The 72,089-nt window shown below is 39.9% G+C and overlaps 1 protein-coding gene and 2 pseudogenes across 1 annotated transcript in view; all 3 read left to right on the top strand.

Moving 5' to 3' along the window:
* Positions 1 to 8,570, top strand: part of LOC148012415 (LRR receptor-like serine/threonine-protein kinase FEI 1) — a 9,223-nt gene extending 653 nt beyond the window's left edge. Inside the window, exons 1-15 of the mRNA XM_087669730.1 lie at positions 1 to 341; positions 447 to 511; positions 642 to 812; positions 1,034 to 1,166; positions 1,285 to 1,356; positions 1,767 to 1,838; positions 1,930 to 2,001; positions 2,156 to 2,227; positions 2,313 to 2,384; positions 4,442 to 4,557; positions 4,738 to 4,899; positions 4,987 to 5,325; positions 5,724 to 5,978; positions 6,060 to 6,193; positions 7,163 to 8,570. The exon at positions 1 to 341 is cut by the window's left edge and continues 653 nt beyond it. Coding sequence (XP_087525856.1) covers positions 659 to 812; positions 1,034 to 1,166; positions 1,285 to 1,356; positions 1,767 to 1,838; positions 1,930 to 2,001; positions 2,156 to 2,227; positions 2,313 to 2,384; positions 4,442 to 4,557; positions 4,738 to 4,899; positions 4,987 to 5,325; positions 5,724 to 5,978; positions 6,060 to 6,193; positions 7,163 to 7,381 — 1,872 coding nt within the window. The 5' untranslated portion in view covers positions 1 to 341; positions 447 to 511; positions 642 to 658 and the 3' untranslated portion in view covers positions 7,382 to 8,570. The remainder of the gene's footprint in view (positions 342 to 446; positions 512 to 641; positions 813 to 1,033; positions 1,167 to 1,284; positions 1,357 to 1,766; positions 1,839 to 1,929; positions 2,002 to 2,155; positions 2,228 to 2,312; positions 2,385 to 4,441; positions 4,558 to 4,737; positions 4,900 to 4,986; positions 5,326 to 5,723; positions 5,979 to 6,059; positions 6,194 to 7,162) is intronic.
* A 49,436-nt stretch (positions 8,571 to 58,006) lies between these two features.
* LOC148012414 (uncharacterized) lies at positions 58,007 to 58,676 on the top strand (annotated as a pseudogene).
* A 204-nt stretch (positions 58,677 to 58,880) lies between these two features.
* Positions 58,881 to 61,141, top strand: LOC148012413 (uncharacterized; annotated as a pseudogene).
* Positions 61,142 to 72,089: the final 10,948 nt, after the last annotated feature.

Raw genomic sequence — 72,089 nt, 5'->3', positions numbered from 1 at the left:
ATTTAAGAACCAGTTGGACAATTACACTTCAATCAGCAAATGATCACTACTTTTGTTTCATATACCATCCAGATTGTTGAATTGTCTCCCTTCCCCCACTTCTGTTTTCAGTGAATTGGATTTAACACAGCATTCTGTTTTGGTCAATTGGACTCATTATACATCATTCTGTTTTGGAGTTGCTGAGACAAGTTCTTGATTTTTCAGAAGGTCTACTATCTACTATCTAGTCTGGAGACTGGGAAGCTGACAGCAAGGCCCCAACGTAGATTTAGTGAGAGCAACGCCCCAAAGTGGATTTAGTGTGAATTAAAGCCTCCTCAACAACCCAACCATTCACAGTAATTAATCAGGACACCTTTCTCTATCCAATTTCCGCCTTCCATCTCAATTTAGTAAACATTTGGACACGAAGCCGTCTCACCCTGCTCCTTCCCACTCCACAGGGTACAGACAACGAGCTTATTTTCTTCTTCAACAGTGTTGATATGCTCTACAACTTCAGTTACATGTAGGTCCATGGAACTTAATGTGAAAGAATTGGCAGTGCCTTCTACTGTAACTGTGCTATCAGGAGCTTAAACTTAGGCCCCGATTGACCCAGACTAGGTTGAATGACTTTGCTTTCGTGCTACATGCAGTTGAGTTCAAGAATGCGATGCCTTGTATGAAAAGGAAGAGTTTGATCTCTGCCATTCGGGGCAAGGAATGGAAGGGGTCTCCAACTACCCCATGCAGATGCTTGGGGTTGCTCCTTCTTACTCAAATAATACTTACATTTAGTGATGCTTCCCATGCATTAACTTCAGAAGGTACATTGTCCTGAACGTTCATGAGTCTATCCCTCGTGCTGGTGCAAAATCTTGAAACCAAGAGACAGGGCAGGTTAAAAAATGTTAACATCGCTTAGACTAGATAACTTTTGAGGGCATGGTTGGGAACTACAGGTTATGAATACATTGACATGGGCTACTGTGTTGCTGATTATGAGAGCAAGTGCTGATGGGTTCTTGTGTTTGTTGTGAATGGTCAGGTGAAGCCTTGCTTGTCTTCAAAGCTGGCTTGCAAGACCCTCTAGGAGCAATGGATACTTGGAGACACTCAGACCCTGACCCATGCCAGTGGAGGGGTGTCATTTGCAATAGAAGAAAACATGTGGTTGGATTGTGAGCACATGCCACTGGGTTTTTATTATGCTTTGTTTGGCTCCTGTTTTTGTTTTTATTCCATTGTTATCTATAATTTCTTTATGAATGTAGACATATCCCCTGATGCTGTTTGCAGGAACATGCCTTACAGCCGTCTATGGGGGCCAATCTCTCCAGTGGTGGGGAAGCTTCAACAATTGAGAAGACTGTATGTTTGTCTGTCACCTATGTTAAACTTGCTTTTTTCGTGTCTTTTTTCTGAGTCAACTTGGTTTGCAATGCCTCTGCAAGCAAGGTCAGCTAATTTGGTCTTTCCCGGAGTCATGAGTATCTAAGCCTCCACGTGAAGCGTGACTAGCAACATCCATGGGTCATCCTGCCCATTTGAAAATTTAAGCTTGTGAGACAACTCTCGTATCCCACAGTCCAAGTACCACAGGGAGGTCCTTTTTCTGTGGTTCTGAGTTGTGGAATGACCCAAGATTGTCACCTGGTAGATAACCCTTAGGTGTCCTCAATGTAACAATCCTTTCTCAAACTTAATTCACGTGTGATTTCACTCTTTAAGTATACATCTATGAAGACTTACAGACATCTTTGGTTGCATACAACATACAGGAGTTTGCATGACAACAGTCTCTATGGTGACCTTCCTCTAGAATTGGGAAATTGCACTAAGTTGAGAGCTTTGTGAGTACTCTCTCATCTTCGCCTCGTAAGGAGGCCTTCAGTGCCTTATATATAATTCTGAATGTTCTTTCCTTTTGTGATACGCTGGCAGATACTTACAGGAGAACTTTTTGACTGGTCAGATCCCTGTGGAACTTGGTGCCCTCTCGAATCTGGTCCTACTGTAAGCAACAAGTGTTTGTCCAAACGTATCGCTGTGTATCATGCCATTGTAATATTACTGAAAGAAAGAACATACACGCAAAACAATGTCAGACAGTGGTTGTAATCAAGGCGTACACCTAACAGCATCACACTGGCTCTAATTAATGGTGCAGGGATCTCTCTGGAAATGCACTCCGTGGTCAAATTCCACCATCACTCGGCAATTTGAAAAGACTTAAGTACTTGTATGGCACTTCCTCCTACTGGATATGATTCTGCGAAAACCTTTTAACATATTGCTTACATTTACTGATAGTATTCCACATGCAGGAATATCTCCACGAACTTTCTTGTAGGAAGGATACCAGTGACGGGAGTGCTAACCAAGTTTACCAGTGCATCGTAAGTGCTGATATTGTAGATTCTTATAACTCATGAGGAGTACATTAAATCTACTCCAGAGTACAAAATTATTGCAGATTAGTGGACACTTAGTATACATGCTCTGTGGGCTGCCTTTAGAGACATCCTTGCATACAGGCACCCTGACAAGGCACTAACTGCCTTGATGGTTTCTCAACTTCACCCCCTGGTAAACTAGCTTCGCCTCTCTAGAGAAGCAAGGTGAAATTGGAGATCTCAAGGTTCAGAGTGAGGATCTCCTTGCAAACGTGATGGTTACAGTATTCTCTTCGCTCTTTGAAGCTTCCATGCTTTGGGCATGTTCTCTGTGTTTGAAGCTCTTGCTTGTGTGGATTATATGGTCTTCAACTCACTGACCATGAAAAGCAAATTTGCATTGCCATGGACTGATGAGCTTCTGGATCAACTGACGGGTGCTATTGCTGTTACCTTCAGTAAACCTAATCTACACCGCCGTGGATGTATATGCCATGATGGAAGACCTCAGTTGATATTCGAGAATTGGCATAGTCCAGTCAGGGTAGGGAATCCTAGTCTATTGAGTGTACTATACTCTAAAGAGATTTGGATATGATTTTGTGGCACTTGTTAGTCAATGAAACAAACATCAGCATACGATTCTGACGAGAATTCTAGAGAGATTTGGATACGACATTGTGGCACTTGTTACTCAATGAAACCATCATCAGTGTAAGATTCTGAAGAGATAAAAATTAGATTTATGTTTTTTCAGAAAGTGTTCTTCTGGGCTATTAGCTTGACAGTGATTATGAAGCTGGCGTCTTTGAAGATGATGCAAAATTGGATTGACATGGGATTTTTAAAAAGCCCTGTCGAGACATTGCATTACCATCTCTAGGTTATTTACACAGCGCCAACCGGCAGGCATTGGCTGTTACAATGATGACAATGTGAGGGCTGAATTTGTGTGGCTGATGGTATGTGTTTTGGCTGTTCCTATTCTTGTATAGGAGGAAGGAGAGCAGCTAAAAATTCAGGGTAGAGAAAATCTTGACACTGAGACCAGGTCAGGGAAGATACTCCCTGTTGTTCAGACCTTGAGCATGACAAATGGCAGAAATAAAGAAAGCTTCTCCACCTCTTTGGCCTGATACTAGCTGATATGACTGTTCTAAAACATGAGGGGGAGTAACTGTTCTTCTCCTCTCAGCTGCCGCTAATGGCAACAACTGAAGCCCTGTTGTTCAGACCTTGAGCATGACAAATGGCAGAAATAAAGAAAGCTTCTCCACCTCTTTGGCCTGATACTAGCTGATATGACTGTTGCAAAACATGAGGGGGAGTAACTGTTCTTCTCCTCTCAGCTGCCGCTAATGGCAACAACTGAAGCCCTGTCATAATTTGGGCTCTGCCAACTAGAGCCATCTATAATTGCTCACTCTGTGTTATCATCCTCCTGGGTTGTACTCACCTTTTCAACCTTGTTACTTTATGTGCTTAACAAAGCATGGCCTCAATAGCTTGCCTTTCTGAGACCCACGTAGCTCAAACAGGCTGCATCATCCAACCCAGTTTGTTCAAAACTGTGTCAAAAGAGGAAACTAATAAAAGCTTAAATATCCAAGGTTAGATACAGTGGCCCCTAACTAATGTAATGATTTGGATAAAATCATCTAGCAGAAAGAAGATTGACATATTTTATCATGCCAAAATCATATAGGTTAAAGTTTTGGTTCCAAAAGTGTTGCTAAGCATTAACCTTCCAGTCATAACCCTTTGATAATACCTTTCTAGGCCAGGATCCAGGATCTTTCTAGTTTGCAACATGGATTAGTGGATGTAATTGCATGTATTGTGTATTAGATGGGAGAAGTATATCTTCCTTCAATGAACATCGTATCAGACAAACATATGCAGTTCTATGAAGAGATTATGCAGTTTATTTTTCAGATAGATTTCTTCTACTGACATTCACCTCACCTTTCTTCCTGTTTCCTGTTTGTGTGCTTGAAATTTTCCATTGCAATGAAAACAGAATGAAATATTCATCCAGAGTTTCCATGTCATGTTTGCAGCTTTATAGGTAATTTAGACTTATGCGGTGATCAAATCAACACCATCTGTAAGAGTCAGGTGACAGATCCATCTATCATGAAAGATCCGAGTGTTTCAAGTCTAAACGGAAGCAGAGGTACGTAATGTTGAGAGAGAGAGAGAGGATGGGCAAAACAGCTAGGCAGCATTTGTATATCTTCCATATGATTGGAAATTTGAGGATGCTGATTTTTGTTTGAGCTTATGCTTTTGTCATGCCAGTAGCTGTTTTCATGTCACCTGTTAAACGTTTTGAGAGTCTCTCTTAATATTACAGCCTCCCCAAAAGCGCCAGCTGCCTACATCAACAGTCTGCTTATTGGTGCCATGAGTACTCTTGGAGTCTCTTTTGTCTTACTGCTGATTTGCTTTTGGTGCTACCTCTTGTATAATAGAGCTCACAACAAGGAGGAAGTCTCAAAACCAGTTGTTCTAGAAGGTATGCTCTTGTTACCTGTCTCCACATCCAGTCTGTCTGAAACCTTTGTACTCGTTTTGCCAATGTATCTGCCTTTTTGCTTTGCAGAGCCAAATATCAAGATAAATGTCTTCCATGGAGATCTTCCGTACTCATCTGTCCTCATCATGAAGAAGATTCAAATGTTGGAGGACCATGATATTATTGGTTCCGGGGGTTTTGGCACCGTCTACAAGTTGGTTATGGATGACAATACTGTTTTTGCTGTTAAAAAAATAGAGAAAAATGGGAAGTATTGTGAACGCATTTTTGAAAGGGAATTGGAAATTCTAGGAATACTCAGGCATCGAAATCTTGTTAATTTGCGTGGATATTGCAATGCAAATTCTATGAACTTGCTGATTTATGACTATTTGCCCAATGGGAGTTTGGAGAATTTACTTCATGGTAAGTACTCAGAAATTTCAAACTTATTATATATCCTTGCCCGATTTCTACAGCCCACCACCCTTCTTGCCAATCCTGGGATACAAAAGTGTATGATTGAATCGATTCATTTTGTTTTTGAATACCAAATCAGTTTACATTGTCTGCTCAAAATGTTGACTGTAATTTGAAGCTAGAAGGGAATCAGTCTCTGCATGTGGCAAATTACATTGTCTGCTCAAGGTTTTTTCTGTAATTTGAATCTTGAAGAGAATGGTATAATGTCCACATATGCCAAACAAAAGTCTCCATCTTGAAAACTCTCTTTCACTTCAAAAACCTTCAAGAACATTTCAAATTTCAAACAACGTGAATGTTTGTCACTGTAATGACATTGCATCTGGATTCTTGCATCACAGTCCAGAAACATGAATCGGTGTCACTGAGTTGGGTGGATCGAATAAAGATAGCAATTGGAGCAGCCAAAGGTCTGTCATATTTGCACCATGATTGCTGTCCAAGGATAATACACAGAGACATCAAGTCTAGTAACATTCTCCTTGATGGGAACCTTGAACCACATCTTGCCGACTTTGGGCTTGCCAAGCTCTTGGGGGAAACTGACTCTCATGAATCCACAGTCCTTGCTGGCACATTTGGATATCTCGCACCAGGTTCCAGTGCCTACTTTTGATATGTGATTTCCTGGCTCTGCTGTTTTTAACTCAGAATCGCTAAGCCAAGGGGTTTTGCAGAATATATGCAGAGTGGAATAGCAACTGAAAAAACAGATGTATACAGCTTTGGTGTGCTTTTGCTGGAGTTGATTAGTGGGAGGCGGCCAACAGAAATTTCGTTTGTGGAGAAGGGATTAAATATAGTTGGTTGGGTAACATTCTCTCTCTATCCTTGCATCTGTCGAGGCTTGCAACTCCATTATCTCTAGCACACCTAGTTGTTCACATCCACATATAAACTTGCGTAATCTGAAGAGACATTTTGAAATCCTTATTCATTTTTACCCTTGCATGTGCATCTCTAGTGCACCCAGACATTTATAACCCACATAGAGATCTGTGTACTCTAGAGGCGTTTTTGTTTTCCTCATATAATGTCACCATTGAAAGTGCATAAATAGGGCACACATACATCAATCTGTTTTTGAATTCTTTTACTTCTCCAGCCTCCATACATAATGCCAAAGTCACATATTAGGTTGAGATGTCAAATGATATGTTTCTGAGCTTGGAGAACATGATTATTGCATATTCAGAGGAAATCAATTAGAGGCTGTGGGCAAGGTTAGGGCTAGCAACATCCTGTACTGTGAGAATGTGTGCCAACACCCCATATGCACATATATTGGATTGCGTATAACATGGTCAACATATCAGAATGGTCCACTTTTGAACTTCATAGCCTGAAATCATCACTTCAAGCTTTCTATTCTCTAGATATCAACCATCAATGCAATTGGGAGATTATCAGCCACTGAGCTCTGCCTTAAGTAGAGGCCATTACCAGAACAATCAGTATACTGGCTATTTGATTCACAAGCCTGTTCCGAAGACCACAGCTTTATAGGGTTCCTCTCTGGCAGTACTTGGCAGTACATGCTAGTATGTGTCAATCAGCGGTTTTGTATCCTCAAACATCAGCCTCTGGCCTCCGTAGAATGTGTACATCATGATGCCTGACCTTGCAAGCCAGTACTTGGCCTTACTTTACAGGCCTGTACATCATCATTTGTTTACTAGAGCATCTTCATACTTTCTTACTTGACTGAAGAAGGCTGCTTTTGCATCATCATATATTTGAAGCAAATGGTGAGCGAATAACGAAATGCTTTTGCTTACAGGTTGAATCTTTGATGAAGGAAGGAAAACACAGGGAGATTCTTGATGCCAGCTGTGAGGAAGGAACAAATGAAACCTTGGAAGCTATGCTAAGCATCGCAATCTCGTGTGTCACAGCAACTCCTGACAGCAGACCGTCAATGAATAGGGTTGCCAAGATGCTAGAAGTAGAGACTCTATCTCCTTGTCCCAGTGACTTTTATGATTCCTGTTCAGATTGAGTCAAAGTGGTCTGCAATTGTTCTTAACCCTTGATTGAAGCACTTTCACAACCCTGAACATCCAACAAACTTTTTTGGCACAAAGTTCGACTTCGACCATACAAAGAACATGAAACTTGAAGTTATTCCTTGAAGAAGCTGAACTTCTAATCCAGTTTGGGGAACCCATGCATGGGCAAGGTTTAGAAAGCATTGGGATACCATGCATGGGCAATATCCAGAAAGGAACACCCGTGCATTGGCAAGGTCCAGAAAGGTTCGGGGACACCATGAACTCATCTTGCAGCTGTGTGGTGTTATCTGTGCTACTTCATCCAGAGCCTCTTTAAATTGCCCAAGAGTATGAACTGCTCTCCTTCAGAAGCAAAGCTGAGACTTGCTGGATTGTCTAAAGGACTTCACATTCAAGCCAACATTTATTTCATTCATTTGTACATGTGATCCTATTCTTTGGTCCATTCTCAAAGTCTTGCAGAGTGGGCTTCTGGTCAGATAGGCCAACTATCACAAAGCTAGCTCAGTCTTGGCCCATCAGCTGATGCCAGAAATGTACAGTATCCTTGTTACAGTGGTATGTGGAATTAGGTCATGCCTTTCCAATACTTACACATTGTATCTCTTAGGAGTCAATTGTAAGGCATGGCCAGGTCACTGTGCCGTATCCTTGTTACAGTGGTGTGTGGAAGTAAGTCATGCCTTTCCAATACTCACACATTGTACACTGTGTTGTAAACTTTTGAAGAACACTTACAGCTGCAGCTGTCAAATTGTTGAATGTTGAACAAAGAACTGCTGAAAAATAGTAAACGTGCAAGAAAGTGGCACTGGCCACAATGGCCAAGCTACAGAAGCTGTGCCCTTGAAAGTCTTTAGGTGTGCAACTCTGAACTTGTTGAGAAAGACGTAAGCATGCAAGAAAACTGTCCTAGCCAACTTACAGAAGCTGGCATATCTCTGGAGATTAGTATTTGATCATAACTTTGGCTTTCAACAGTGAGAAGCCCTATAAACCAAAGCTGCCAAAGCAACAACTCTAAAGGGCATGATGACTCTGCAGTCTATGTGATTATATATGCCAATAAAGGACACTACAAATCAGACACATGCACCCCATATGTTGGGGTTGTGAGAATTGTGGTTAAGCAAGCTACGTATGTGATTATATATGCCAATAAAGGACACTACAAATCAGACACCTGCACCCCATAGGTGATTTCAGAATCTCACTGTGGGAACAATGTTGACTGATGCAAAACTCCTTTCCAGGTGACCTATATAACAGATATCAGAATGTTTCTAGAGGGAACCTCTTGGTTCTGTTGGAGTTTAATACTTCATCCCTTCTATAACTAACTACACAGGTAATTGTTGATCTATCTGGGTAGTCTCCATTTCAACATTGGATGGTATTTGAGTGTGGCTAGATAGGTAGAGACATGGCTACTTGCATGCATTGATAGAATTATGCAAGAGGAAGAATTATGCAAGAGGAAGAACTTTTGTTCAATCATGCAAGAGGAAGAATTACATTAAGAGGCAAGACAGCAGTTGTTGCAGAGAGGGGGATGTCACTTTCAAATACGAGAAGAGAGAAAGTTAAGAACTTTGGTAATCCCCTCTCATCTTCTCCAAAAGATGATAAGAAGAAGAAATGTTTGAAGTTCCTCTACTGTAAGAAGGTTGGACACATTTGGAATGAGGAAAGAAAGTTGCAGATGAGAAGAATAACACAGCCAAATCCATTGGATCAGCCAAGAAAGAGTGGAATTCCTTGCTATGTTAGAAAGACTAGAATTCCTTGCAAATGCTTAAACACAGATTAAGTAATGGGGTAGCTATTGAGGAAATTTATATAAAAGCGATTCACTCTTTATTACTGGATGATTATTGGATCATTGATAATGATGCCAAATGACACACGGTCAGTCTCAAAGACTAGAATTCCTTGCTATGTTGAGTAGGAGACGACATCGTGGTGGTTATTAGTAATGATGCAAAATGCCCAACACACGGTCAGTCTCAAAGACTAGAATTCCTTGCTATGTTGAGTAGGAGACGACATCGTGGTGGTTATTAGTAATGATGCAAAATGCCCAACACACGGTCAGTCTCAAAGACTAGAATTCCTTGCTATGTTGAGTAGGAGACGACATCGTGGTGGTTATTAGTAATGATGCAAAATGCCCAACAAAAGGACTAGGTACTACCAAATATACTTTGTGCCATATATAAAGAGAGACTTGCTTTTTACTGCAACACCAATTGTTCATGACATTAAGGTTCTCTTTGTTATATGAATGGTGGCATAAATAACAAGTGGTGATAGAATAGCTGTTGGCAATGGAGTCACTAAAAAGTTACCAAATATACTTTATGTGCCATATATAAAGAGAAACTTACTTTTTATTGCAACACCAATTGTTCATGACATCAAGGTTCTCTTTTTTATATGAAAGGTGGCATAAATAACAAGTGGTGATAGTGTAGCTGTTGGCAATGCAACTTAAATAATAACCTGTATTAGTTGTAAGTGCAAAAGATGGAATAAACACGAGCTTCATCATAGGTTTGGCCATATAAGTATTTTTGTTTTGAAAGAAATGTTAAAGCCAGTATTGATTGCGTATTTATCTTCACCAACCACTTTTCTGCAACCCTTTCCAAAAAAAGGAAATAGAGCACAAGCTTCTTTCTCTAGAGGTCATACATATAGAACTTTATGAAAAGATGAACATGACATCTATGGGTGGTTCATCTTACTTAATGATGTTGACCAACCGTACAATTGGAGAACATACATGTATTTTTTGAAGACTAACGACAAAGCCTTTGTAGAATTCAAACAATGGCATGCTTTGATGCAAAAGAACTTTGATAAAAGTTGAAGAAACTTAGATTAGATAGAGGTGGTGAATCTTCTTCAAATATATTCACAAAATATTGCAAGTATCATGGTATTAAGTATCATCTTACTATGGCACATGCACCTCGATGAAATGGTGTACCAAAGCACAATGAATGTGTCACAGTGGAGATAGTAAGGAGCATGCTCAAAGGAAAGAATCTTCTAGATCTGTTTTGGGCTCAAAACACTACTATGTACACCCTAAATCATAGCTATACAAAATTTGATCATTTTGTGAAAGTTTCCGAGTAGTATTGGAAGACAAAATAGTTATTTGTGGAGTTCAAAAGCATTAGCACCAGTCCTAGGCCATCAAAAAACAAGGCACGGAATGAGATGGTGAAGTGTGAGATAGGAATTAGGTTGCCGTTGTAGGTTGAGGATGCTAGGGCACTTCCTAATCATATGGGAGATTCTGCAACAATGTGTAGTGTTGAGTGAAGATCAAGAAAGAAGAAGAGACAACAACCTTTGTGAATGAAGATAAATAAAACTACAACTATTATCAAGTGGAGCAACACACACCTATTATGCAGGAAGACGTATGCTAAATGTGCCTCAAAGCTCCCAATAATTTGTGGAGGAAGAAAAGATGAATGCTAAATATGTCTCAAAGCTCCCAATAATTTGTGGAAGCTTTTTCTTCCTCCACAAACTATTGGGAGCTTTGAGGCACATTTAGCATTCATCTTCTTGCGTAATAGGCATGTGTTGCTCCTCCAAATAATAGTTGCAGTTTTATTTGATCTTCGTTCACAAAGGTGTCCTCCCCTTCTTCTTTCTTGATCTTCACTCAGCATTGTACATTGTTGCAGAATCCCCCATATGATTAGGAACTAGCATCCTTAGTTTGCAATGGCAACTTGATTCCTATCTCACGCTTCACCATCTCAGTTCATGCCTTGTTTTTTGATAGCCTAGGACAGCTGCTAATGCTTTTGCACTCCACAAATAACTCTTTTTTCTTTCTATACTGCTCAAAAACTTTCACAAAAATAGAATATTAGTGCTATATACCCTAAGCACTAATATGCTAGCTTGCTTTGCTTGGGCTCTAGTCATCACATTTAGTGGTGTTGGGGTCACATCATCATGTGGAGTTTCCATGCTGAATAATCGAACTGGCACTCAAGTCACAATTCTTGAATTGGTGGAGGGTTTTCACATTGTTGCAGAATCTCCCATATGATTAGGAAGTGCCCTAGCACCCTCAGCCTGCAACGACAACCTGATTCCTGTCTCACGCTTCACCATCTCAGTCCTTGCCTTGTTTTTTGATAGCCTAGGACAAGTGCTAATGCTTTTGCACTCCACAAATAACTCTTTTTTCTTCCTATACTGCTAAAAAAATTTCATAAAAATAGCATATTAGTGCTATAACCCTAAGCACTAATATGCTAGCTTGTTTTGCTTGGACTCTAGTCATCACATTTAGTGGTGTTGGGGTAACATCATCATGTGGAGTTTCCATGCTGAATAATCGAAGTGGCACTCAAGGCACAATCCTTGAACTGGTGGAGGGTTTTCGTTTAGGGAAACTTACATAGAAATGTGTGATGCCACATTCATGACACCATAAGTCAACCATATTTTCATTAGCTTGTTCTTTCTTTGGATATCTTCATGAAATGTGACATGGGTGGTTGCAATTCCAAGAGGTGAGAAGTTCCTAATATTGAACTCCCATACCTTGATTTCTTCCTCTTCCCAAAGCTATTACTAGAACTACTCTAAATCCATTAGGACTAGGTAGCCTTCCTTATATTGTAGGTGACATAAGGATCCAAGTAAGTGTCCTATGCCCCATGGCTTCTTAAAATTAAGTTAAGAGTCCTTTAAAGCATGTAGCCTTACCCCCTCAAGATGAAAGAAACACTTCAATTAGCCCTTTCCTCACAAATCTCTCATGCACTCTCAAATGCATCTTTGAAATTAGAAATCCCTACTCATAACTATTGGAGAACTTCACAACCCTAAACTCACCTTTTCCCCTTCCTCACTCTATCCAAGGGTCCTAATTTATGATATAATTTACCTAATGTGTCGTGCTAAAAGGTGTGTGCTCAATGAGAGTGCAGTCTCTTATGCACATGCTTCTAGATTTTATTGAGTATAGCCTCATCAGGCCTCATGGCATGCAGTGCATAACAATGGTGCATCGAGTGCTTTACCCCTCTCCACCCCCCACATGGAAGTAGTTTGAGAAGTTTGGGTATAAGAAGACCTAGTGTTGTGATTAAGAACAAGTACAAAGTGAACTTTCCATGATCCCATTTTCCTAGCATGGTGCAAGTATTTGGATTCAAGAAAATTGACTTCAACATCTTGTTGCTTAGCTTTTTGCATCCATCTCCTCTTGGTCAATCTCAATTTGTACAATACATCCAATCTCAACCTATACAACACATCCAATTTTGGCTAGAAAAGCTACATACGTTATGAAAATTATATCCTAAAGAAAGGTTCAAACTCCTAGCCTATCAAAGATCAAGGCTTTATTTGTTTATCAAAACACAAAATCTTCAACTGCACATGGAATTGAGGTTCCAAAACTAGCTACCTAATGCCAACTTAGGGTTTTTTCAACTTTTGTTAAAGCACGTAACATATTTAGCCCACCCTCTAACTCAACATTTATTTGTAGCATTTTTCTTTACACAAAGAAGCCATACCTATCAGCCAATCACTTTTTAGGTCCTTAGGTCTCTTTCTTGATTGTCCAAAAATTTTCAATTTAAAGAAGATCTCAAAATAACGTTGAGATTCTTTGTCCTCCTCTCCTTTTTTTTTTCTTTAACTCCACATCTATCATCACATCTACTATCTACTGTCCTCATACAAGGCTCAAAAGTAAAGATAACATTCCCTTCACTTAGGGTTCTACCAGTGACTCCACTAGCACTTTCTGGGTATGTTGAAAATTGTATTTGGATTGAATATCAAACATACATCCATCCAATACCCAATCTTCCACATGTAGAAGCTCATTGTTTTGTACCATCCAAACCCAAGACTTATGCACACTCTCATCGTAGAGAATACCTTCTTTCATATTCCCCTTGAAAAGACTATAGGCAAATAACACATGTTGTGCTAGAGAATAAAGGCATTCTTGTATGAATGTGAAAAGAGAAGTCACTAGACTCATCCATCTTCCCTTTTCTTTTTCCATGGTTCAATAGCCTTGTTGTCTCAAAATTCCCACATCCTTCTCTACAATACTTTTCTTAATCTCTTGAGTGCCTTCAAACATTGCTAAACCTTGAGAAGTAGATAAATTCTCCTATAAAACCATATTGGGGAATATAGGAATTTCCCATAGTTTGGGACACATAGTCAAATCTTTGGATTTGTCATAACTTGAACACTATAACTCCAAATTGAGCGCTCTATAGCTCAATAGATTCCACTTTTCAAGTGCTTTCCAATGGCAGGTCAGATCATATGTTTTTGAGAAACTTATGGGCATGTTATCTGGGTGCCACCTTTTTAGTATTCAAAAAATGGGAATTGGGAGATTCCCAAACTCACTAATATTGTGTTCTATTCTTGTTTAAGGACATCCAAAGAACTTTTAAAGCCATTAAGAGAGGATTACATTCTTTCATTATGGCTAGATTCATTCTTACAGTCAACTATACATTCATCGAGGTGTGCCAAGCAAGATTCACTCTTTTTAGATTCAACCTCACTTTCACAACATCTAATTCCTTCAACTAGAGTCACTCTTGAACTCTCATCACTATTCAAACCAAATCTCTCATTTTCCTTACTCATAATGCATTCTATTAGATCATGAAAACTCTCAACAACATCAAAAGAGTGGGCACTAATTGCATTAGCACATTCCTCCTATTCCAAGAGATTCTCAAACACATTCTCAACAAAAATCTTATCATCACATGGCCATAATCTTGAGTGGAGCTTTTCTATTCCTAGCTTTTCTAGACCTTGATTCTCCTCATTCTTGTCAATGGCTTGTCTAGGCTTTGTTTCAAGGTTTCTTTGTCATGTCACAACACTTGGCTACTACTGAGGATTCTATCATTGAGGCCACCCTTTTATATGGCTCCTTTATGTGAGAGTGTGCAAAAAAGAGGAAAAACGAACACGAAGAGAGAAAGAATACAAAAAAAAAAGAGAATGGAAGAACAAAAGCTACACTGAACTCCAAAAGAATTCTAAATATAGAGAGGATGAATTTTTCCTTGCACATAGCCCAAGCATCAATGAGGACATTAGATTAATGGGGAAGGTAGCACTAGAAGAGGGATAAAAGTCCCTCTACTCCAGAGTGTGCTAACACCTGCAAAAGGTGAATAATGACAACACAATTGGGCAATGGCTATAAATAGCTAATCAACAAACAAATTGGTTAAACGCTTTGGAGTGTCAAAAATCTAGCTGATTGCATAAAATAATGAAGAAAATATAGTCGCATATAGTATGAGTTGATCACCACCCCAAAAAACATGTGTGTATATGCCTTACATTGAAAAGGAAATGGACGCTCTAAAAAGAGAGTTGCCTCTTCCATTAAGACACAATAGACTGAGTGTCAAAGGTATTAATATCCCCATTGACTCAAATGGAGGCTCATTAGAAAAAGAATATGCCAGACACTCATGACTGCTACCATCCTCTAAGATCTTGGATATGGCTAAAGGAAAAAAATGGAAGGGATCCAAGGGTGGCAAAAGAAGTAGCAATTGGTGTGGTTTGTCAATGAAGGAGCTCCTTACAATCCTAGGAATCCCTTGTAAAACACAATGGGCCAAGGAAATACACAACCACATCATTGATATCATTCTACTTTGAAAGAGATGGGAGGTACAAGGGAACCACCTAAGGAGATGGTGGGGACGGGACGAAACCTAAGGAATATATGGTGTACAAAATCTGAATGGATGGGGCTATGGAAAATTGCCTTGGAGGATCCTATACAATGAAAAGGGAATGGAGCCTTTATAGCCCTTTGCCAACCTATTGCTAAAATGGCATTGAAGAAGAATCCTTAATAAAGATGGCTTGCTCAATGTAGACAACTCAAGTGTATTGAGGCTAGTAAGTCCATGAATAGAGATGAGTAGGAAGACCAATTTTGAACTTCCAAAGTGGTGTTGGGGGTTAAGGCACCTTCGCCTAGCTGCTCGTGTATTACTAAACTGATAGTACCCGTCACTGCACACTACAAGTGGCAGGCACCCATCTCAGTCACTTATTCCTTATTCTTTTAGTGACAGTTTGAATAAAGGAAGGCCTGGCCACACATTGTGGTGGTTGGAGTTTCCACTTTTGAGTCTCTCTCTCTCTTGGCCCTTGCTCTCCATCCGTCATAGCTCTCTTCCTCCTGGCATTGCCCGTTTGATGCCTATTGATGCCCGGTGATGCCTGGATGTTATGGGATGCTATGTCTATGCTTTGGGACTGATTGGGAGTAGATTTGAGCACCGTTTGAGCTTCATATAACAATAAATTGCTTGCTGTAATATAGTGGACTGAAGCTCATTTACTTGGTGTATGCATTGGTTCATGGATACGGAGTGCTCACTAGAGGTTTGAATGATCATACCAATGTATTTGGAGGTTGTCAAAGGCTTCTTCTTGGTTCCGGAATGCTTTTGAGCTTGGATTAGGCTCTGACTTGGTCGTTCTTCACTAGAATTTGGCTTCAGTTGGCATGCTTTGGACCGGTTTATGCCTATTGTCACTGCTTGACATTTAGGTTTCTTGCATTTATGCTTTGGTAAGATATGGATGCCACTTGGTTTGCCCATGCTTGACAGTTACTTGGAGCTTTATCTTTAGATATATTTGAGCATTTTGGATCTACTGGGCATTACATTTGGTTGTCAGTTACATGCTCTTTGAATGGTTTCAGGCTTATGCTTTACGGGTTTGAGATAGCTTGGGATTTATGCTCCAGATGTACCCTACTGGGATTTGGCATGTCTGATGCTCTGTAATCCATGTATTAGAGCGTTGCTTGCTCTATTTGCATTTGAATTTACTTCCAGTGGGAGCCTCTTGGTATATTCGGATGTACACAGAGTCTTACTTACACTTGAGCTTGAGCTTGTGGGACAGTTACATGCATTTGCTCTCTTGAGAGCTTTATGTCTGCAATTTGTTTGTAGTGGGCTGATTTGATATGCCTATTGCGGTAGGCACCTCTCTCTGTCACAGGTTTGTCAGTTTTGTATACATCTTGGATGGTTATGTATTGAGCTACTTGCTCTATCAGTTGTGCTTGTGCTTGGCCTCTTCTCGTCCCCCGAGACTCATTACATGCATGACTTCTGGACCTACGAGATGTCTCATGCCAGACAAGTTATTGGTTTGATAGTTCTTGGTACCTTCTTGTCCCTTGGAAACTCACTGTTGGATATATCTTGCTACCTGGCAGTTGCAGTGACATATGTATCAGTGATTGCTTCATTTTGGGACAGTTTTACATACTGCTGTCATTTATTACAGCAAGTTGAATTCTGCAGATTTTGAGCACTTCTATGAGGGTAATGCTTTCTATTTGATGTTATCTTGGTCATATTTGGTGGATAGGTGCTTCTCTTGGTGAAATCCACTCTTTCAGCCAATTTTAGCAGTTGTTTTAGTGCATTTTCTGCTAATTCCTCAACTTGCAATTTTGCTTTTTTGCATTGATTTGGGATAGTATGGCTGGTCATCTGAAAGACACAACTCTCTTTAACATTGCCAAGTTGGATGGTACCAACTATGGGTATTGGAAGTCCCAAATATGGTAGGTTTTGGTGCAAAAGTTGTAGATTAAACCCTTGCATTTCAAGGGCGTTAAACCTGAGGATATGGATGATGATGTTTGGATGGAAGTTGATGAGCTATGCAAGTCTACCATTATTTTGTCACTCTCGGAAGAGGTCCATCATAATGTTGTTGAATATGAGAATCAGAGTGCATGGCATTTATGGGAAAAGATTCAGGAGCTCTATGCGCAACAAAGTCGTGCGTCATAGATGTATTGGATGAAGCAGTTAATGGACCTTTGCATGAAGGAGGGGACCTCCCTTTCATCTCATTTCAGTCAATTTCATGCTATCATGAAGAATCTGTTGTCATAGGGTATTGAGTTCAAAGACAACTTGCACCTGTTGTTTCTGCTTGGCACCTTGCTTGAATCATGGGATGTATTCCGTACTACCATATGTACGAACAAGCTTGATGGGCTGAAAATCAAAGATGTTGAGAGTGCTTTATTGACTGAGGAAATCAAAAGGAGAAACAATGATGCTTCCCGCTCTTCACATGCATTGACTGTTAGAGCTGGCAGAAATGACAGACATGATAATGATCATAAGGGCAGGGACTCTCAGAAATCTAGGTCCAAGTCACGTGGTCGCAGTAAGTCTCGTGGATGGAAGTCTGATCTTACCTGTCATTATTGTGGGAAAGCAGGACATATTAGGCCATAGTGCCATAAAATGTGTGATGATAAGCGCAAGGAAAAGGAAAAAGAAAAAGTGCAAAAAAAGTCTTCTAAGCGCAGTCTTGTACCTGCAAAGTCCAGTGTGAAGATAGAAGAGGTTAATGTCATGCAGGCCACTGATTCAGATGATGATTACATACTTGCAGCTTCTTCATGCGATGCCTTATAGACTTTTGAGATACATTCTATGTATGCGCAGTGCTGGCTCTTGGATTCGAGTGCATCCTTTCATGTGACACCCTCTAGAGATTGGTTTCATACCTATTGTACCATGTTTGGTTCTGTGTGTCTTGGTGATGACAGGTCTCTTGACATTGTAGGCATTGGAGATGTTAGGTTGCAGTTTCCTTTTGGTAGTTCTTTTGTTTTGCATGATGTACACCATGTACTTGCGTTTACTCGCAGCCATATGTCAGCTGGATAACTTGATGATGCAAGGTATTTTGTGTCTTTTGGAGACTTTGCATGGAAGATTACTCGTGGCAGGCTTGTACTTGCAAGAGGTGCCAAGTCCGGCAGCCTCTATCCCTTACTTGTATCTGGAGCTACATTGGATCATATTTTGTCTGTGGGTTCTATTCACCATGTATCCCTTTGGCATGCTTGTTTGGGCCATATGTCTCTTAAAAGAATGAAAATGCTCCGTGCTTTGCAGTATCTTCCGCCTTTTGAATCTCTGCATTTTGATTCTTGTGATCATTGTCTGTATGGCATGCAGACTAGAAATACGCATAAAAATTCTGGTAAGAAACACATGGGTGAGCCCTTGGCTCTTGTGCACTCAGATGTTTGTGGGCCCATGCTCTGTCAGTCAGTTGGTGGGACCAAGTACTTTGTTACTTTCATAGATGATTACTCACGTAAGGTTTTGGGCTTATCCCATAAAGAGAAAATCCGATGTCTTAGACACATTTTAGCGTTGGCTTGCATTGGCAGAGAACCAGTCTTGGAAAAGGCTCAAATGCCTAAGGTCAGATAATGGGGGTGAGTATGTATCACGTGCTTTTGAGTAGTTTTGTGATGAACGGGGTATTAAGCGTCAGTTGACTGCCCCTTACACTCCTCCCTAGAATGGTATGGCTGAACGTATGAATAGGACCATTCAGGAAAGGGTCCATAGCATGCTTAGCTAGTCTAGCTTACTGCAACACTTTTGGGCTGAGGCAGTTACTACTGCAGTGCATCCCATTAATAGGTCGCCTAGCAGTGGCATTGACTTTCAGGTTACAGAGGAGGTATGGGCAGGCAAGCCCCCCTCTTATGATCATTTGTGTGTCTTTGGATGTGAGGCATTCTGCCATGTGCCCAAGTACAAATGCAATAAGCTGGATCCTAAAAGTGTCAAATGCATTTTCATTAGCTATGGAGGTGCAGGAGAGATGGGTTACCATATATGGGATCCGCAGGCACGAAAAGTGATCCGCCGTCATGATGTCATCTTTCATGAGGACACAAATGCATATGCAGCCTGAGAAAGTGGTTGAGGTACATATAGTTATCTTTCAGGAGGAGCCACCTGCTCCCGTTTAACTCGCTCCATGGCCAACTAGACAGCGTGCAGCATCACCTGATGCTCATGGCCCAGATGCTAGACATGTTGATGTTAGACAGGATGTTGGTCAGGCAACAGAGCCTGGATTGAGGCATTCTACTAGAGATAAACGACCTCATGTTGACCTTTTGCGCCCTCTATGGATTATGTACTGGTTACAGATGCAGGAGAGCCTCTCACTTATGATGAGGCTATGTGCAGGGGTGATTGTCACTCTTGGGAGAGGGCTATGCAGTTTGAGCTTGACTCATCGTATAAGAATCAGACTTGGGATTTGGTTTCCTTGCCTCAAGGTAATAAGGCTTTGCCATGCAAGTGGGTGTACAAGCTGAAAAGTACCCCTGGACACCCCAAGCCAGCATACAAGGCCTAATTGGTTCCTAAGGGTTTTAAGCAAGAGCATGGTGTTGACTTTGATGAAGTCTTTTCTCTTGTGGTCAAGATGACCACCCTACATTTAGTCTTGGCCTTGGTTGCACAACTTGACCTGGAATTGTACCAGATCGATGTCAAGATGGCTTTTTTACATGGGGACTTGCATGATGAGATTTACATGGAGTAGCCTAAGGGATTTGTAGACCCTGGCAGGGAAACCTAGCGTGCAAGCTAAAGAAGAGTCTATATGGCTTGAAGCATGCACCTAGGGACTGGTACCATAAGTTTGATGCATTCATGCAGTGATAGGGCTATAGCCATAGTGCTATGGATCCGTACTTGTACACGAAGAAAGCCCGTGACGGTTCTTTACTGATTTTGGTACTCTATGTGGATGAGATGCTTTTAGCAGGGACAACTTATGAGGAGCTAGATGCTCTTAAGGCTCAGCTCAAGAAGAGCTTTGAGATGAAACATCTGGGACATGACTCTCATATACTTGGTATGCGCATTACGTGCGATAGATCTCATGGACTACTCTATCTGTCATAGAGGGAGTACATTCATAAAGTCCTTGAGCGCTTTTGCATGCAGGATGTTAAGCCTATTGGCTATCCATTACCTTCTCATGTGAAGGTTTCATAGGCCGATTGTCCGCAGATAGATGAGCAAAGGGCTGAGATGGCTAAGATTCTGTATGCATCGGCTGTGGGCAGTCTTATGTATGTCATGATAGCCACCTGTCCAGATATAGCTTTTGCAGTTGGGGTTATTGCAGGTTATATGGCTACACCTGGCAAGAGACATTGGGATGTCGTGAAGGGTATCATGAGGTACCTGAAGGGCACAGTAGATATGTGTCTTTGTTATGGCAGCCAGGTTACATGAGTCGTGGGGTACACTGACTCTGATTATGCAGGACATGCAGATAGTAGGAAGTCCACTTCTGGCTATTTGTTCACATATGCTGAAGGGGCTATCTCTTGGATGTCCAAGGAGCAAAAGTGTACGACCCTATCTACTACAAAGGCTGAGTATATTGCAGCCACAGAGACTTGCAAGGAGGCTATCTGGTTAGGCCATTTGATTGTAGACCTTGGTATGACAAATGCTATGCCTACATTGCATTCAGATTCTATGAGTGCCATTCAGTTGGCCAAGAATCTAGTCTTCCATGTGAAGACGAAACATATTGAGGTGAGGCATCACTTCATTCGCGAGGTCGTTGAGGATAGGTCTGTTGATCTTGTCAAGATTCCGACTGAGCAGAATCCTATAGACTTGCTCACGAAGAGCCTCACTACTGAGCGCTTTGCCTTCCTTAGGAGATTGATGGGCATTGGATGAGATGACATCTTTTTCCTCATCCTATTGTACATGTGTACATGTTGTACTGTCTTTTCTTTTTTCTCTCTCTCACTGGGGCAGATTCGCCTTTAACTGGGAGGTTGTTGGGGGTAAAGATGCCACCACCTAGCCGCCCGTGTATTACTACACTGATAGTACCCGCCACTGCACACTACAGGTAGCGGACGCCCATCACAGTCACTTATTCCTTATTCTTTTAGTGATAGTTTGAATAAAGGAAGGTTTGGCCACACATTGTGGTGGTTGGAGTTTCCACTTTTGAGTCTCTCTCTCTCTTGGCTCTTGCTCTCCATCCACCATAGCTCTCACCGACAAAGCTTCTTCCTCCTGGGTTCCACTTTTGTTTCAAGTGGAGCTCAACGGATAGTTAGGCAATCACAATAAAGTGCTAAGACCACTAATGGACACTAAAGAAATGACATCAGTAGTGACTATACCCTCTCTGATGGTGGATGAAGATCCTCTAGTAAATCTTCTTGAGGATTCATATAACTCAAAGCACCACCATCAATATGCCAAGGCCTCTCTATAGATGAGATTGTTGATAAAGAAGGCTTCTCTATCTCATGGTGGTCAAGAAGAAACATAGATTCATGCATAATAGCTAGGGAGGAAGTAGAGGAGGGCTCAAATGTTTTAGTTTCATCCTTTGCTCCTATACGTTACCTCTCATGCCCACATTGCAGGAAGGCCAAGTGTGAATAAGATTTAGGGGGCCCAAAAGTCGTGACTTTTGGGGGACTCTCTTTGGGGGCCCCAACAGAAAACAAAATGGTGGGGGGGGGGGCGTTTTTTTTGGCCGTGAGACCGAGAAGAAGGCGCCATTAATCATTTTGATGGAGAGGGGGGTTGTAGAGCCTGAAAGCAACCCCCCCAACTGAGTTGATGCCTGATCTAAATCCTATCTTTGCTCCCTATTGCTCTAGATCGTGCGTGGAATGGCTGCCCAGTTGTGGAGATTAAAACCAGTCTTTCTCTCTCCTGCATAGAGGCACTTTATGTGGCAATAATCAAGAAGAGAATCGGGAGATGGATGCTTGTCCGGGGGGCACCGGATTGTTCCAAGAGGCTGAGGAGGCTGAAGATCTATGCTGAAATCCATGGTTGGTTGGTCGATACCCAACCCCAATTAAATATTCAAAAAACCCGAAACACACAAAAAGGCAATATGCTCTATTTTATTAAAGAATTTTGCTTGTTTTTTATTGTTCATGGTCTAAATGGTGTGCAGGTGGGCTGAAGTTTTATTTGAATATTCCTTGCATTATGTTACGTAGAACCCGTATTGATTTTCAATAATTATAAATTTTCAAAGCCCGAAAAAATACTAATTTTGATGGAAATTGATAGTTTCTTTGATTTTGAGTGGGGAAAATGAGTGGACATGGGATAAAACAAGAAAAAATATTGAGTTTCAGTTCAAATGATCAGTCATCGAAAAAAACCAATAAACATCTATTTTTTATTAAAAATAAATAGAAAAAATAGAGAAAAAGTAGGAAAAAATGGATTTCTTGTGTTAAAAAAATACAAAAATAAGATCTATGTATGTGAATGTCTGACAGGACTGAAGCATGAGATTAATCCTTAGTTTGGCCCTTTTCCTTTGTGTTAAAGTGCATATTTATTGCTTTTACATACAAAAAATGACATTAAAAAATGTCTACACCTATGCACCGCAGCAAAATTTAAACGGTGAGGGGGAGGATGATGTTATACAATAGTTTAAATGTTGAAATAATAAAAATTTTGATTGTTCTATTTATGCATAACATTTAGGATGCGGTTTATTTGAAAATAATGGATGTAGCAGCACGAGGTTTGCCTTGGTGCTAGGTTCTTACAACAAAGCATTGCGCATTAGTGGAAATTCATTAAAAGGGCTGTTTTTGTACGACACATAAGCTGATTTTAAACAATAATTGTTTGTGCACAATAAAGTATACACCATTGCATGAATCATATACACATGGTATCTATTCCTGGCATGCATAGCAATTGGTTGTTGTATCAACTCTTTCAACAACTCCTTGCTCTCATTACTAGGCTTGCTTGGTATGTCAGAATGCTCCTTGCCCTTCCCTCGAGGTTTGGTGAGGTCACCCTTGCTAAAAGTCGTGATTATCCTCACATCTGGTAGTGCTAGGTGTATCCTCACACCTGGTAGTGTTAGGTGTATCCTCTGTGCTATATAGTCAGCTTCACACTTCGTTGCCTTTTTGAAGGGCCTTCCTAAGAGGATTTCCTTTCCACAATTCTCACTATTTGGAGGAACATAGAACAGGACTGGCAAGCTTTCTGTTTCAATAGTTAGAAGGATTTTGCACTTCCCTAGAAGTGCTTGTGGGTGCTCCCTATAAGGATTAAGAGTTGCATCAGTCGATTTGAGCTCTGGTTGACCTAGTAGAGTCCATGCTTCGTAAGTCAAGATATTGAAATCTGCTCCTTCATCAATGAGAACATCAATGACCCACACTGGATAGAGTAAGGTACCCAAGCTGTAGGTCTAGATGGTGGGTCCAAGGGGACAAGTAAGTGAGGATTGGTACATTCCTGGAACGATATAATATTGGTACCAAGAGCGGAGTCTGTTTCGTATGTGTTAGCGACGCATCGAGGGGCCAAACCCGAAGATGTAGGAGGGTCGCAGTGGGGTCGCATCAATCAGCCGAGGGGTGCCTCCTATGTTGTTCTACGTGGCGAATTACACCAAAATGTGTAGGGTCTCCCTCTGAGGAGTCTGAGAAGGTTAAGGGTTGGACTACAAAACATGATACAAATGCAAAATGTACGTATGATGGTAGGGCAATGTGTCCTATAGATGCTCCTGACTACGAGGTCGTGGGGTTGTCATGTGTATATCAGAGGTCTAGCTAGTGCTATAGCCAGTGCCAGTCCATTTTAGGTCCCATCAAGAGACTTCTTTGAATCTTTGTGGGAGCCCAATGAAGACTTTGTATGTTTAACCTACTTCTTATTTATGTTATTGGCCTTCTTGTCCTTCTTGTGGCCCCCTCCCAAACCTATAGTAAAGGCCTTAATAAGGATGGATCCACTATCACCAATATCTTTGAGTCAATCTTCGTGCTCCAAAACAAGTACAGCTGGCTCTTCCCATAGAAAAGTCTCTCAAATTGTGAAGATAAGCAAGTTGTGTGTAGAAGACAATAGATTTGGGAGATGGCAACTGACTAATGAGAATAATTGCCATGCCCATTGATGGAATCATCTTGCCAAGGGATTTAAGCTCATCCTCCATCTTATTGATATGATCTCACATGGAACGAAAATCATTACAAAAAATCATCCAAATTTTCTTCTCAAGATGATATGATGGCAAATATAATTGATGGTAGAGAGAAGAGAGCTTAGTCCACACCTCTAGTGTAGTTTGAAAGATGTGCATATAGACAAGAATAAAATAATTTAGACTCATGAGAAGAGAAAAAATTGTGCCTATTGAGTTGATCCCAAAGGGCTACTTGGTCCATCGTAGAACCAATGCAAGGATCCTCCACCAGTGGACAAGGGATAGGGGTAGTAACAAAGTTCCATAAGTCAAAGTTGTCAATGATACACTCCACTTTGCATGACCAAAGGGAGGACTTGGAGAACTTTGTACCATCAAGTCGATCTTCTTTGGAGAGTTAAGAAAGCACATATACTTGAATAGAAGGAGTGAGATACAAGACTTTGAATGTCGATATTTGTGTTGCTCTTCATCATGGTTTGGGACTAATGGGACTATCTATTGAAGGAATACTAAACTATCTCTCATTTAACTCATCAAACCTGTTAAACTGGTATTTCATATATCTTCAAGTAGATCTACAAACACACAAAAAACTCTTGTGTTTTTGGGTTGGACTAATTGAATGGACAAAAAATTAGCTACACCTTGTAAAAATGAGTTGTAGATGCCTCGCACAATTTGTAGAAGGTCCAAACAATGGAGAAAAGTTACATTTTTGTGGTATCTTCTTCAAATAGTAAGTTGAGTGTAGTCTTCTCTTCATAGAATCTCTATGTCCTCACTACCATTAGGAAATAAACATACTCAAAAGTGGGCCCTAAAAAATATTATAGCTTAAGAAGTGGGCTACTTAGATTGTCAAATAGAAAGGTTAGATGTTACCTCCATGGAGGGTAAATCTTCTCTCTGGTTTTTTATTTAAAAAAAGTGTAGTTTGGAATAAAAAGAGAGAATGAATAGTGCATGACTTCTAAGGAAAAGACATAATTATTTTAGCCTCGGGGGTCCACCTATAAGAAATCATCTATATAACGTGCATAATGATATTAAGAAATATAATTTCTTTACATATTATAAGGCCTTAAAATGACCCCTTTTACTTTACTAAAATTAGAATTTGTCTTCAAATTTTTATTAAAAATATTCTTAAATATAATATTGTGTATCATACTAAATATAATACCATTTCTTTTGAACTCGCATGGTATCTTACATGTTCTATATAAGGTGGACCCCTAGGATTTTAACAAGCATATTGAACTCTATTAAGCCAAGCATTATGCCAAAAAATGTACATCTAAGTTGGTTTATACCATTGCATAATATTTACACTTTATTCAAAATGTATTAAACATGTATACTTGCATTCTTTCTTGTTAATATACAATGCATATACCCAAAATACCTACCAATGGGGGTGGGGGAAGGGGAAAGGGGACACTTCCCCTTCTCATGACCCAATATGATGCACATTGCATATATTTTTTGTTAATACAAGACACTTTGGTTCATTTTGATAAATCAAAAAATTTTAAATAAATGTGCAGTATGTATATATGCATAACAGAGTGGTTCATGTACATACACCACAGTATTACATATCCATACAATATGTGATTTATTGACATGTGATAATGTATCATGTATCTACATTCAATAATGTAATTCTAATTGATTACATAAAAGTACTGCTCTTAAAAATCTAATCCAAATCAATTAGATAATTGTATCACACTTTTCTATGCGATAACATATTCCAAATCCATACCTATATGTGGCTACCTATGATCATTTGCAATACATATACATATACATTTGGCAATATTATGTGATGTTGGTTGCTCTACATATATAGCTACTAATTGTGTATCATTAACAAGATTAATTAAGTACCCCTTTGCTACTGTTTGTAGGGTCTCCATACCTCTAATTGTCCATCTCCATGGCATGGGACTATCAAAAACTCTTGACCAAAATCTTTTAAGCCTAGTGAGTGGAAGGATTTGCAAACCTCATAAGAACTACCTTTTGACAAAAATCTCTAGGATGAATAAATCACACCCTTGCAATATGTGCCTTAGCTCACTTAAGGACACAATGTCCAATTGCCATCTCCTCTTCTTTTGTGGTCATCTCTCTTGGCTAAGAGAGGATATTGTAACTTTGAGGAGGCCCCACCTTGTGCTCTAGGTAGCATTAGAGGATCTTTCTTTTGTGGGGAGGCAATTGAGGAGCTTACTTAACACAATGCAACAAGCTTGAGAAGAGTAGGAAAGAGAAAACATGGAAGTTGATGATACTAGAATGAAACTCCATCGGCCCGAACCCTTCTTGGCATGAGAAAAAACATGTGCTATTGGCCACCTCACAGGTGCACATTCAAAGTTTTGATGCATTCCAATAAAAGAAAGTGCAAGTTTGATAGTTAGTAGCTCAACTATTTTGTTTCATGAAAAAATGTCAAGAGGTTTCTATGCCTAAGTTAGCCTAAGTCACGTGTCTAGAGATATTTTCATGTGATTATAAAGCCCTCACTTTTTATCGAAATGCGATGGGAGTTTTCATGTGCACCCATGAGGTGGCCAATAGCTCACATGCTTCTTTTCAAGGAAAATGGTTCTAGATACTAGACAACATGTGGATTCTTGACCACCTCATAGGTGCATGTGCAAAGTCCCATCACACTCTAAGGGTGGAGGCATAAGAAGTAGTGGATTTTTATCGTGTACACTTGGCTTTTGAATGATGTTCATCGTTAAAATGGCTTACCTTTTGTTGATTATTGACAAAACATATTCCTCTTTGGGATATTTTTCCAACTCAACTTAAGTCTTGATTGTGAATTGCTCTAATACTCCAATAGTCCTTTTGGCCTTGTTCTTCTTCTCACCCGATCTTCCCCTTCTAAGAGGTTGATACATGGCCCACTTCAAAGATGGTAGGAACCTTTTAGTAAAGGTAGTCAAATAACCTTGTGAAAAGTAAGATTTCTCACTCAAAATCGTAGGTGAGTAATTATGACAATGAGATAATTTCTTGTGTGAAAGTATTTAAATGTTAGCTTATTTAAGAATTAAGTAAACTTGGTCATCAACTAAATTTGGAGGGTCTATCATGCAACTTCGAGAGGTAGTCATCGGTGCTTAAAAAAATTAGTTTCAAGATTTCCTTCTCAATGATTTTGAACTCTTAGAGATCATGGCCAATCTTGATGTAGCAGGTACAATCATGAGCCACACAAGGATGTCATGTGTGTCCAATACTACTGCAAGATCAAAATATTTTAATTGAGAGTGGAATTCAAGCATGAGACCTTGCATTAACTCAACTATAGCTATGCTATCACACTTCTTTAAGGAACAAACCACCTCATACAAAGACCATTGTGAATCAAGTTGTGGTATTTGTCCCCCAACAAGGTTCCATAGCTCCAAGAACCCCACACACACTTAAATGCTTTAAATCGAGCCTTTTCACTAGATTTGTTATGGGTGCTAGTAGAGTGAGGTGAGCAATATGGGGGTGGAAAAATAGTAGAACATGGTTGAGTGGGAATTACATGCAGCACCAACATGATTGACATGGTGCTCTAGGCTTGTGAACGAGAGTGATTTTCTTAGAAAAGAGTAGGATGGTGTGCTAGGCCGCATTTTCTTTTAAAAGAGCTGGATGGTTTGCTAGGTATTTCCATACATACAAATTGTGTGGTCACCTAAGGGATATTTGGGGCTTGATACACACAATATATATCCTTGTATTTGAACTCCCTAGGATGATTGGTTTGGGAGGGGAACTTGCACCACCATCACACCTCCAACACACACCATTGTTGATAGATATAAGTGTACCCTATGGGATTTTTGCCTCAAAGGCATAGGAACCTTGATTACATAGGTGTCAAATGAGAGTGAATGGATGGGTTTGATAGATGAGATGAAGGAAAGATGGAATGAGAGAAGAAGAGGTTGAGATAGGTCAGTTTTGAACGCTAGAGATAGGTTTATTTTGCATGTAGATGAGATGTCTTACATGTCCTTCCACTTATAGAACCACCTATTCACATACTGCTAGAGATTTTGGTTTTCATGTGCTCGTAGCTTGCACATAATGGAAATAATGAAAAAGGAGCAAAAAATATGAACCATACATCTTGTAGTAACTTTATTGGAAGCAATGGCATTGGATAGCTCCTATGCCCACACGAGTGTATCCTCTTCTAGCTAGGAGCTTCATATACTTGCCAACATTTAGCCTTGGCCATTGTGCTCCTCCCTCAAAATTGTAAATTAGAGCAGTTCTTTAGTATATTGGAGGTAATGCATAATGTATTACAAGGGGAATTTAGTGCAAAAGGATGGTATGGTTTTTGTAATTGTCTCCATTTTCTCTACCTCACATTTTTTAGGTATTCTTCATAGGATGTGGAATAGAAAGCCTATTGTGAGAGAAATTCCCTTATACCCCTTCTTGTATAGTTAGCAAACCACTATGCCCTTAGAGTCTTCGACGTTAATTTCTTGAAGAAGCAACAAAATTTGATAGGGAGTCGATGCCCTGAAGAGGGTGGACCCTCTAGATTCAGTTGTAAGTGGTGTGGTGGATAGCACTTCCCTAGAAACTGTCCAAATGTGAAATGTGACATTTGTGGTAGTCAGGTCATTTAGCCGCTACCTGTTAGAGTAAGATTAGTTCTCTCCAACAAGGGAGTAAACAGCCGAGCCCAGTGAATCATAGAGCGCAAGGAAATAACTTGTAGCAGAATGATGCACTAAGACAAATATTGCAGAGGGGAAAAACAACTATAGAAGAGTTGCCACAAGGCAACGAAGTCAGCCTTATTGAGGCTGTACGAGTCAATGATGGTGAAACCTCTAACTTAAGAGCTATGACAAGAGGCCAAAAGGGTAAAGAGGTTGACAAAGATAATACCAAACTGGTTGAGGCAAACCCTAAACAAGGGAATAAGGGGACGCAAGTCTAGAATCCTAGCATGGAAGGGGGACCGCTAAGGCCGGTTGACAGGAAAGGCGACCCTAAGAAGGATGAAAAAGTGCCAAGAAAGAAGGCAAAAGCTAAGAAAGAAGCACCAAAACCGGTCCAAAGACCAAAAGAGAGGATGGTTTGGCGAGAAAAGAGAGCTTTGGCTACTTATCATGACTTTGATTTAGCGAGTTCTCTTTGTGAAGTCAAACCAGATGTGAACCTCTTGCAATTGATCAAATTATCTCCAAGAGTACGTAAGGAATTTAAGAAGATCATGCATATTGGGTATATTGTAGAACCCTTGGGCATAGCATGAGTAGGGGAAGATTGGTTTGACCATGCTGAAAAGAACTGCCCTAGGGTTCCAGCTTATGTGGATGGGATATTAGTGGAACATGCCATTGTAGACATTGGATCCTCTATCAATATCATGAGTTCAAAGTTGATGGAGAGGTTGGGTCTAGGCATCCAAAAATACAGCTCCACCCTTCTTAGAATGGCTGATGATAGTCTAAGACAACCAGAAGGTTGCGTTACTAAGGTCCATGTTAGAGTTGCGAGTGTAGAATGTTTCTTGGACTTTACGGTGATCAAATTTGCAGGACGTCCTAGCTATCTAGTTTTGCTAGGTAGGCCTTGGATCTTACGAACAGACTGTCAAGTCGATATACCCACCGGTTGAGTAGTGCTAGGTCGAGGTGCTAATCAAGTAATAGTCGATGCTTATCTTGACTCTCCTCAAAGTGAGAGAGCTCCTTTATCTTCTACTGAATTAGAGACAGCAGATGATCCATCTGGTAGTGAGACATCATCCAGTGATGAATCTAAAGAGGGGTCCACTACAGAGGATATCTATCAGATAACTCTAAATGAGCCGATAGAGCCGCAAGATAGGATAAGAGATGTGGATGTGATTGAGTTAGACCTTGGCACGCCGAATGATTGATGGCCAATTAAATTAGGTTCCATGCTCAGTTCAGCAGAAAGGGAGGACTATGTGTCCTTGATTCAAGAATTCCGTGATATCTTTCCTTGGAGTTATGATGAGCTAAGAGGCATTCCTCCTAGCCTAGCTGTTCATACTATTCTTGTAAAAGATGGCAGTCATCTTGTGCGTCAGAAGGTAAGGCATATGCCTTTTGAATTAAGGGACGGGCTGTTTGAGGAGTTACAAAAGCTAAGGAAAGCTGGGTTAATCTTCCCTGTACAACACACAGAATGGTGTTCACCAGTTATTATCAGGAAGAAGAAAAACAACCAGATCCGATTATGTGTGGATTTTAGAGAGCTGAATAAGCAGACGGTTAAAGATTACTGCACATTGCCATTTATTGACCAGATTTTGGATCAATTAGTGGGTAGGGAGATATATTCGTTTATGGATTGCTTTGCAAGATATAACTAGATGGCAATTGCAGAGGAAGACAAGTTGAAAATAACTTTTATTACTGTCTTTGGTACTTTTGCGTACCATGTGATGGCCTTTGGGTTGTGCAATGCACCTGGATCGTGGCAACGAACAGCAAACAAGACCTTTGGTGACATTTCCCCAAATGAGTTGAAAGTATTTATTGATGACCTGGGGGCAGTCCCACTGTAAGGGAAATGATGTTGGTTATCTTAAGAAAATGCTTTGAGTGTTGTAGACAATTTTGTGTCGCTCTTAACCCATGGAAGTGTGTCTTTGGAGTGCCTTATGGGCTATTGCTGGGTCATGTGGTCAGTTCAGTAGGGATAGCAATTGACCCTGAAAAGATCAAGGTCATAATTGTTATGAGTCCACCACGCACTCCAAAAGAGGTTCATAGCTTTCTGTTGTCGTCGATAGGGTACTATCGAAGGTTTATAAATGCCTTGGCAGAAAGAACGTTGCCATTAACGAACTTACTATCCTTTAGCTATTCATTTGAGTGGAGCGACCCTTGTAAGGTAGCTTTCGAGGATGTGAAGCAGGAGCTAGTAAAAGCACCCATTTTGAAAGCACCTAAAAGAGGTGAGGTGTTCTATATATTTTCAGTAGAGCCACCATGCATAGTATTAGCTGCTGTTTAGCCCAAATTTGGGAGGACGAGTGGTATCATCCGATAGCTTTTGCTAGTCGAAAATTGGGCATTTCAGAGATTAACTATACCTACATGGAGAAGTTGTGTCTTGCGATGGTCTTTGGGACTAAGAAATTTAGGCACTACATCCTCTATTAAAAGGTAGTATTCTATACGAAGGCGGAAGGACTTAGATTGCTTATGAACAAGCTACAGCTGCCTGACCATTTGGCAAAGTGGTTAATCACTTTGTAGGAGTTCGATTATGATATTAAGAGTAAGCCACCGAGGTTGCATGGTATTGTGGAATGCCTTGTGGATTTCGGGGAGCCGAAAAAGGTTAGCTGAAGGAAGTGATATTGAGGAAATGTTTAAAATTGATACAGCTTCTATCCCATCTTGGTATGTTGCTATTACGCATTATCTATCAACAGGAGAGACTGGAGCTAGTCTATCAAATTTTAAAAAGAGGAAAATCAAACAACAGGTATTGAAGTTTTTCTTGATCGCAGGGACACTATATCGACAGGGTGTTGATGATATCTATCGCCGATGTGTGATGCCTGACGAGGTTCCTTTTATCTTAGAAGAGTGCCATGACTCTGCATGTGGGGGGCACTTTGCGGAACGGTTGACAGTGGAGAAAGCTTTACGAGCTAGATATTGGTGGCCGTCCATCTTCCAAGATTCTTTTGAGTATGTAAAGAAATGTGACACCTGCCAAAGGCATGACAGTAGAGAGAATAGGAAATGCCCACTTACGCCTATCATGGCCATCCTTTCATTTGAGAAGTGGGGCATTTACTTTGTGGGTCCTATTACCCCGTCGTCTACTACCCAGAAGAGGTATATTATAGTAGCACTGATTATTTTACCAAATAATCAGAAGCGCGGGCAACGAGGCAGGACAATGCAAAAGAGACTGCAAGTTTCCTTTTAGAGCAAATTATCTGTCGCTTTGGTCCCTCGAAAGAATTAGTGTCGGACCGTGGAACCCATTTTTTGAACAAAGTGATCAAAAGCTTGACTGAGGTTGGCAAATCAAGCATAATAAAATGACTCCTTATAATCCGCAAGCAAATGGACAAGTTGAAAGTACTAATAAACAGCTTGTGGGGATCTTGTCTAAGATCGTCTCTAAGAAGAAATGGCACTGGGACAAGAAGTTGTATGTAGCAGTATGGGCATATAATACCACGTTCAAGAGCGCTACCGGCCATACTCCATTTAAATTGGTTTATGGGGAAGAGTGTGTGTTACCCCTTGAAATCGAGTTGCCAACCATACGGTTTGCAATTAACCATTCTTTGGGAGATAAGGATTCCCTTTTTGAACGTTTCACGACCATAGCCCACCTGGACGAGTTGAAGTTGTAGAGCTTATTACACCAGGAGGTAGCTAAACGTCGGATGAAGCATTTGCATGACCTTAAAGCAAAGAAATATACCTTTAAAAAATGGCAATTAGTCATGTATTACGACGTGCATAGGGAGTTGTTTCCAGGGAAGCTGGAACCTAAATGGGATGGCCCCTACAAGATTGTTAGGTTAGGGAAAAATAGGTCTATGGCCCTATTAACTGATCTATAGGGAGTAGAGTAAAATAAGATTAATCTTAATAATATTAAACCTTATTATTTCTAAGTATGCTAATACAAAAGAAATGCATTGCAGGTCCATGCTAGGGATGATTTGAGACCTGCAAAAGAGCTTAAAAGTTGGTTGATGGGGCGGTTAATCCCTTATTTGGAGCACCCATATCTGGAGCAGAGATACCATCAGGGGAAACTCATCTGGTGGAGTAAAGGATACAAAGTGATTGAGCAAGAAGACGGAACCTTTGTGTGGGAGATCAAAGTTTTCTGCTATCACTGCTTATGACTGTTGATAAGTATCCCTATTGAGTTCAATGAAGAAGGTGGAATGGAGTCGTACGTTCATCCTCTTAGCATGCTAAACTTTGATTATCATAATTACGAATAGAGGAGTTTGTGATGCAGACTGTGTAAACCCATTATGGACGTACACATTATATTTTGACGGAGTGTCCAGGGGCCCTAATAAAAAAGGGAGTGTTGGAGTAGTAATCCGAGATCCCCGACGTAGAGTTACGATGAAGCTAGCTGCTTATCTCGGGGTAGGATTCACTAACAATATGGTGGAGTATAAAGCCTTGATTATGGGACTGCATATTGCCAAACAAGGTGGTATTCGTTAGTTGTTAGTAAAAGGGGATTCCCAGTTGATCTTGAATCAGCTAGATGGGACATACACAATGCGGAATCCCATTCTTTGTATGTATCATCGAACTGTGATGACCCTGCTTGAAGAGTTTGAGAGAGTGTCTTTTCAGTTGATTCCACGTTACTGGAATCAGTTTGTGGCTTCATTGGCAAATCTTGCTTATGAGGAAGACCTTTTCTTTAACTGTGGTCCTAGTTTGGATATTGTGATCAATGATGAAACAGGACCCGGTCGCTTGTGGGGAATGTTATCAGAGCATGCAATATATGGCAGGCGATGGTTGATATGGGTGATGCAAAGAGTAGCCAAGACCAATCTACCGTTGTTATCTTGGACCCATAGGTTGATTAGACAACATGTTATGCGTACGCCTCTTGCTATATATATAGGAGGGATGGGTCATAACCTTATGCATTTAGTTTAGGGCTGCAAGCCTATTTTTTCCTCCTTGGAAAGGGGTGTATTATTGTATATTTGTATTATTCCAGGGAAGGATGTGTAGGTGCTATTCTGTTTTATCTCGTTAGGCCAAGAGGGCCAGTGTTGTGAGGTTTTGAATGTTTTATTTCGTTAGGCCAAGAGGGCCGATTAAGTTTGATAGTGAAGTGATGTATTTCATTAGGCCAAGAGGGCTAGTTGTCTGTTTAGTGCAGGTGCGGTTAATGGTTTCTTATTTTAGTTTTATGCTAGACAGGTTCAAAGAAGAGCTTGGAAGGAGCCTTTTGTTGCGCGGAAGCTTCTCGTGGCCCTATCCAGGTGATATCTCTCCTTTATGAGTACTATGGTTTTTATGTTATATGTGTTTGTGTACTTGTTAAGGGATTTTTCATTTCTTGTTGGTGACCGGAGTCCAAGGCATGAAGTCCCAAGTTTAGGTTCAGTATGTCTGAGGGAGGTCTGGGTAGTCGTTGCCTCCTGTAAAGACATTGCCCGACATCAAAAGACCTGGTTTAGAAGGGAGTCCGAGTGACCCTGTTCTACTAGCCTGCTAGGCAACTGTTCTAGGAGTTCTTGTTAGTTGTGAGGCAGTTAGAGAAGCCTACAAAAAATAAAATAAAATAATGATGATAGGGGAAATAAAACCCTGAATATCTGAAAAGACAATAAATAAATACAAAGGTGTGTAAAAAGGGGTTCTAACCCCTATCCAAGAAAAGAAATGAAATGAAAATTTTTGAGCAGTTGATCATCGCCTTGTGAAGGCCTGCTAGGTTCCTAGGGACGAGTCAGACTTGGGGCCGATGCCTTGTCTTCCTAGGGGTGGCTTCTTGCTAGAAAAGAAGAAATTAAGGAAGGTTGGAGCGAAAATAAAAGTGAGCATCAAAAAAGGATTAAGTGTCGCCTTGCGAGGGCTTGGTAGGTTCTTAGGTACTGAGACAAGTCCTGAGGCCGATGCCCTGTTCTCCTTGGGTCACTACGCTCAACTCCCTTCTTTTTACATGCCCGAGTATGTCAATAAAATAAAACCCTAAAAAAAGAAATGTGCTGAAAGAAAATACTTCTTGATCAGGCTATAAGAGTCCTCGCCTAGTAGGAGCTCCTAGTTGTGTTGTACTTAGTTAGGTAGGTAGTTCAGTCCACCACTTAGGGAAACCTCTTTGATAGTTCTTTTTAGTTTGGCCGTATTGGAGCAGTTGGTTAGTGACTAGCTTCAGACCTTTTATCAGATTATGCTAGGCCTACTCCTTGTGGATGTCATGCCTTGGTCTGTCAGGGGGTAGGGTGAGCACTATGCTGTGTTTTTAGTATTTATTTTGTATCAGCTTGATGCTTCCTTTGGTTGTTTTGTGCAGATCTACTGTGGGATTCAATGGGCTGAGTCGCCCTATCCCGTGGTCGCCAATGAGAGCGGAGTTTTGATGCTGAGAAGTGCTTAAAAATAGCTAAAAGTTACGAATATCAAGAGAAAAATATTCAACGTCGAAGGCAGCAGCTCCAGCTAGGATGATTTTAAGCGTCAAAGTGCTTTAAAGGCGCTCGAGCGACACTTGTTGATTTTTGATAATTTTTCAAACTGCCGTGCAAGTTGTCAAGAGTTACCATACGATGGGGGATGTCAAGTCGGACGCGCAAAAATTTACAGCACACTATTTGGACACCGGACGAGGAAATGGCCAACAAATGGGCAAGATTTGAAGGGGACCAAAGTCTAGCCAAGTGGTCATGACCTTTGGGGGGGGCATGTAGCATTTTATGAAACATGCAAATCGTGGGCAACATAAATAAAGAAGAAGTGGAGGAGGGCACCATCAAGATGCGCCGTTTTTTTCGCTCCATCCTTAGAGATGGAGATGCCAGGTTCAATACACCCTACCCAATCGAGCATGGGGCTTGCCTACATTCTCCCTGCTAATCATATCGCCACCTCTCGCTCCTCAAATGGTGGCCTCAATGGAGATCTCTGATTTCAATCTTTCTCTCTCCTCTCTCTCTCTCCCTTAAGGGGCTGTTCTTGTGTGGAAGAAGGCAATGAAGAATGATGGAGGCACCTTGTCCGGATGAGACTGGATTGCTTCCGGATGGATGGAGACATGAAGAGTGATGTTCTTGAAGATGCTGAGCATTAAATGCATGCTGGAAATCAGTCCCGTAATCAAGACCAAGAAACCGAGACCTGAAAATAAGCGGTAATGCTATTTTTATGAAGAAAAATGATCTTTTTATGCTATTTGCTTTATGAAATCTTGTTCATATGGGATGAAAGTTCATTATAATATTGCCATGAGTTTCAACTGTTTGCAATCTGAAAATCAGAAAATATAAGGCTACATGGCTGGAATTAGTGTTAAAATACATGAAAACAAGTGTTTTAAGGGTAAAATTGGGTTTTTGCTATATAAATGGGAAAAATGATATGTCACACCAACTAGATCTGAGCTTTTGACTGTCAATGAACCTAAGGGCCATAGCCCACAATCAACTTTCATTTTCAATAATTATTTATTAAATAAAAATAGAAAAAAATGCATAAAAATGAAAAAAATAGGTTTAAAAATTAGAAAAAAATAAAAAATGGACTGAGAAAAATTAGAAAAAATTATATCTATGTTTGTGCAATGTATAATGATGGCAAAGCACGGGGTTGGCCTCGGTTTGTCCTCGTTTCTATGTTTTGTGCGTATTTATTGTTCTTTTAAAAGAGAAAAATGCATAGAAACCCTATCTAACTAATCAATGATGCAAAATGCTAAGAGTTGGATGAAAAGGGGCTGAAATATTGAAAGATAAAGAAAATATTTGATTTATGCATTACACTTGGAAAATAGGAAACGGTTTAAATAAAGAGGATGGTAGCATGAGCACATGGCTCGGTGCCTCCTTTCAACGCAGCACACATTAGTGAAATTCATGGAAAGAATGCTTTATGCACCATGCACGATGCTGATTTTTCTTTTGTCTGAGCACATAGCCATACACGATTTGCATCAAGCATAATAATTAAAAGGTATCAGAAAAACCTCCTGGATGCATGGCACTTGTCTTCCTTAGGTTGAGACCAACGACGAGTGTGAGAGGATGTCCTAAGCTGTAGGTTAGTCGTTGGGTCCTAAAGGGAAATTGTTGTGAGGAATGGTACATCCTAGAACGTAAAATATTGGTACCTTGAGAGGAGTTGGTGCTCGTTTGTGTTATATGTTAAGCAGTGCATCAAAGGGCCAATCCGTGAGATGTAGGAGAGCTGCAATGGGGCTCCGACTATTAGTCGGTGGAGTGCCTCCTATATGTGTGTGATCGTGGCATTGCCAATGTATAAGGGTTCTCCCTATGAGGAGTTTTAGGGAAACGTTGGACTATGAACTATAAATGCGAGAATTAAGCTTTAGGGTGGTTTGTCCTTTAGCATTAGATTAATGCTCCTGGTCCGTGAGGCCGTGAGGGTGTTTGTGTGTCATGAGCATGAGGTCCGGCTAGTGCTATAGCCAGTGCCATCCCATTTCAGATCCCATCATACTTTATGGCCATAAAGTGCTTCAAATGGCAACATGGCATATTTTAACTTGATTCATATAAACCCCCCTTAGAATAGGCTACACTTTGACCTTTTTTATGAAAGTGAATATACAATGTAGACAATTTTATTTAAACTATATTAAAATGCATCCACAATGAAAACTTGTCAAATACCCTTAGAGTAGGGTACAATATGACATCTTGACTCAAATCCAAGATTGAGACTATGGACAATCAAATCGTATGAATGATTTAAAAGTGATATAATATTTGTTCAATCTAATACATTTAGTAATCATGAGAGCTTTGTAAGAGACCAGATTCTAGACCATAGTCATATATAACGTTAGAGTAGGATTACACATTCTTTTCATGGCATGGGTGAGTATTTAGAGATTGAAGGCTTGTCTTTTGTAAGGCTTCTGCATGTCATGATCTTCTTCATGCCTTGTTAGGGGAATTGTAATTGATGACTTCCTACTTATCACACATCATCTTGTGACCTTATTCTAAAGCACCTTCCAATCGAAGACTCTTTTCCAAGTCTTGTCCAAAAACCAACATCTTGGCAATCATAGTCTTGTGTAGTCCATTAAGAACATGTTTGTATATGATATCTAAATTGCCACAACACCATGCACACCATCTTGTGGCCTTGTTCTTAAGCACTTTCCAAATGAATACTCTTTTCCAAGTCCTGCTCAAACCAACATCTTGGCAATCATGCTCTTCTTACAGTATCTTAAGAACATGTTTGTATATGTTATCTAAATTGCCACAAAATCATATACACCGTTACTATATTTTAAAAAAAGAATAGAATTTCCTTGGTTGTGATTGTAAAATGGCTTAGCATACCATAGGGCTTTGGAGGAATTGTGAAAATCTTGTAAATGCTAAATAGAAGTGACTTAGTGTTAGCATTGCATTGCAAAGTGCTCTCCAACCACATGAGTAACCATCATTTTGTTGAGGAACCTACAATATACCAAGTTGATAGTTTAGAGTTCTAGCACCAAACATTGTTTGCTTTCTAATGTGGATACCTATAAAGGTTTGATATATGTATTTTGATCATTACATACTTTTACATCAAGGTAAAGCACTTCATCATTTATATCCAAGGTAGTTAGCATTCTTCTCACATCTCTACATTGCAAAGTAAGATAATAGTCATGTTTTTTCCATTTGTTTGTTTGGCATTTATATTTGTGAAACAACCAATAATATATACAATAACCTAGAAAAAATGGTATACCTTCTAATTTCAATATGTGTATTTGCTAGTGGGTTGAGCAAGTAAGCTTTCTTGTCATGTAGTGTCAAGATTGTGGGAGAGAAGGAAGGAGTCTCACTTGTAGCTTTCTTGCTTGCACAATGGGGGAATACACACACAGGTGGAGGCTGAAAATAATTTTCCTCTTCTTAGTTGTCTAAGACAAAAAGAACTCTAGTACAGAGAAATAGAAGAACCCTATATATGGGTCAAAACCAGACTCAACTAACTAAGGTGGCATACTAATTGAGCCACGAACTAGAGTAGATAAGGATAGCTGTCATCTAGCTATTATTCATGGGCAGTGTACCAACCGCATCTGTACCTAACAAGTCGGTGACATAAATGCACAACGGTCACCCTAGCATATCACAAGTGGAGCTCGATATCTCAACACTCCCCCTCGAGCTCAATCCACATTCCTGCACACCAAGCAGGTCTCTAAACTTGCGCAGCTTCTCTACGCCCAATGCCTTCGTGAATATGTCAGCTACCTAACCCTCTGTGCTAACATAGACTAGATCAATAAGACCTAGTAAAACCCTCTCCCGCACATAGTGATAATGCACTTCAATGTGCTTTGTTCTAGCATAATAGACTCGGTTATTTGCCAAGTGTATACTACTCATGTTGTCACAATAAATGACAACTGGCCCATCTGTAGGCTGATGCATATCATAAAGTAGCTTATGCAACCAAGCTACCTCACAAGCAGCCATTGTTGCGCCCCTGTACTCAGCCTCTGTGCTCGACAAGGCAACTGTAGGTTGTTTCTTGCTGCTCTAACTGACTGCAACACTCCCAAAAGAGAACACATATCCACTGGTAGATCGTCTATCAGAAATACTACCAGCCCAACCAGCATCAGCGTATCCATGCAACTATATCTGAACCCCAGTCTCATAAAGTAGTCCATACTGCAATGTGGACTTCACATACTTGAGTATGCATCTAGCCGCATCCAAATGCGGTTTCCTTGGAGCCTACATAAACTGACTTACCAATCCAATAGCATAGCTCAAATCTGGCCTGGTAATAGTCATATAAATCAAACTTCCTACTATGCGTCTGTACATAGTAGGGTCTTCTAGAAGCTCACCTGCATTTGCGCTCAGCTTCACATTCTGCTCCAAAGGAATTGAAATAGGCTTACAGCCTGTCATCCCATATTTGGACAGCATGTCCATTCCATACTGCCTCTGCAAGAGCCATATCCCACTTGGTGATCTAATCACCTCAATGCCCAAGAAATAACGCAGCTCTCCCAAATCCTTCATCTCAAACTTCTGCTTCAATAGCATTTTCACATGAAGGATATCTTCATCACTATCACCTGTGATAATCAAATCATCAACATAATTAACAAGTAGCATAATACGTTTCTCACATAAAGTGAGAAATCTACCTTGGAAATCTAAAAGCCAATAGTGATAAGATACTCTTCTATCTTGTCAGACCATGCTCTAGGTGCTTGCTTCAATCCATACAAGGCTTTCTTCAACCTGCAAACAAACTCAGCATGAACAGCATGCACATATCCTGGTGGCTGCTCCATATAGAGCTCTTCTTGCAAATCACCATGCAAGAAGGCATTCTTTACATCCATCTGATGTAAAGACCATCCCTTTGATGCAGCCATAGCAATGACTGCTCTTACGGTTGCCATCCTTGCAACCGGACTGAATGTTTCTTCATAATCAATGCCATATGTTTGTGCATATCCCTTGACTACTAATCTTGCCTTGCATCTATTCACAGAACCATTTGCATTGCGTTTCACCTTATAAACCCACTTACAACCAATTGCATTCTTATCTTTAGGCAAAGGTACCAATTCCCATGTAGCATTTGATTCCAAGGCATCCATTTCTTCATCCATGGCTTTCTCTCATTTTTCTTTTCCCATGGCTTGCTCAAAATAAGTGGGTTCCGGTTCCTGTATCACTTTGACCATATATGCATAGTAAATGGCTGTAAATCCATCATATTTCAGCCTGTCCACAGGATACCTAGCTCTGGTAGACCTGCGCAAAGTAGGTTCACTCCCAAATGCTCTCAAAACATCCCTGGTCTTCCTTACTCCAGGTGTAACAATGGAAGGAATACCCAACTCATCATCAATGCTCTGTTCTGAGCCACTAGATTCACCATCCACATAAGAGTGACCTGCATTCACATCAAACATGGGCTGATCCACCTTCTCTTCTCCTTTTCGTGATACCTGCATACCACTATCTGCATTGCTTTGAGAAGATTCTCCTGATCTCAATCTACCTGCCCATGGCGAAGAATGTCAACCACTGTTAGAGGATGCTCCAGGTCCACTAATATCTTGTGACTGCTGCTGTGAATTCTGTGCAGCATTACCATTTTGTGCATCTACATTATCAATCACATTTACTGGTTTATACCAGCTACTCATCTCATCAAAAATAACATCTCTACTCACTGTAAACTTACGAGTAGAAGGGTTATAGCATCTATACCCTTTTTGCTGCAGAGAATAACCAATAAAGATGCACTTCTCAGCTTTTGGATCCAGCTTGGATCTCAACTCATCTGGCACATGAACATAGGCAATGCAACCAAAAATTTTCAAATGAGAAATATCTCGTTTCCTACCAGTATACCTCTCCTCTGGAGTCATGCCATGTATTGCTGCAGTGGGAGTCCTGTTCATTACGTAGACTGCTATAGCAACTGCCTCAGCCCAGTAAAAATCTGGCAGGTCTTTTTCATTGAGCATGGCATGAGATACCTCTCCAATATGCCTGTTTTTTCTTTCTGCAATTCCATTTTGCTGTGGGGTATGACTACATGAATATTGTTGCTTTATGCCATGCTTCTGCAAGAACCTTGCAAACTCATTTGAGAGGTACTCTCCCCCTCCATCTAACCTTAGGCATTTTATTTGCAGGCCTATTTCTTTTTCAACCATAGCTTTAAGAGTTTTGAAATGCCCAAAAACTTCACTTTTTTTTTCATAAAATACACCCAAACTTTTTTGCTATAGTCATCAATAAAAGTGATAAAATAATGACAGCCTCCAATAGATGCAGCTTTAGTAGTCCACACATTAGAGTGGATTGATTCCAATGGCTTCTTACTCTCTTGAACACGTCTAGGAAATGGTTTCCTTGCTTGTTTTCCAAATTGACACGCTTCACATACCTTATGCATGTTGAGATCTACATGTTGAGATATCGAGCAAATTAATATGCTAGGGTGACCGTTGTAGCAAATTAACATGCAAATTAACATGACCAATGCGTTTATGCCAGATATCAATATCTGCAACTACACCGGTCCCATCTGCAAACATTGCTGCACTCAATTCAGGCATGTCTGCATCCAACGTAAACATTCTGCCCTTCTTATTTCCTTTTCCTATCAAGCGACCTTTATTTTTCATATCCTCAACAAAGCATCCATGAGAATTAAATCTGACCTGCAAGCCCTGCTCAACCATTTGACCAACAGAAACCAGGTTCTTGGTGATATTCGGGACATGAAATACATCCGACAGGTATTTCTTTTTCCCATCCTGCATAAACAAATGAATTTTTCCAATCTGCACAATAGAATGTGCAGTATCATCACCAGTCTCCACAAATCCCGATTTTTTCATTTTCCTTGCATCCTACATCCATTCTGCATGACCTATCATGTGGTTTGATGCACCTAAGTCAACATACCACACATCGTTGCTTTCTTCTGCACTTGTCACAGAATTGGTCATGTGCTGCACCATAAACAAATGCTCATTTCTGTCATCACCCTGTCTACTAGAAGATGCATAATTCCCTTGTTGCAATTTTTCATTCATTATGTCATTCTGCTTTTTATAGCACTCTTTAGCCATATGACCCATTTTACCACAGTAGTAGCATTCAACATTGATGTTTGCATTTTGGCCTCTTTGCCATCCACCATGACCTCTTTGGCTCCCCCTGCCTCTAGAGTTACCACGTCCTCCTCCGTAGGACTGGTTTTCTTGAGTTTGTTGCATATTCTGATTTCTACCACGGCCTCCAGATCAGCCTCCTCTACCTCTGTCTCTACCTCTTCCAGCATTTGAGTAGAAGACAGCTTCTTTTGAAGTTCATCTTGAAGAAGATGCACCACCATTTCTCTGCTCCTCAGAAATTAGAAGAGCAATCAACTCCTCAAAATCAGGAAATCTTTCACGGATGGAAATTGATGTTCGGAACTGTGCATAATCCTTTCTTAGACCATTCAAGGTCACAGAAACTAAATCATCATCTTCCACTGGCGACCCAATGGAAGCAAGTGCATCTGCAATCTTCTTCACCTTCATGTGGTAGTCATTGATGCTCATACTTTCTCTTTGCACATTGTGCAACTCTTGCTTGAGCTGCATTTTCCTAGCTTGTGTATTTGTGCTATACATTTTTGACGAAGTATCCCATGCCTCCTTTGGCATACTTGCATCTTGAATATGCATAATCATAGAGTTTGAAATGCTGATAGACAGCCGGTACATAACTTTCCTGGCTCTCTCATGCCATCCTTTAAATGCCTGCATTTGCTGTTGATTGGGAACATCAGGAAGAACTGGTTCTTCTTCATTTCCTGCAACGAATTCCCAATATCCTTTTCCCATAAGGAAATTCGTCATTCTAAACTTCCATGCTTGGAAGTTATTCTTGTCAAGCTTTTCAATGACAATCTGTGAAAGAGAATCAGACGCCATTACAGAACACTACAAAAAATTCTGTCACTGCAAAAAGCACAGCTTCAGCCTCACAAGGGCAAATCTGCAAAACTAACGAAAGTGGTATTTGACTACACAGTCACTTCCTAGTGACGATTTTGCATCAACACGCAACAAGGATGATTCTGCAACTCCCAATGTCTCTACGCACAGGCATACGATGCAATTTCTATAGTAACTTTTCACCGATCTGTAGAACAGTGGTCGCACAGCAAAAAACGGGGCCTTTTCCTGAGTGCGTGCGAAAAACTTCCGCCTCCAAAACAGGCACCGAAATGGCCTCGAATCAAAAAAACAGGGCAACCAAGGGCTAAAGCCTCATCCCGCAGCATATGCTGCCCTCTTGCTACATCGCGAAGGGCGTCTCAATCTGAGACAATGCACTCTTGTACTTTCCGGCTGTGCTACCTGCAGAGACTTGCTCCCAAAACAGAAAAATGAAAGCAACACTGGTCCTCTTACCAGAACACCGCGAACTTGGTTTGCTTTCTTGAGCTCCTTACCACGAACAAGGCTCTGATACCATGTCAAGATTGTGGGAGAGAAGGAAGGAGTCTCACTTGTAGCTTTCTTGCTTGCACAATGGGGGAATACACACACAGGTGGAGGCTGAAAACAGTTTTCCTCTTCTTAGTTGTGTAAGCCAAAAAGAACTCTAGTACAGAGAAATAGAAGAACCCTATATATGGGTCCCAAAACCAGACTCAACTAACTAAGGTGGCATACTAACTGAGCCACGAACTAGAGTAGATAAGGATAGCTGTCATCTAGCTATTATTCATGGGCAGTATACCAACCGCATCCGCACCTAACAAGTCAGTGACATAAATGCACAACGGTCACCCTGGCATATCACGAGTGGAGCTCGATATCTCAACATGTAGATCTATTAAAACAAGACTCCAATGCTTTGCTACATCATACACATCAAATTTTTGGATTAATAAATTTTCCATCGTATAGATTCACTCAAACAATAAGACTTTAATTTTTGCGATCATTCAATAACCTCTAAACTATATATGCTTAAAGGGTTAAATGATAAAGTTGTTGTTATAAGCAAAAATTAGTTTATCAAAGTTCTTGGATTTGTAATGTCGTAAACATCTGTCAACTCAAAATCTTGATCGCAAAGGTAATGACAAGAATGGATCTACAACTAGTAGATTTTTCTATTGCTCAAAACTTAATTCTAATCTTAAAATCCTGTTTTTAATTTTTAGCACATCAAAATCTAGAATCTTGACCCATTTAACAAGCATACAAGACCACAAAAACACAATGTTTTTATTATTACCTCAATGATGCAAGGATTATAGGATTTGAAACATATGCATTCGTAGATTGCAATATACGTACATCAACTTGTCTCAACTCTGCTTTGGTTTGCCCATCTATGTCACATATCTTGATTATTATGGCACCAGAAAAATGAACTAGAGCCCTTATATCGTTTTTTGATAGCAACATGAAGAAATATTAAATTTCTTTCTAGTGGAAAAATTAATATATCAAAATTAACATATCAAAATTAATTTTATATTTATGTGCATTTAGAAATACCGAGGCATCATATCCATTCACAATTGTATTGAACTTAGGATTAAGATTTTCTAGATGCTCTAAAGCTAACATCAATCTCATAGAGGATATCACTGAGCTTATCCACAAGGCCATGCTCAACCTGGAGAGAGTTTGATTGCATTATTGAGCTTTATCCATTCAACCAATTATTTTCTACTATATTAGTGTTAACAACCCATCATTTTAATCCATTTCAATCCACATATAGAGGCATAGAGCATGATTTTTGCATAAACACAACAACATTTATAGGCTTTTAGTATCACATCAAAGACTCATGGCTAGAAAGGAAGAAATTCATATCAATACTTCATAAATATAGTTTAGGATCCTTGCAACAATACACATTATCAATATACATGCAAGCTTAGAGCTCGACCAAAAACATACATGATGGATACGTACATGGGCCACCTATTTGATGTATTTAAGAGAAAGGCTAAGCCTATGATCAAACCTATAGAAACTTTCTTCTTTTGGTATGATTATGAGGTGTACCTATTTGATGTATTTGAGAGAGAGCTTGAGCATGTGATCAAGCCTATACCAACCTTCTTGTTTTGGTATGATTATGAGGTGTCTTTGGGAGGGAGCTTGAGCACCTTCTCAAGCTTTTGGCAGCCCTCTTCTTATGGGGAAGGAGTCTGTCAAGACGATTTCCCCATGTTCCATTGAGGGCATGGAAAAATATTTTCTCCTCTCTCATTGAGGTAGCTATGAGATAGTGCACTTGAGCACGTGCTCAAGCTTGTATCTAAACCATGTCTATTTAATGACTCCTTGATATGTCTTTGGGTCATAGCTTGTGCATATTCTCAAGCTTGAAAAACCCTCTCCACATTGGGAAGGAGCTTGTCAAGAGGGTTTCCCCCTCTCCCTTGGAGGGCATGGAAGAAACCTTTTCCTCTCTCATCATTGGGACTGATAGCGCACTTCAAGAACTATTGAAGACTCATGGACATGAAGGAAGAAATTCATTTCAATACTACATTAATACAGTCTAGTCTCAAAGCATCCTTACACACTCTCAACATACACACAAGCTTAGAGCTAAACCAAAAACATAATCGATGGATACATACATGGGTCAATTATTTCAACCAAAATTTTCTTATGATTGTGTACAAGGATGATACACGATGGAAATAGAAAAGAAACCAATACAATGAGAATCTATGCCATCATCAACAACAATCTGGCACATTGCCCATCATTCATAACATATTCCCCAATTGTAATATATGAGCTATAAAAGTATATCATTATCATAAGTGTATAAATGAGTTACAATAAGTGGTTGCATATTGCTTGATTCCATCAGAGGTTTGACAATGCCTTTGTAACATGAGCATTCTTCTTATTAATGTTGGGATGTATTAGTAGTATCAACTAAAAACACATCATGAAAATGATATAGTTAATAGTAATTTGCAAAAGCATAGAGATTTTATAAGAATTTTAACTTGTTATACACACATATACTCACATGATGGCTTTGGAAATCCATATTGGTGTAGCAATATTTTCAAAAAGTTATTCGCAACTCTTGCATTTGTCCTGCTTCTCTTTTTTCTAGCCCAATCAAGTCAATTGGTTTCATTATAGGAATTCTATGTTCTTCATTTTGAAGAACTTGTAAAATATATTGATCGATATGTCTAGACTTGTACTTCTCCTTTGTAGATTTTTTACAAGAGACAACATCTTTGTGTGAAATTTTTGGTTGTACCATCTATTATTCATGTCCCACTCACTCATGACTCCTCAACCTTGGTTGTACCAATTGTGATATTCAAGTAGAGGTATTTGCCTATATCGAGTGATTGTAATAGCACTTTGCACATTAGACATATCATTCAACACAAGAAGATAGGGGAGTAAATGTCCCATAAGCATATCATCATCCTTTTGTTCGATATCAAAAGTAGACGGAAAGATGTAGTTGCTACTTGGTGTAATACAACCCCTATAAGGATCATCATCAATAAGGATGGTCCGTGCAACATCACACCCAAATTGCATAGCCATTTTTGCTAAGGGATTAAACTATGCTTCAACACCTAGTTTTCTGGGTCTATACATTTTCATTTTTTCATATCTATAGTAATGATCCTCACACCATATGGAAAAAAACCCTAAACTATATCCTGTTTTCTGCTTTAAACTTCTAACCATTGATAGAACATTATGTTCTTGTGTAGTTAACCAAATTCTCACATCACAACTTTCTAGCAAAATATTCAAGAATTCTATACAATTGGGTTGGAGCACTAGATACTTGTTATGGCCATATAGTATGGATTTATGAAGTGGCGATGGTTGGATACAGTGCTTGAACAGTAAGCCATTCAAATCCAGTACCACCATTAGAATGGATTTCTCTGTCATACTCATGATTGTAGAAACATTAATGTTGCTACCAAATGATTCCTCCATCACTCCAACCTCCATTTGCCTCTTAGTATTGAAAACACTTGGTGAATCTATCTTATATCCTGCTTAGTTGAAAGATTAGTAAATATCACAATGGATTGGATAGTTGAACTCACATCATCACTTACATTATGCACAACACAAGACTTCAATATTCCTAAACTAACTTAGTATTTATCTTTTAAATAAAATTTTCAAGCTATATATGTAAGAAAAATTACATACTCTTTTTGATATAAATTAGTCAAGTTGTAAATGCGATGTGTCCAAGATTAATCAAACTCTCTCTTTTCGATGTGTTGTTTGGCCATGTGCTCAATTTTATAGCAACTCTCTTCTTGGTCCCAAGCCTTAAGTAGGTAGACCATGAGCATGTGCTTAAGCTTTGGGTTGTGGGCATGTGCTCAAGCTTTCTTTTATGTCCTTGAGCATTTATCTCAGTTTGAGTTCTCTTTGAGAAATAATTTGGCAAAGTGCTCAATCTTGTAACAATTGTTTCTTTGGTTCCAGTTCTTAAGGAGATAGAGCTCGGGCATGTGCTCAAGCCTATAGAAGTATGCTATACTTTGAAATGCCTCCAAGATTAAGATATTTCCTTGAGCTTAAGTTTAGGTAGAACTTGGGTGTACTTCCAAGACCAATCATAGAAAATTGACCTTGATCTACTAGTTTAATACAAGATCATTTTTAAAACACAAGAACTATCAATACATAAAAAAGAAAACACAAAACAAAACATTTAGAAATAAAGAAGACACAAATCACCCTTTATTTGGGTATACGAGATTAATACAAACATTTTTTAAATCACTATAAAATATATATCTACTATGTATCCATATCATCCTCTTGGGCTACAAGGTTTGCCGCACCTTCTAGATCTTCTGCAAGACTTGGATTTGGAGTCTGTTTTCCTTTCTCACTTGTGGCCCCTTCTATTATTTGAACCTCCTCTAATTGTCCTACCCAAACTCTAATGTTTGGCTGAGTTTTTATCCATGCCATCAATGTTTCGTGTAACTCGTCATGGATTTTTGGTGTTTCTACCAAACATATCACAAGTCTTTGAATTTCTAGGACTACCCTTGCTATATATCCATCAGAGAAAGAATCCATGATGTAGTCTTCAATATTACAAAATTTTCTTATGCAGGTGTGGATCAAGTGTGTCTTCTTTTGTTGATCGCCTTCCACTAGATTGTAAATATTAAGATCCAGTTTATTTGCATTTGAAATACTCAAAGATGAATCAAAACCCTCATAATCATGTTCCTTTGCAATAAAGGCAAACATTGACATGATGATAGGGACATGCTTGAAGGGTGCACCATTTTTTGTGCTTGCCATCCCAAAGAAGATATTATGCTTCCAAGATCCCCGTTTCAAGGCTCATTGCATCACCACAAAGCTCTCCATTCTCACAAATCCAATAATATTGGTATGCTCTACAATGAGCATGAGTGCCTCAAAGAACTTGAAATACATTTGGAAATCCCATGACATTTTAGAAGCACATCCCTCAGTTTGGTCAAATATACACGCCCAAAGATAGAATTTTCGAGGAAAGCATTTGTCTAGGGAAAAATCACCTTCCTTCTCAATACTTGCCATATATATTTTCCATTTGAGGTCTCCTTCTAGCTATTGGATTGCCTCCACTTGGTCTACTTAACCACTTTACATATGCTTTAGCATCCAAAGGAAACTTGACCTATGTTCTTTTGACTTGGATCTTTGATTTGATCCAGTCCAAGCACATTTCTTGCAATTGAATGTATATATTTTCTACAATCATGAATTTTCCACACAACTCTTTCCATATATTACATTTTTCCTTAGCAAATGTGTTGAATATGGGAAGTAGTTCCACCTACACAACTTGATCCTGCTTGATCCGTTTTACCCTATAAGCTATGCCAATCTTAGTTGTTTCCTTTGTACCCTTTGCAAGTAATATCTTTTTTTGCATAATCTCTCTCTGTAACGTTCTTATATCTTTGTCTGTTGATCCAACCAGACAATGAAAGGTGCTTACCGTTGGTTTTTTCCCATCTAGTCTCCCCTCCATTGCAATCCAAGATCTTGAGCCATGTCTTATAGATATTTTCTTCACACATAACCATGTGGGAAAACCTTTGTTGAAAGCATTGATCAACACTCATTTCAACAAGACTAACAAATTTCTACATTGACACAAGTACAATGATCAATTATTTCTCATAAAAGCTACATAAATAAGAAATTGTAGATAAATCAAACTAGTTGAAAGAATAGTTCATTAGAGATACTCACATCCCATTGTTGGCGACTTTTGGCACACTTGGTCACACCTAGTGCGGGTTTTGAAGGTCTTCCATAGGTTTATCCATTGGGATCTCAAGTACTCTAAGGTACTCTTATAAGGTTGTTTCTCAAGGTGCTCCTGCATTTCTTCGTTAGGCAAGATGGATATGGCCACTGATACCTTTGGGGGGGCATCCACAACAATACGTGCAGTTCTCATAACATACTATTGGTTAGTGCTCTCATTTTCATGCAAATTCATTTTAACAAGTATTCTTGCTGCATAAATTGAGTGTTGGCCACCCAAGATGTGGTAGTAATAATTATCTAACTCCTCCTCTTTCACCAATTCCCTTGGCCTTGTAACAATCTCCCCATGATTATTCTTATATATGGGCATCAAATATGCACAAAAGAAAGTTGGAGTGGGCTCTGATTGAAACTTGCTTAGTAGATAATTTACATAGACATGCTCCTTTGGCCTACAAATGTAATGTGGTGGAGCTTCCCTACATTTGACTACAAGGATATAGTATTACCTATCTAATCCAAATGGAAAGTATTCTGCATATGCATTCAGTCATGGGGCCCTTAACTTCTTTTTGAGCTTTGCAACTTATATTTCGTCAACTTCTAGTATCAATAAAGGCTCTTTTCCTTTATTAGATCTAGTAAATTAGTTGGAATGATTGATACAAGTGCTAATTGTCCCTCTTTTGATGATTGTTCTTTATGTGTTGATATCTTGGTCTCAGTAGATATAACATGTTTCTTTGGTGAGGTTGTCTTTTTCATACTGTCAAATGCTTTCACTAGCTCATCAATGGTTGGTCTTTCACCATCACACGAGAGTTCCCATCCCCTAGTAAACATTGTATCTTCAACATCTCGTTGCATTTTTTCAACCTCATATGCATCAAGGAGAACTTGATAAATGAATTTGTCGACACTCACATCAAGGCAAGAAGATTCCTCTTGAGTTCTAACCCTCCTAGAAGCAACTTTCTTTACTTTTCTAATATCATCCCAACTCAAATCATCATCCACATGATCCAATATGAATAAGTGAGGCTTGTTGAGAAATACATCAGAAGGGTTGAATATGTCAATGTGCCAACTCCTTATATCCAATGATGCAAAGTACACTGTAGGTGGCTCTTCTACAAAAACTAATGCCTTTGTTTTCCCAGTCATTTTAGAAGCAATCTATTTGGACATATTGAAGATTACCAAAAACCGAGCACGGAAAAATTGAGTGAGGACCCAAAGCAAGCGGCAAGAGACCGAGCAAGCTGTTTTGACAATGTCATTTTGAACTTGTAGTCATATATTAAAGTTTTAGATTCTCAAAGAAAGTGTATACAAAAGCCTATTAATGGAATTCTCCCTCACAAGAACAACATAGCAACAACTTACAACATAACAACAACTTATTGACATTAGCAAAAGAAACTTATATTATCTCAATCAAGAAAGCGCAAACATAATTCAAAATGCGACTCTGTTTTAATGAATCAAAAAAGGAATGACAACATATAACCATCTATAAGATACTAGAAGAAGAAATTACAGATGTCCCAAAAGTTACTAACTTATCTATGGCGCAAACCTAATTTCTTGCTTTACATAATTTCTTGCTTCCCTGCAATTTTTGCATTTCTAAAATGGATAAAAAAATCCAACCAAATGCCAAACATCCCTTATACATTCCTTCTATATAACACTAGTAGAAGGAATATTGCAGTGTCTTGAGAGTGCTTGACTAAGCTCTAACTTTGTAATTGCAGCTTGGTGCATAAATTTGTGTATTGTAGGTTGCAAACCAAACACCCTAATGAACACAAAATATATATTCTCACATGACACGTACGACTCTTTTTTTAGATCCCTCAAAGCAAACTCTAGACAAGAGCACCTTGGAAATTCGCATACATTAACTGCAAACGAGATTCTAGATTTCTTTGAATTAGTTGTTGAAATCCAAAAAATGTGTGACTCTGCTTGACTGACAACTGTCTCACGCACTGCCTCTCCTTCCATTGTAAGTGCTATGTTAATGCAATCTTGGCTTGCCTTGCTTTTCTTCTCCTTCCATCTTACAATGTGGCCATCACCTCTGCTTGTTGGGTGAACATTGCATGGTGTTGTCTGAATAGTGAAAACACTATGTTTTACACCCTCCAAAAATTCCCTAGACAAACATGTGCCTCTAGCAACCTTGCAAAGAGGAGGAGATGTCCCACAAGACTTCTGAATTTTCTCATCCACTCTAGCTGAATGAATTACACTCGATGGACAAAAGTAGAACATTTGCCAACTCCCCTTATCCTTATATTGTCAACGTCCTTTGAAGCAAGGTGCAGGAATACCCTTCAATGGCCCTTCCTTCTTGTCAAGAACGAAAGTTCCACAGCATTTGGCTCTCCCTTCCAAAATACCCCAGCATGTAGATTGATGTTTGGGTGGTGTTCTCTAGATAGCCCATTCTTTCACATCAACCTCACTCTCTTTTGGGGTCCCATGAATGCATGAAGCACCCCCTTTTGGTATTGGAACATGAATAGTAACCTTCTCATATTCTGGCCGATGACTATCTGTATCAAGTATAATTTTTGCATCCATATTTCTTCTCTTGCTCATCACACTTTTCAGGACTATCCTCTGAACATTTGGAGCAACAATATCTTGCTCCTCCAACACTATTGATGCAAGGTCCACAAGATTTTTTTTTACTCGAACCCCTTCGTCTCCGGACATAAATATTTTCTTAATTTGATTTAAACTCGGCCCAGACCCCTCATGTCTTCTTGTCAAGTAGGCCTTATAATGGGCACTTTGCAAGACTAACATGGCAAGGTCTGTCAGCTCAAGTAGAGAACAAGCTAACTTGTTGAGCGTATCCCAAAGCTGCTCGCATGGATGCATGCTTAGACTCTGAGAGATTAACTGTAGGCACAAATGGACCTCCATCCCCTTGTGTTAATACCCATTTTGCCCAGTGAAATTCCTGCACCTCCCACCAAGATAACCATGTCTCTAATGAATGTAGCTCTGTCTCAATACGCATGTCCCAAACTCCAAAATGTAACAAGTTTTCATTTGCTGATGCGGTTGACACTTCGCTTGGTGCATCTCTCCACCGTGACACAAATCCTTAAGCTCTTCTTGAAATTGTGGTTTCATGCAAACTCATGTATGTTCCAGCATACTCTTTTCCTAGTGAAAAGAACACGAGTTCCTTGAACATCATCGCATTCCTTTTACCTTTATTGAAAACAGTATGCACTGCAAGCCAATTTTCTTATGCCTCATCAACCATGAAACCTACAAACTCTGCACTCTCAAATCCACATTGCTGCAACCTTTCATTCATCAAAGTCCAAAATAAAACCAGTGCATTTGTATTCTCCACCTTGAACTCACCTACTGCAATTGTAAGCAATTCTCTGACAAAAGGGTGACAAACATGTGCACTCATTGTGGTCCAGCCACTTGCCATGTGCACATGATCAAAGTGGACAAATTGTTTCTCTAATGGTCCACGTGGCCTCATTTGATTAACCAAGTTGATCCCACTTCTAGGACCCACATAGGACATCTTAAATACGTGAGGATCCACATTGCTTGCCAGTTAGTTTGGAAATAAGAGGCTATGAAAGAAAGGTTATTGCATGTTTGTTTTCTCCTTAAGATCCAGTAATGCTTCGAGCCCAAGAACCGATCCCTTCACATTTTGACAGGCAATATCCATGGATCTCTGAATCCTAATCAAATACCAAAAGTCAACCATTGAAACATGTGAGTTTCAAAAAAATGTAAAAAAAGTTTAGACCTAAACTTTTTCTTTGTACAAGAGGTGTAATTCTTTCCAGAAGCTGCTCGACCCCCAAATCTCCCATATCAGGAGTGATATCAGTGTCATCAAAGAGCATGCCCATAATTATATCTTGAGCTACACCTGTCTCAACCTTTTTACACTTTTCATAAAGGTCATGGGAAGCTCTATCTTGCACCAAAGTATACACAAAAGTCTCATTTGTTTTCGACACCCCAATTGCCACTGGATGCCTGTGACTACCCTGATGTATGACACATATTGTTGTAGTAGTTCTATCTATAGGTTAGCAATAATAAATAGAAGACTCACACACAACCAAACATTCCAGTAAAGTAGAGCAATGTCAAAAAACTAAAGTATTGGTTTCAGAACTTAAAAACCCAATTCTAAACACCTATTTAAGTTTTCTCTTCCATTGAGATTGATTACTTCCCTTCGTTTGCTCATAATATGGGCACTCCACATTACAACATCTTAGATGCCCCCCACAAGAACTACGCCTAACAACACCATCAAAACATTCATTTGTACATGTGTTATACTCCACCCACACATGACCATCATATATTTGCTCCATCCCAGCCATTGGCTTACCTTGCGGCGCAATAAGGAGCTCAAAACAATATGGTATTGTGATGGAAGTTCATCAACTTTCCTAACTTCAGATGCATTCATTAAAGCATTGAGAAGAGTGTCGTTAACAAGAAATCGTCTAATCAGAGACACGATATTGAGAACTTTATTTTATATGGGTGTCCCTAAACTAGATAGATAGGGTTCAAGGATTGATGGAGTTCCCAAATAGGAAAAAGAGGGATTTTTTACTAATGAGAATATATGCCCACCATCATCTCCACCATGTACAACATCCTTGGAATATAGAGATAAAGTAGACATAGTGCACTCCCTTGGCATTGTTGCAGTAAGTTTAAATGCATAAACACCATTAGCTAGCTTTATCCTAGGCACTACACTACTTTGATTCTCCATTGATAAGTTATTATTACCTAAGGAGAAGTACTCTTGAAGCTCTCTCTGTGTCAAAATAACATCTTCTAAATCAAAATGGACTGATAAAATTTTCAAAGAGCCAAAGCAAAGAATATCAATGATGTGCACCATTCTGAGATGTAGCTATTAACAAGTGTCTGAAAATATATCAAGCATGCCAAAATCATTCTCCCTAGTATTTAAAACCGTGCACCATTTTGCTTGCGAGATGCAGCTATTGAAAAATGTCTGAAAATATATCAAGCAGGACAAATGATTGCATTCACCACTAATATACACTTGTACAATCAATTCATAACATTTCAATGCATAATATATAAATAAAAATAAATACATAAATATACCAATCTCTATCCATAGCTCTCACTCTAACTTTATATATATCCTTTTCAAATAGCTCATTAATGAGTATGATGCATCTATTGAATATATTCACCACTAACTAAAAGCATTCTTTCACATGGTGGCAAGAGGCTAAGGTCATGGTAGTCATCTTCGAGGAGGTTCTCCCGTATCATCTGTGTGAAGGGCAATGAGATGTTTGCTGTACACAGTCGCCCTTAGGCCCTATACTCACTAAGAGCAAGTAAGCCTAAGCCTAAGAACCAGGGTTGAAGCTGCCTTTAAGCACTTATCACCAAGCTGCCCTTAATCCACTAATTTTCGTTTGAACATAGGTGAACATGCGAAATAAGCAAGAAAGGTTGATAATGGCAGCAAGGAGGAAGCAAACAGGTGAGTATTGGTTTATGTTCTTCGTTAACCTATCTTGGTAGGTTAATAATGTGCATAAGGAAGGAGCGAAAAGGCAGGAGCTTCTTGCCACCAAGGGCAAGCAAGCCCATACACTGGCGTATGGGCTTTCTTGCCCTTGGTGTCAATAAGGAAAGGGATGTTGTGATGTTTTTCAGAAAAGAGAAAAAGACTCCTGTGTGACTTGGAATGCTCTGTGTGATTTGTAAGAGGGTTTGTCAATGGGTCACAGTCTGCAGAGGATAATGTGTGCAATGTGCGCCAAGGGTTTCTTGCCCACCAAGGGCAAGAAAGCCCATATGCTAGTGTATGGGCTTTCTTGCCCTTGGTGGCAAGAAGCTTATACATCTATCACACCCTCGCCCACGCCCTCAACAATCCTGCATTAGACTTGAACTTTGAAGGTAGATATGGGGACAATGGAGAATGCAGCAAACGGGCGTTGGTGATTGTTGCTGCAGGCACCTTGTGTTCCCTGTGCCCTAGTCAAGACCCCAATATGCCCCACCTTCCTCTTCCGCGAACCCCTTTTACACTACCACTACACGCTAGGTGAGTTGCAGCCCCTTCTTCTCCGTGTTAGGCACTCTCCTTAGCTCCTTCCCACCAAGGGGCTAAGGTCTCATTTCCGTGTGTGTGTGTGTGTGTGTGTGTGTGTGTGTGTGTGTGTGTGTGTGTGTGTGTGTGTGTGTGTGTGTGTGTGTGTGTGTGTGTGTGTGTGTGTGTGTGTGTGTGTGTGTGTGTGTGTGTGTGTGTGTGTGTGTGTGTGTGTGTGTGTGTGTGTGTGTGTGTGTGTGTGTGTGTGTGTGTGTGTGTGTGTGTGTGTGTGTGTGTGTGTGTGTGTGTGTGTGTGTGTGTGTGTGTGTTGGTCAGCAGAGCGAGCGTGCATGCGTGGGCAAAGCGTGGCACAACAGTGTGAGGGGTGTGACGATGAGTAGCCTAAGCAAGAGAGGCGTGTGCGTGTGTGAGCTGCTAAGCTAAGAGGCAGCATGCATGTAGGAGTTGTGTGTGTGTGTAAGAGACCAAGTGTGTGTGTGTGTGTGTGTGTGTGTGTGTGTGTGTGTGTGTGTGTGTGTGTGTGTGTGTGTGTGTGTGTGTGTGTGTGTGTGTGTGTGTGTGTGTGTGTGTGTGTGTGTGTGTGTGTGTGTGTGTGTGTGTGTGTGTGTGTGTGTGTGTGTGTGTGTGTGTGTGTGTGTGTGTGTGTGTGTGTGTGTGTGTGTGTGTGTGTGTGTGTGTGTGTGTGTGTGTGTGTGTGTGTGTGTGTGTGTGTGTGTGGTGAGAGAGAGAGTGTGTGTGTGTAGTAAGAGAAGAGTGGTGTGAGGCTCAAGGTGTGTGTAAGAGAGTGCGGGTGTGTGAGTTAGAGAGAGTGTAGCATTTGCAGGGAGTGCATGGTGTGTAAGTCGCATGAGTGTAGAGGGTCATGATTTTAATTTTACGACACCAACATAATCTTATGCGAAATGTTTTGGAATAATCATGCCTCCACGAAAGAGACAACAAGCAAAAAACATAGGGAGTTCGGGATTTCTCTCCTATCTAGGTTTTTGTTTGTATGATTTTTCTAGGGAATATTTTATGTTATTTATATTGAGTTTGCTAGTTTCTAAGTTCTATGTTTCAAATGTTGTCTGTTTTGTGCTAGATTTATGTCTTTCTAGGTTTCTAAAAGAAGACAAACAAAACAAGTATTGTCTCAACCTGCTAGTAGCGCTATGCAGTCCATGTGTAGTGAGAAAGAAGAGCAAGGGGAAAATGAGGTGGTGGAAATTATGAAAGGTGGAGATGTATTGGCTAAATGCAGGGTTTTAGATGTTTCAAGGTGCCCACCCATTCCCCTTTGTAGGACGTTTCCATACCCTAGGGTTCGAGGTTTGAGAAGTGACACTTCGCTACTCAAAATAGCCTTAGAGGGTGAAACTTACTATCCAGAGAAGGGTATTTTTGTTGTCTCTATTGTCTCCCCTTTGGGTGTTGCAATTTCGGTGACAATTGAGATGAGGGATTCATGGGATGCCCACTGGCAGGCTATAGATAAATAGTTTGAAACTGAGTTGAGAACCAAGAAGGGGTTGTCTTATCTTTCCAAAAATGTTCTATGTGTGGGCGGGGAACCATTGCATAGTGGCTTGGATGGAGCTCATTACGAAAAAATATAAAGATGATAAAGAATGGCATTTGAGGGTCTTTAGCATTGTTGTTGATCCAACTAGACTCAGTGAAGTCTCCTTGCTTGTTGGCTTTCTTCACATGAATGCGTAAGTTCCTCTCAAAACACAATGCGCATGTGATCCTTCTCATTAAATGCACTGTATTATTATTATTATTATTTTGGAAGCTTGAATGAGGATGCTATCATAGTCACAAATTTGAAGGATACATTGGTCAATCCTATTTGCGAGAGGTTATGAGAGGATTAAAAAGTATGGTATGCAATGATTTCCCCAAAATTTTGTAGGTTGAGTTTCAAAAGGAAGTAAGTACCAAAGTAGCTAAAGTGACAAAAGGTCTAAGTGCAGAGGAGAGGGCTTTAAAAGAAAAGGAGATCTCCACTGAGTTGCGATGAAAGTACACTGATCATATGCAAAAAGTATTGCAATGTTTGATTTGTTTAAAATTATTATTGTTGTTGTGTTTGTCTCCTACTAATATGAAATGGTTTTGGTATATTTATTAGGTTTTGAATATTATTAATCCATCCCTTGGCAAGGAATGGAGAGGAACTTTGTTTTCTCTTCAATTTAATGGAGTGGACACCATTGTGAGTATTGAAAAGTTGAATTTGATAGCAATCTCTTCTGTCAGTGCAGAGAAAAAGATAACTTGGTTGAGATTTCTTGAGAGTTCAAGATCTATTCGCAATACCCATGGTCTGCCATCAACAAACACATAGTTTAGAGCGTAAGAGTTTTTCACTTTTCTTGCTTTATCTCTATGCTTCTTCATAGAAAAAAATTGTCTTTGCTTTGCATGTTTTCGTGCCTTTCATTATTTCTATCATTGTAGGTGGTTGTCTAGGGAACTGTTGTTAGACATGATAGAAATGAATGCACTTTGTTCTTTAGAGCAAGAGATAAGAATAGCAGCTACTACAGAGCATCCAATTAATTTTTCCAATGAGCCATCTCTTCATGTTTACTTCACATCCATACAATACAAGGGCAGAAAACATATTTTTGGTTACATTAAGAAAAATGGTGCTAAAGAAATGTCCAAAGAAAAGAGGATCAACCTATTCAGTCCCATCTTGATGCAACTGCTTGTCGGTTGCTCTATTGGTTGGTTTCTAATTTTAATGCCTTTTGTTTGACATTGCAGTGTGTAGTTTGTGTTGGCTTGGATAAATTATATTTGAATATTCCAGGTATTTTTTGCACTCGAGAGACCTTAAGCTGCTTATTGATTTGCACAAGGCTTGTAAAACATGGGTGGATATCACTAACAAAGAGTCCACTATGTATGGGGAGAATATGATTGCTCTCTCACCATTTGAGATTGAGACATGCCCTTGGTGGATTAACATGCCCTCGCCCCATGTATTGCTAAGTGAGAAAGCTAAGTTTGAGGAATGGCAAAAATCAAAGGAAAAGGGTGCAAGTGGTGGTTGTCTGAGTCAAGGTAAATTGGCTTCCACAATTGTCTCCTCTCTTTCCTTAAGCTTTACTTTTCTAACAAAGAAGTGGTTTTGAAGGTGGTCAAATAAGGGGCAAGGAAGCGCAAAGGGGTGAGCATGCTCAAAGAGGCAAGTAAGCTCAAAAGGGCAAGCAAGCTCAAATTAGTGAGACACAAAGTACAGATGACATTTACTTATTTCACTTTGCATATTCATGTCTCATGCAACTTAGAGAAGGTTAACTCTCTATGTTGGATACTTTATATACCCTCCTTGTAAAATAAAGAATTATGTTTCTTTGTTTGTTTTGTTTTAGATCGTGAAATTTTTGTTGATGACAATTCACCACCACTCGATGTTGGTATGCATGGTAGCTTTCATAGTGGTATGCTTCTTTTTATGGATATATGCAAGTCGATTGTTTTGTATGTTATGCTTGTTGTCCATTCATTATACTTGTCGTGATTATTAAGGTCCATCATCACGTCCTAGACCACCATCCGCTGCATGTGAGGTAGCTTGGTTGCATAAGCTACTTTATGATATGCATCAGTCTAAAGATGGGCCAGTTGTCATTTATTGTGACAACATGAGTAGTATACACTTGGCAAATAACCCAGTCTATCATGCTAGAACAAAGCACATTGAGGTGCATTATCACTATGTGCGGGAGAGGGTTTTACTAGGTCTTATTGATCTAGTTTATGTCAGCACAGAGGATCAGGTAGCTGACATATTTATGAAGGCATTGGGCGCAGAGAAGCTGCGCAAGTTCAGAGACCTGCTTGGTGTGCAGGAATTGGAATTGAGCTAAAAGAATATGTGCCACTCTTGTCCATACATTATTGTTGTTCATTCATTATTGTATGTTATGCTTGTTGTTCATTCATTATACTTTTCATGATTATTTAGGTCCATCCTCACGTCCTAGACCACCATCCCAAAAATAATATGTGCCACTCTTGTCCATACAAGGGGGGCTTCTTTGGATCACTCTATCTTTTCATTTGGATGTGGAGATTATATTTCTATGGGTAAGGATTTTGCATCCTCTATTAGAAATGAGGATTATGCAAAGATCTATACATTTTTTTTTGAAATCAATAAATTGGGGGTAGAGTATAAGAAAAAGAAAAAGATGGTGGCATGGGCTATTGACTTTGTGCTCTTGGATCTTCCCATGGACTCTATGCATGGATAGGACAGTGTTCCATTGTGGAACAAGGTGTTGCAGGATCATATTCGGCATGGACTTGGAGTGACAACAGCTTGTTTGGCGGACTCAGGGTCGGTTGTTTGTCTTGCCTCCATTTCAGGTGATTCTTTGAGTCAAAAATATGTAAGTAGGATTGTTAGATACTTGTGAATAAGATTGTTGGGTAATTGTCCATGTTTAAAATGTATTTCTTTCTGTCAGGGGACTCTCCCTCATGGGTGGAGAAATATGCCCTGCGGTGTGAGCTGGAGATTGTGCATAGATTCATAGTTGAGGACTTATCCTTCATGGATGAGGTTACCATTGAGGGTATTGCCATAGAGGTATTTGACATGGTTATTGTACACTTAGTTTTCTTGGTGCTTTGTTGTTCTTGATTAGTTTGTGACATGTATCTATTTTTTGTCATTATTGTGTGACAGATGGATGCCTTCTACTTTTACATGCTACGACATCGAGGCTACATTGCCTCTTTACGTCTTTAGGAGAGTGCCACATTACAACATGATCATGGTGTGCAGTTCTTGTGGCATGTCATTCGTCACCATTTGCCAGATACTGTGAGGGTATTGGAGGCTGGCGAGGAGGCACATTTGAGATCAAGTGTGTAGTGGATTGTCGAATTTGTGTGATGCTTTCTAGAGGTTCTTTGTCCTCCTGAAGGATTGGCTTTGGAGATGGGTAGTGGTACAGCCCCTTTGATGCGTGCATGCATCGCATTTGGCTGCCCCTGTTATTCTTTTGATACTAACCCTGACATTGTTGGTCGCATTCTACAACCTTTGGCAGAGGGACCTTCTGCAGGTACTAGAGATCAGTCCAGCTTAGACAAGGAGATTTCAAAGATTGAGCAAGTGGATGATGCATACGACTGCCCTTTTGATTAGTATGGTTAGTACTATTGACTTGTGTTGTGTCATGGTTTGTCAAGGTTACTACTATTGACTTATTTAGGACATTATATGCACTCTAGGATGATATGCTTTTGTGTGTGAGTTTTTGCCATGTGCTTTGAAATGTTAATGAAATGGGGTTTATAAAAATTTTATTGTAGTGTACTATCGTGTTATGCGGAGGAAGTTGCAAGGGAGATCAGCAAGGATGCCTCCTATGATACCATCAAGACAAAAACCAACAAAGGGTTCTGAGTGGGATGCTACTTTGTAGATGATGAGTGTGGAGAAGAGAGGGCGTGAAGTGTATTGAGCTTTTGGTGTTGTGTTAAGACAATGACTATTGTGTTAAGACTATGAGTATTGTATGGGTTGGCTTGAAAATTTTGATAACCTCAGGTCTTTTAATCTCTATCATATGGTTTAATTATCAAATTTGAGCATGCATGGAGTGTTTTTTTGTTGCTTCAAGTTGTGGTGTTGTAAGTAGGGTTTGAGAGTTTTCAATAAACAATTAGAGTAGATAAGAGGTGTGATTTTGGTTCTATAATGGTTGAATTCTATCACTTCTCTTCGTGTTGGTTCATAGAGTCTTGAGCTTATGCTTCATAAGCTCTATCCAAAAAAGACCCCAAGGTCACATAAAAGTAAATAGCATCTATATAGGTCGAGATAGGCTTGAGCATAGACTCAAGCTATCTCTCTTAAATAGGCTTGTTATAGGCTCAAATACATGCTCAAGCTTTGTCCCACCATCTTGCCAAATTTCCCTCCCCTCTATATCAAAGTCACATCAAAAGTCATATCAAATAAAGAATGTCTTTATAGGCTTGATCATAGGCTCTCTCTCTCTCTCTCTCTCTCTCTCTCTCTCCCTCTCCCTCTCCCTCTCCCTCTCCCTCTCCCTCTCCCTCTCCTCTCTCTCCTCTCTCCTCTCTCCTCTCTCTCTCTCTCTCTCTCTCTCTCTCTCTCTCTCTCTCTCTCTCTCTCTCTCTCTCTCTCTCTCTCTCTCTCTCTAATACATCTAAAAGAGAAATGAGGGTAAAGGAGATACCAAGAACCTATCCTATGAAGCTCTTCCCTTGGAAAGGAAGGGTTGTTACAAGATTGAGCATCTCCTGTGGAGCTTCTCCCTAGAACATCTCAATGAGAGAGGAGAAACTACAAAGTTGTAGTCATAGATAATATTCCTTACATCCACTTGAATTTTCTAATAATTGTTGCACAAATAATGTCAATTATGTAAACATTAGACCAAGCTTTGCCTATGGAAATTTAAAAGATAAAAAGGGAAGTTATATAATGTAAATCTTCTTTGTGTGATATGACTTTAAGGTGTATGTAGCATAAAAGGGATGGTATCTTGGTGAGATAATGGGAGTTTGAGGTCTATTTTATATAATATTGAGGTCTCTTTAGGACGAAGCTTGAGCACATGCTCAAGATTTTGTCAACCCTATCTGCCAAGGAGGAGCTTGGTAATATTGTTTCCCATCTGCTGGCTCAGACAGGGTAAACACTCTTGAGAAGCTCTTTCCCCCATGAGAGAAATTCATATACAAAAGACATATCAATGAGAGAGGAGAAAATACAATGTTGTAGTCAACAAATACAAGTCATGCCCCTTACATATAGGGTCATTAAAAGCTTGAGCATATTATTAAGCTCTTTTCCAGAGGCATGTGAAAATGTCATATCATATAGATAGGGTTGGGATACAAGCTTGAGGCACACTATGTCAAGAAACCCAATGTGGGGTTGATCATGGTGTGTACAAAATGATCGATACATTATCACGGAGGATTGTAATAGACAAGGAACTCCATGGCTACAAAGAGAAAGCAAACAATATGCACACTCAACAAATGTTCTCTTTTTTTTTTTTTCATTGCATACACAAGTTACATATATAAAGGAGGAGATACTCCATCAATGATCCCTCACACTTTCCATGTGTGTCCCCATGTGACACCATACAACCCACACTTTACATGTGTGCCCTATGTGGCACACTTTACTCCACATCTCTCATCCATATTCATGCACCATACAATCTTAAGCACACAAGAGTGCTTTCACATAATACACACCCGCAAATACCGAAGCTTACATTCTCAACACCCCCTCTTAAGCGAGGTGTTTACTTTACCTTATCACCCATCCAATGTAGCATTGCATGACTGCAATTGCTACTTCTTAACACTCCCCCTCAATGCTATATTGGAGTGTTTATATGACTAGACACTTCTAGTCCACCATATGCATGTTTTATGTGCGTGTACAATGTTCGTTTGAGCACCACTTGCTCGGGTGAACCTACCCCATCCTTTTTGAACAATCCTAGATGTTCGGGAAAGGTATGACAAACCTCAAGGTGCAACAATCATGTGCACACACCACGCACTCGCAAAATTCTTTTTGAGATCTCAATCTCGGGCAGAGAAACCCTTACACAAGCCAATTCTTGTGCAAACTTATTTTGAATACATGTTGAGATTTATATGTATGAAACCAACCACTTTTGAGCTCTATGCGGCTCGAGTAGGAGTACCCTCATGCAATGGGTGAATATAAAATCTCGTGTACAATTGCCTTTGAAACAAATGTGAATCATGAAGACATTTACAACTTTTATAGTTTCACTTTTGTTGTGTGAATTAGAAGCATTATACATCCAATCTTAAAAGGTTTGGATAATAGGTATATGCCACATGTGGTCATGACTCGTCTTCTTTTTCCTTCTTCTTATCTTCGTCAGAGAATCTTTTAATTGGGTGGAGATTCGTTGGTCATGATGACACATCTATTGATGTTCATGCTAAGAGCGGGACAAGAAGCTCCTCTGCGTCTTCTTCTTCATCTTCTCCTTTTCAAAGCCTGTGTACCCATTTTGTGGTGGGTCTTTCTGACTATGAAAGAAGATTGCTTCTCCTATTTTCATGTCAAGTGCTATCTTTGGCTCAACAAATTCTCTTGTATGGACATTTTCAGACGCCTTGCACTTGCATGTTCAGTGTAGCAGCAGAGCTGCTATAGTATAAACTGGTTATTCAAGACGTTCAACCTGCAGGCCACAGTCCGATGCTCATGAACAGTCCGACGGGACTTCTCAACAAGGAGCTTCACTGCATCTCACGCTCCTGTAAAGCCTTCTTAACCTTCCATTTAACAGCCGATATAGTAGGCCGGCCTTTCCTTCTGTGTGAGAGAGATCATCTTGTAGGGTAGTCACTGTCACACCCTTCCCTTGAACAACCGTTGCTTCTGGAACTGAATGCTTGATAGGCACACCATTCTGGGTAGGTTCTTCCTGCGTGCTAATCTCTCTCAAACTGAATGATCGACAAGCACACCATTCTAGGTAGGTTCTTCCTGCGTGCTAATCTCAATTAATTCCTCCTGCTTGCTATTATCAATTGGTTCCTCCTACAAAGGCTCCTTCTTTGGGCCTTCCAATGTTATAGCCCTGATCTCTTCATACGCACTGCTTACAGATTGCTCCTGCTTCAAAAAATCTTCTTCTTGGACTACTTCTTCTCTCCTTGGCAGAAAGAAAACAAGAGTCTCTCCCTCTCTCCCTTGCTTCTTCTTCTTTTGCCCGCACTGCTTTTTCTTCTCTCTCTCTCTCTCAATTCTGGGCTCTAAATAACTTCCTCTCATCCCCCTTTTGTACATACAGGCGTGCAGGGTCCATTCGACCTATCCCGATTCAATTCATCTTCCGTGAGATGGATACATCTGAGTAGGTCGCCTTTTGCTTCGCTGGATCTGCTACAATCTCACTGTGAAAGAGGCACACACTTAACACACACGCATTTGGCTTTTATTTGCGGGAAACCCTTCGCCCCCTCTGGATCGGGTCCATTAGGTTTTCGCAGCTGATATGCATTCTTTTCCCTTGTAAAGCAGGATTAGCACGTTGCTTGTCGACCAAAGATCTACGCGATGGCAGACCGGAGGGAGCCTTCTGGTTTGCCGTCGGTGGAGTTGTTTCGATTAGAGGAGATGAATTTCTTTTTCGCCATGGTTGTAGATCTCCATTCTCTGTTTTGACATACACTTTCAAGGTTGCCTTTCACATGCTTCTCTTCTTGAGAAGCCTTCAATGTACCAATGTGTAAAAGCCTTCCTTGCTTCCACTCCACATACTCATCCTTGAGTGTACATATGAGACATGCCTCAACCAGCATGTTCCAACTTGGATTGCAACCAACCCAACACCACTTGCCATACCAATGATAGCAAGTATATGCATCTTTACATGCTTCTTGCTTAATAGCAAGAGCCAAAAGGACAACAATGTCCACAAACAACAACCTTTCTCTTATTTGAGCATTCTTCCATGCTCAAAAATAGTAACCAGAAAAAATTAAACCAAATACCTTTGCCTTCTATTAGCAGCTTCTTTGTTGACAATGGCTCCACGACTTGTACTGAAAAGCTCCATTTCCAGCTTCCATTATACAAAGATCCTTCATTTGATGGCCTCTTCATAATTCTCAAAAGATTTTAGCTCCCTTGAAATCGTGAACCAGCATAATAATGAGTGTGCAAGATTTTTAAGGAAGGAATGGCTAAAACATACTAAGGCTAAATTCGGGAAAACCACATACAATGATATCTACACATATAAGTACACCATGATCAATAGCCCTAAACCTTGGCTCTGATACCATGTCAAGAAACCCAATGTGAGGTTGATCATGGTGTGTACAAAATGATTGATACATTATCACGGAGGATTGTAATAGACAAGGAACTCCATGGCTACAAAGAGAAAGCAAACAATATGCACACTCAACAAATGTTCTCTTTTTTTTTTTTTTCATTGCATACACAAGTTACATATATAAAGGAGGAGATACTCCATCAATGATCCCTCACACTTTCCATGTGTGTCCCCATGTGACACCATACAACCCACACTTTACATGTGTGCCCTATGTGGCACACTTTACTCCACATCTCTCATCCATATTCATGCACCATACAATCTTAAGCACACAAGAGTGCTTTCACATAATACACACCTGCAAATACCGAAGCTTACATTCTCAACACACTATGTCTAATAGCTGTCTCAATGAGAGAGGAGAATCTTTTTCCATGCCCTCCAAGGAAGAGGGTAAATACTCTTGAGAGGTTCTTCCCCCCTAAGGAGAGGGTTTTTACAAGCTTAAGAAGATGCACAAGCTACAACCCAATGACATATCAAAGTGTCATATCAAAATGCCTAGTTTCCCTCTGTCTTAAAGACACCTCATAGTCATGGCAAACAAAGAAGATCATTAAAGGCTAGATCACATGCTCAAACTCTCTCCCTGAATACATCTAAAGGGGATAGGAGTGGAAAGGAGATGCCAATAACCTATCTTGTGAGGCTCCTTCCTTGGTAAGAAAGGGTTGATACAAGCTTGAGCACATGCTCAAGCCATGTCTCAAAGATATTTCAAAAATCCATATAAAAAATATATTGTTCAAGCTTGAGTAAGTGCTCAGGCTCTATCTCGTAAACACCTCAATGAGAGAGGGGAAACTATCATGTTGCAATCAAAGATGGAGGGGAATAATGTTACCAATATCCTCCCCCATAGACAGAATTTTGGTCCCAAAGACATGTCAAAGTCAAAAAATGGAGAGGGACTATATAGTCTTGAGCACAAGGTCAAGTGAGCTTTACACGTTGCCCTCCCCCTACCTAAAATATGCATCATCAATCTCTACCCCACCACGTTTACAAGTTGCCCTCCCCCTACCTAAAATATACATCATCAATCTCTACCCCACCATATTTACAAGTTGCCCTCCTCTCTATCTAAAATGCATATTAGACTCACATCAAACAAAGAGGGGAAAGAATGTTACCAAGCTCCGCCCCCCCCCCCCCCCATAGAGAGAATGTTGATGCATGCTTGAGTACATTCTCAAGCTTTATCCTAAAGAGATCTCAAAGTCAACAAAATGTAGAGGGTCTATATAGGCTTGAGCACATGGTCAGCTTTGTCCCACCATCTTCACTATTGTCCTCCCCTCTACCTAAAAGTTACATCATCAAGCTCTATCTCACCATGCTTACAAATTTACCTCCGCTCTACCTAAAAAAACACGTCAAACTTGCATCAAATAAAGAGGGTTGCTATATGCTTGATCACATGCTTAAGCTCTCTCTCAAATACATGTGAAAGAGACAAGAGAAACTATGCACCTATCTTGCAAAGCACCTCTCGAAAATAAAGGATTGGTACAAGCTTGATAATGTATTGAAGCTCTCTCTCAAAGACATGTTCAAATTCATACAAAAAAGACATCTTAATCAAAAGGAGTAAGTACTACTATCCTCCCCCATAAATATAGAGCTAATACAAGCTTGATCAAGCTCTTTTTCAAAGGCATATTAGAAAGTCATATCAAATAAGGGTAGCCCTCTCAATGAGAGAAGAGAAATTTTCTCCATGTCCTCAAGGGGAGGGATGAAAACGCTCTTGAGAAGCTTCTTTGCCATAAGGAGAGGGGTTTTACCAAGCTTGAGAATGTGCACAAGCTAGGACCCAAAGACATATCAAAGAGTCATATCAAATAGATAGGGTTTGGAAACTACCATGCTACACTTAGAGATAGAGGGGATAACACTATAAAACTCCTCGTTCGTCAAGAGAGGGTTGATACAAGCTTGAGGATGTGCCCATGATCTATCCCAATGAGAACTCAAGATGACATAAAAATGGAGAGGGTCTATACATGCTTGAGTATGTGCTCAAGCTCTCTCCCACTATCTTGCAAAGTTCCCCTCCTCTCTATCTCGCTTACACCTCATAATCAAATCATACAAAGAAGGTTGACATTAGCTTAATGACAGACTCAAGCTCTGCCTCGAATGCATCCAAACTAGAAAGGAGAAACTAGGAACCTATCTTATGAAGCACCTCCCACAAAAGGAAAGAGATGATTCATAATCGATATTATTCATGTGACAAGGATTAGAAAAGTAAAGTGGATGAGAGTTATAAGGAACATGTTTGTAAGAAGATGACCATCTCAATGATGTAGGAGAAACTATTTTGCCATGCCTTCAAAGGGAGAGAGGGAGATTATCTTGACAACCTCTTTCCCCATAAAAATCGAGTTCATATGGGCTTTAGCACATGCTCCAGTTCCCTCCCAAAGATGTCTTAAAGCCACATAATAGATGGTTGATAGAACCTTAAGTGCTATGCAGATCAAATGTTGTATGCATGTATAATATTTCCACGCAATAAAAGTTAGTTGGTTAGTTCGAAAATTATTTAGTCAATTAATAAGTTAGTAAGATTACTAACTAAAGGTCAACTAAGGTAAAAACTAACTAACATTGATAACTAATAATTTTTATTTAATTAAAAATATATTTTAAAATAAATCGAGAGTCATAATGCAACATTTTTCTCGAATTGACAAGGACAGTAGCCACCCTTCACGGAAGTCACAAAGTGAATGAGACTTATGAGCCATATTAATCACTAGTATTAATGTGTATAGTTTGGATCGCCCAAAAATATTAGAGTTTTGGGCAAAAAAAATAGTATGTTTTAGATATTATCCTAAAAAGAGAGAACTGAAAGTCATTTAAAAGAAAAGACAAGTGATGTTTTAGTTAGTTTTGGAGATTTTATAAAAATAAAAAATACAGAAAAGTGACTGGAAAAATCGCGTGCACCGTGATCGCAGTCTACAGGCAGTAGATAGCACTTCAAATAGAGAAAAGAAGAAGGAGTGAACTAAGAGCTTTCTAATCAAGTGTCTTGGAGTTTTACCTCCCTTTTGGAGCCAATGCAACCATTAGATTTATGATCTAAGCATCAGATCACCAAGTCTTCCAAGAGCCCCTCCACTCTTGTTCTCAGCCTTATCCCCTCCTCTCTAATTCATTATAAATATGAGGCATGGGGAGGCACAAGGGAGCATAAGGAGACCCCGAGAGACTACAAGAGAGAGGTAGAGAGAAGGATACCCCTCCAAGAGATTGTGAGAGAGAGCTTGATAGAGAGAGAGAGAGTGTGTGTGTGTGTGTGTGTGAGTGAGTGAGTGAGTGAGAGGCTGCACAATTCCCTCCATCTCGATCCTCGACTTAGCCATCTTCTCTTACCCTCTCCCATCTTGAATCTATTCCACCTTCTTAATCTCTTGAGTCTACTTGCGGACGATGGCTTCCAAGTGAAGAATGTCGCATGCGGATGGCAATCCTACAACCAGCAACGAAGCTTCAGGCAAAGGCATCACTGTCATTCCAACTGCGTTTCCAGTCGTAAGTAATGTATTTTCAAATTAATAGATGCTTGTTTTGATTCTCGCATGAGATACATTAGGCTCCATACTATGATGGACGAGAATAGGTCATGGGAAGGGATAGGCCTCTTCTCACATATTGGAAAGATGAAATTTGCAAAATGCATGTATCAAGGGAAGTTAATTGCACTTAGTTGCGTATGGCTTATTCGTTGACAGGGAAATCAATTAGGGGTTATGAATAGCATAATCGTAAAAAGAATACATTAAGAATTGTGCATGCAAGTATTAAGTAAATTTTGCATAGAATCGCTCTTTGATTCGAAGGGGGAGAGCAAATATGCAATGGAATTAGTATCGCGTCTATTCTTGTATTGTTTGAAAAAAATACAATTAGTTTTTGTTGGTTGATTGAACAACACCTTAAATGTTTTCCTTTCAATCAATTGATTGTTGCATTGTGATTTGGATAAATATTCCAAGGCTTGTGTTGATGGAAAATGCATGGCAAGGGTCTGTAATGACAAGTTGCCATGGGAATAAATGAATGTTTTCCTAGAAGATGATATTAGGGCTGATTGCTTTAATTGTGCTTGATTTTTAATTGGATTAATTAAGAAAGGATATTTTGCACACGTGAATCATCTCCAAGATCGCACTGCGGATTACCCCGAGAGGGCACTGCTCGATTCACAAGCCGATGGTCGAGTGGTGAAAAGGCCAACCACGGAAATGGCATCTCACTCCTAGACCGCTTGTGGGTCAGGTGGAGCTTTGGACACCCCTTGCCTATCCAGAATGGAGTTGGAGATCCCCGTGAGCCCAATGTCTGGAGGTGTTGGAAGATCCTATTCTAGATAAAGAATGGAAATTTTGGTGCCATGTGATTTAGACCAGGTACTTCTGTTGGACAGAAGGTATACATAATTCTTCTGTATGGGCAAGAGACAAAGATTAACTTGAAGATAAGTTAAGGAACTTGTTTGTCAAAAGGACTGCTTGTTTTGTTTTCGTGTCTATGTTGTAAATTATGCGAACAAACCCTGTGCCCAAAAAGGCTTAATTAATGAAGATGATTTTAAATGTCCCACATAAATGTGGTAGGACCTAATTAGAAATCTAAAGCTATCAAGGGAAGCGGGTGGACGAAATCCTCGATGGGTTTGTCCTATGGTAGGGTGGTCCCAAAGAACTGGGAGGCTTCTCACAAGGATTTATCATCGGGTTGACTTTAGGTATTGTTAAGTTAGAACCCGATTCAATGCATTTTAGGGGACCGGAATGGGACTATGCCCTACAGGTAGAGAGGTTGAACGGTGCATCCCTCTCATTTCCCATTCTCTTTGAATCAAGTGCGGTATGGATCTGCTTCGGATTGGGTATCTCTATGTAAAGTGTAAGAAGCTGGGAATACTTAGAATACTAATAATATGCCATGTCACATTGACACTGGTATATAAGGAGAGAAGTTGTAATTTTTCACATCTTTTTGACATATCAATACAATTACAATCTTTCTCTCCCTTCTTGTTCCAAGCTTCCATGGCTTCTTCATATTTCCTGTCTTTCTCTCTCCAATTCTAGTCTTTCTCTCTCCTCGTCACTCTATTTCTCTCTCTTCCTGCAGTCTTTCTCTCTCCTCTACAGTCTTTCTCTCTCCTCTTCTTCTCTCCCTAGTTCTCTCTCTAACAAGTGGTATCAGAGCTTCAGTCTTTGATCCATTATTTTCTTCCATTTTCACTCTCATTTTCCTATTTCAAAACCAATTTCAGACAAAAATGGTACAAGACAGTGACTAGTGGAGTGCTGCAGGACAACTACAGTTAGCAATGACTACATCTGGAGATATTCAAGGTCAGATATGGTGGGTAAAGGCTTAAATGGCTGGACGTCATCAAATTTTATGCAAAAATGGAGGTAACTAGGGTAAAGGATGGTTAACCGGGCTTAGTTTGAGAACAAACTGTGGTTACTTTGAAAAGAGGGGTTTCTCTTTCCCCTTTCCTAAAAATTCCTGCAGGTTTCATGGAGGTTCAGCCCCAAGATCTACTCATATCTCTCTCACCTCAGATCTTCTTGACCAAAATCTACCTGGAATAGATCCCTGACTTCAAGAGCTTCAGATTGAGCATAAGATTGCTCAAGATTGGGCAGCATACAGGCCAAAAACAGCCCCGAAAATTGCGGCGCAATTTTCGGGCTGATTCCAGCCCTGCCCTGCTCCAAGCTTGCTTCCCCTCAGCCTTGGCACTCTTCTTCATCCATTCCAGGCATTAATCTTCAGCTACATTGAGATTCTCAGCAACATTTGAAGACTCCTCAGCTCACTTGAACCCTAGGTGAACAGTCCATGGGCAGCCATGAAAGCTTCAGCCCAAGCTTCCATTTCTTGACAATTTCTTGAAGATTCTTCATCCTTTTGGCCCGTGGAATCATTTCAGCAAGGATTCTTCAACAAATTGCAAGGATTAAGCACGGGAGGGCTTAAGATTGAAGATCAAGAGCTTCTATGGAGCAAAAATTTGGGGGAAACGAGTTTAATGCTTCAATTTCAAGCATTTGAAGCTTCAAGATTGGTCTCTACCATCAGATAAGCAAGCTTCTTGGATTATTTTGCTAACATTGGACAACCGGGAGCCCTATCAAGCATTTGGCAAGTTATTTTCAGCCATGTCAAGGT

Source organism: Lygodium microphyllum, chromosome 27 (assembly GCF_053477565.2).
Source record: "Lygodium microphyllum isolate KBCC chromosome 27, Lygodium_microphyllum_v1.1.10, whole genome shotgun sequence".
In the NCBI taxonomy this organism is placed as follows: Eukaryota; Viridiplantae; Streptophyta; class Polypodiopsida; order Schizaeales; family Lygodiaceae; genus Lygodium; species Lygodium microphyllum.
This window is presented reverse-complemented; position numbering and strand designations above follow the sequence as displayed.